This window comes from Nicotiana tabacum, chromosome 21 (genome assembly GCF_000715075.1).
Source record: "Nicotiana tabacum cultivar K326 chromosome 21, ASM71507v2, whole genome shotgun sequence".
NCBI classification, from domain to species: Eukaryota; Viridiplantae; Streptophyta; class Magnoliopsida; order Solanales; family Solanaceae; genus Nicotiana; species Nicotiana tabacum.
Genome location: NC_134100.1, coordinates 96855495 through 96927583, shown reverse-complemented (window position 1 = coordinate 96927583; position 72089 = coordinate 96855495). Strand labels below are relative to the sequence as shown.

At 37.0% G+C, this 72089-nt stretch overlaps 2 protein-coding genes across 2 annotated transcripts; both read right to left on the bottom strand.

Annotated features, from left to right (window-relative positions):
• Positions 1–45713: 45713 nt before the first annotated feature.
• On the bottom strand, positions 45714–47130 carry LOC142175501 (receptor-like protein 9DC3). The gene has a single exon (XM_075242377.1). It carries the CDS (start codon positions 47094–47096, stop codon positions 45978–45980), a length of 1119 nt encoding a protein of 372 aa, XP_075098478.1. The 5' UTR covers positions 47097–47130; the 3' UTR covers positions 45714–45977.
• A 950-nt stretch (positions 47131–48080) lies between these two features.
• Positions 48081–48596, bottom strand: LOC107822185 (receptor-like protein 6). Its single transcript, XM_016648701.2, has one exon. It carries the CDS (start codon positions 48594–48596, stop codon positions 48081–48083), a length of 516 nt encoding a protein of 171 aa, XP_016504187.2.
• Positions 48597–72089: the final 23493 nt, after the last annotated feature.

Sequence of the window (72089 nt, the reverse complement as noted above, 5' to 3'; positions counted from 1 at the left end):
CAAATCGATGGCCATTTACATGCATTGCAATAAAAGAGAGAAAAAGAATGGCATTTACATAGCCACTTTAGCCGTCCAACCAATTCCTCAAAAGGAGTCTATTATTGAAAAGGAAAAATAAAAGATTTTTGTTTAATCAAAAAAAAAGAAAAAGAAAAAAGATGACCATATTTCCTTTTCGCTTAAATTTAGGTGACCACTCTAAAATCAAGAGGGTTTTTCCATTACCTTGAGAGATAAGGGAAGGGTAAGAAAGAATAGAAACAATGAGGATTGAACGACACTTATTGTACGAGAGAGTTCTGTCGACGACCAAGAGTGATTACTCGACAGAGAAGGGGTTGCCCCCAGTAGAACGAGCATAGCAGAACATGACAACTGTTACGGAGAAGAAAAAGCTATCAGGTATCAATCCAATTCAAAGGGTCAAGAAGAGTGATTGACTATACTTTCTTAGTTAGAACATTAGAAACTTTACATCCAAAAAAGCAGCCAAAACAATAGAGAAGATCAGAGACGAGCTTAGTGGAAAAGCTTAGGACATTTTTCAAATAGAGTGGTATATGGTTGTTAAGATAATTAAGATAATGGAAAAGAGTGGAGTTGTTAATCATAATGATGAAGATTGAAGGTGACCTTTGCTTGGATTGTTTTGCTCTAATTACAAACAATTGTGTCTGCAAAGATGGGCCAAATAAATTAACTCAGCAAAAGATTCTTTTTATGTTTATGTCTAATAATAAACCTAACCTACTACGGAAGTCGTTCTTATCAAGTCAATGGGAAAATAAGCATGATTTTATGTCACGGTCCAAAATCCCATCGCGTCGCGATGACACTTAGTATCTAAGACTAGGTAAGCCGATTACAATTACATTACGAGCCTTTTTTTTTTTGTGAAATATATAATTTAATACAAGGGTCGAAATCTAAAGCAGAAACACATATAACAACCTCCAATAATGGTAATATTGAGTAACGAACTCTAACTGAATACATGCAATGATCTCAAGGATCGAATATACAATATTGTTCGAATAAGAGTTGACAGTATAATAAAATGGAAAGACTCCAAGGGACTGCGACGACCAAGAAGCTCTACCTTGAATCCTTGCGATCAACACACTAACTCTGCCCGAGTCCAATATTCCCAATACCTGGCTCTGCACAAAAATATGCAGAAGTATAGTATGAGTACACCACAGTCGGTACCCAGTAAGTATCAAGACTAACCTCGGTGGAGTCGTGATGAGGTACAGTCAAGACACTCACTAGTCAAATAACATGTGCAATATAACAAACAAAAATAATGGACAGAAAAATAATAGTGATAGCAACAATAATCAACTAGTGATATAAACAGCTTGGCAACAAGAACACCATAAATATTTCTCAAGCGAATAATGAACACAAGTACAACAAATTAATCAAGTCTTTCAAAATATATATCTTTCAAATATAAGTCCTTCAAAATATACATCTTTCAAATATAAGTCATTCAAATATAAATCTTTCACCTATAAGTTTTTCAAATAAAAATCTTTCGAATATAATTCTTTCAAATAAAAGTCACTCTGTGATACCTCATTTCATAATCATAAAACATGGGTCTCAGCTCACTTTCATATTTTCACGGCACCTCGTGCCCATATCTTTATTACAACCACACGGACAATTCACGTACTAAAATATCAATAGATATAAGACCCGCATGACCAATTTATTTTTAATAAAGTAAGTTTACACATTTTAAACAAAGTAAGAAATCAACAACGAAATTAGTTTATTTTTTTTGAACTCGTTTGGGTGAAGAAATTGACATTTCAATTAAAATGAAGCATCTGATAGCTACTGATTTGGATGTAAAGTTTATTAAATTAAAACATAATAGCAATTTCTTTTATTAAAAATAACTCAAACGTCAAAAACCAGTAAAAACCAGAAACACAAATCCTCCGAGTCTCGTACGAAGAGCCAAAGCCAACACAATACAACAAATAATATAAAACACATAATAAAATTAACTAATACATCACGGAAGAACACAAGAGTTTACACATCACGGAAAAATAAAATAACCAAAGGCAAGTTGTAACGATCCAGCCGATCGTTTTGAGCATTACAGCCCCGTTTCCCCATTTACAGCTCAATTTATGCTTTATAGATGTATTATAACCTATCGGAGCAGTTAGTTCGGGTCCGAAGAGATTTCGAAATGAATTGAGACACTTAGTCTCATAATGGAAAACTTAAGTTGGAAAAGTCGATCTGATATTGACTTATGTGTAAAAGACCTCGGATTTGAATTGTGATGATTCCAATAGCTCTGTATGGTGATTTTTGACTTAGAAGCGCGTCTTAAAATTATTTGGAGGTCCGTAGTGGAATTAGGCTTGAAATGGTGAAAGTTAAGATTTTGGAAAGTTTGACCGGGGAGTTGACTTTTTGATATCGGGGTCGAAATCCGATTCTTGAAATTTAGAATAGGTCCGTAATGTGAAATGTGACTTGTGTGCAAACTTTGAAGTCATTCCGGATTGATTTAATGTGTTTCGACACAAGATATAGAATTTGAAATTTTAAAATTCATTAGGCTCGAAAGGAATCGCGAGCGCGATGAAAAGATCGCGAACGCGATGAAGAGATCGAGAACGCGAAGAAGGAATCTTGGCAGCACATTGTTTTGCTTCACGAACGCAAAGCTACGGTCGCAAACGCGATGAAGGCATTTCTGGGCAGAATTAAAAGAATTACACGGTTTGAGATAAGTAACACTTCTAAATTTGGTTCTGAGGGTATGAATCCCCGCATTAGTGTTATATAAATTGTTTGAAAGTGATGCACACGATAGTTGACGAGCGTGTGGACGTGAACCATTGAAATTGTGACTTGAATAAATCTTGTGCAGTTGTAAAATTAATTAATCATGTTATTATCTAAACATGTTCCATGTGTTTGAGAAATTGAGTCGAGGCTCTTATTAAATATCGTGTTAGGCTATGTGCCAATATTTTTGGGGCCCATGGCGGCGTGTTGCTATTGAATTAATTATTTTAAAAATGTACATTTCACACTCACTCATATTCGTCCATTGTGAGGATATCTATGGGATCGAATTGCGCGTCGCAGCAGGCCTTATTGGCTTTATATATGTTATCATTAAATGAATCGAGGCTTCCCTCCTGCAACAGGCCAGAATGGATTTATACATTATTATTGTTATAGATCAGGGATGCCCGCCTGCAGCAGGCCTTATTGGCTTTTCTATTTTATGGATCGTGGTTGCCCGCCTACAGCAGGCCTTATAGGCTTTATTATTATACGGATCGGGACTGCCCGCCTGCAGTACGCCATAAAGGCTTTATATAGCGCTTGGGTTGAAGGAGCCCCTCTGGAGTCTGTACACACCCCTAGTGAGCGCAGATGATTATATATATATATATATATATATATATATATATATATATATATATATATATATATATATATATATATTCGTGATGGACTTCCCAAGGCATGGACTTGCCTTACTTATTTATATGTTGTGATGAATTTTCCCTTGACAAGGATCTTGTCCGTAAAATTTACATTGGGGATAAATTACCCCAAGGCTAGATTGACCTTATATAGTACTGAGTGACTGACTATCAGTTGATGGATATACATATATATTTTGGGGGTGCATCTTCACTGGGATGAATTGGCCATATACAGTACTGAGTGATTGAGTATTTTATATTGTGAGTACATGGAGTTTCCATTAAGGTGCATCACATACAGTATGTATATTGGCATGTAGATACAGAGATGTCATATTCCTCGTATTGTTCAGAATTGATCCATTTCACTTGTATTGAGTTTAACTGTTGAATTTGAAAGCATGCCTATATTTTTGTACCATTATTTATGCTGGATTGTACCTGCAGAGTTCGTCACTACTTTCAGCCCAGCGATTAGTCTTGTTACTTATTGAGTTGGTTGTACTCATACTACACTCTGCACCTCGTGTGAAGATCCAGGTGCTTCCGAATACGACGGCTGCTAGATTTCGGAGTTACTTCTGTTGGAGACTATCAAGGTAGCTGCTTGACGTCCGCAAATTTGATTCCCTTCCTGTTTAGTTATTGTATTGTTCTATATTTCAGACAACGATTTTTATCAATCAGACTTTGTATTCATTTAGATGTTCATGTACTCAGTGACACTAGGTTTGGGGAATGTTTATATTTGTATTTGTGAGATTTCTTCCGTTGAATTTAATTATTATATTTTCAAACTTAAAAGATATGGTGGTTTATTGATATTATCGGCTTGCCTAGTATTGAGATAGGCTCCATCATGACATGTGAGATTTTGGATCGTGACAAGTTGGTATCAAAGCCCTAGATTACATAGGTCTCACAAGTCATGAGCAGGTTTAGTAGAGTCTTGCAGATCAGTATAGAGACGTCTGTACTTATCTTCGAGAGGCTGCCGAACCCTTAGGAAAATTTCACTTTCTTGTATTCTATCGTGCGGAATTGATTCAACTTGAAACCTAACTCTTTGAATTCCTTCCACGCATTCGTGTGTGCATGTGAGCGCTCGGTATCAGGTGTGCATCGCCGGCTTGTGATTCTATAGATGAGGTTCGAGATGTGTATTCTGTGTTTTGGTGATGGGCCAGTCTGGAGGACTTGAGGCCAGGTTTAGACTGTAGCTTAGGCTCGGTAGCTTCGGTTGTAACTTGTACATTTGGACTCATACGTCCGGTAATATTCCTACGAGTGGAATTTGTGGCTCGATGAGCGGTGGAATGGCTCTGTGATGAGTATGATGTAACTGCGGGATGTGTTAAGATGATTTAAATGTGATGAGAAGTGTTTCCTTGAAATGTAAATGTGGGACCATTGGGTTCTTGATTTTCATTTTGATGTAACGTATAATATAGAGTATGAACGTTTTGAAGGATCTTTCACGTTGTTAAATTTTGGGACAAATTAAATTCTCATGTCTGGTTAATGAGTTGGACTTAAATAAACTAAGTGATTGCATAGTAATTGTGACTGCGAAAGGGTATAACAAGATACCAATTTGAGGCTAAGCAGGTGGGTTATCCCCTGTGGAGTAATCTACGTAGGTGTGTACCTTATAATGTTAGTGAAGTTTCTTTTCTGCCAGCGGGGCATGTATGTTGAGATTTGAATTGAATCTGGTTGAAAAAGTTGACTTGAGTGTTAAATGAATGAAGGTGAGCTTAGTAGATGATTTGAGGTATTTTATGGTTTGTGTTACCTGAGCTTGTGAAAACGTTTCGTGGAATTGATTGCGGGATTATGACAATAGTAGAGTATGGGTATGGTGAGTTATCATATGTTTTGTTATACGACATTGACCCAAGTGGGGGAGTTTGCTATCTACGATTTGATTGCATGATTATGTGCGGTATTGGTTTTGGTCTGAGTCATAGTTGTTGATTAGTTATGACTTGAAGAGGTTGATATCGGGGATGACTCGAGTAAGAAAATTTCTTGAATGTGGGTTATATTGCACTTTATGAAAATATGAAAAATCATGAAATGATTAAATTGTTATTTTGAAGGATGTAGTGTGCACGAAGTATGAATTTGATCTGTGGTGTTAAGGTAGGGTTACTTCTTTGGGGGTTGTTGCGCTAATGAGGCTTGTGTCTTTCGGCCCGTTTGGGCGGTGCAATTTATATTTGAGCATATTGGGTGACTTTCGAAAGGGTTCTAATGGATTCAAAATGTATATGTGTCAATTGAAATTTGAAATCTGTATATTGCCAGAATCGGTTATTTACACTGGATGGTGCCGGGACTTGCGCTAATTCTGTATGACTATGGATTCTACATTTCAGTGCAAGAAAGGTAAAAATGAACAATTTTATGTCCGCATAAGGTCTTTTCAGTGTGGGGGTCTCGGTTGTGGTACTTTTGTGGTACTTAAGAAGAATACGGTGGCTTATGGGCCTTAGGGCAGTATGGTTTTATGTTAGGATGTCTTGTAGTGAGTTGTGGGTAAGGATAGTAGTGTTCTGACAAGGAGAAATGTCAACTTGAGGGTAATTTAGAAGAAACTCGAAGATAATAGGTCAAATTGGTAACAAGTTGGATCAGTATGGTAGTGGTATGCTCGGTTCTTTTGGTAATTATGATGTGAGATTTTTACAGATGTTTCGGTGGCAATATTCTTAGTTTTGGTGACCTGCGTGGCTTGGTCGAGTTAGAGGATTCCAGTTCTGATAGCTTGGTTAGGTGCAAATGGATTTCAAAGAGTTCTTGATTGGTTTCTACCATGGGTTGAGTCGGATATTCTCTATCGGTGTGGGGAACGTGTTTTATATTATGATTTTCTCCTGGAAAGAAGCAAGAGAGAGATTTCTAACTAATCGGATATGTAATTTACCGGTGACCCAAAGTTGATAATGAGATTCTTGTGCTTTTAACATGATAGAAAGATAGATGTTATGTGTTGTACGGAAGTTAGATTTACATGTATAAGGTGGCAGTTCAGTCTTGAAGGAAGGTCACGAAGTTTGGGCAGAATGGTCATGAATTCTTAGACAACATGGGCGGTTCCAAATGACTAGATGAATACTATTACTACTTGGTGTTGTATGAGAAGGGTGCGTATTTCAGAAGGCGCATTGTATTTTGACTTACGGATGTTTAACTAGTATTGCGGTACTTACATGGTTGATAGACTGCTGATATTCAAATTATTATGTGGCACGGAAGAATTATGAAAGATTTCCTCATGGGATGATCGTGCATGAAGGATGTGTTAGTCATTCGAGTGTTGGAGTTGGGATCAGTTACAATAGTTCATGTATTCTATGAATTTGGAGACTGGGAGTTCTCCGAAGCATATTGTTTCAGGGTTGCGTCCTGTTTGAGGTGAGTGTTTTATTTAAACTCAGTGGAGGCACCAGTTCTGTTAATTAATTGTTATAGCTACACGCTATAAGTGTGCATATATGTGAGGTTTGAGCTAATGTGCAGGCATTGGGGCAAGTATTTATACTCTAAAGAATGCGTAGGTTATGATATGCCTAGAGTTGATTATTGAGAGTAAAGTTATAAAATTTCTCGTGTTTTTACCTTTGTTGAGAACTATCTAGACTACACTTGAGGTTACAGAAAGGCTAATTCCCTGAATAAACGGGGTAGTTACTCTCTCTGCGTTAAATTTGCCGATTTGAAGTGTGATAGCAGTCTTTGCACATGCTTACACTATGACGTATTATTTATACCAGTCCAGGAGCATGAGAATCTTATTTCATCACCATATACAGGTATACTTGTTTAATTGCTCCTGTATGATATGCTGGGACTGGAGGCCTGTGACCATGCCAAACGATTCATATTATTGGCACGTGAGTTGTCCGTGCAGTGTGTGAAAATTTTATTTCTATGATAATTTATCTGATTCATTAATTTCCTTCATCTACAATTGTGCACATGCGCCTACGGTTATCCTCTTCACGAAATTTGGGGAGTTGGTTGTAACATTGTGGTTGTGGTGGTGCTTGTTGAACTTGCAATATGGTTTTCTTCCTTGAGACATCTCCTATATTTGGGTACATGGACTGCGTAGTTGTGGCTGGAGTTATATTGATGTGGCGTGCCAATGGGACAGTTGAGTTTAATAATATAAGCTCATTGGACCTAGAACGGGTATTATCAGATTTGATTACGGTATATTCTGTCACACCTCCTTTTTTTCGAGGGGATATAAAGTTTTTCCAATTAAAGTGATATTATTCGATATGATTATTTATTTTATTTCAGAGTCGCCACTTGATATAATTTATGGTGTCCCAAGTCACCGATTTATTTTAAATCCTAAATCGAGGAAAATTTGACTATGTTCCAAAGTCTGCGAAAACTAGAAGACCAGGTAAGAAATTCTGTTAACCCGGGAGAAGGTGTTAGGCATTCCCGGATTCCGTGGTTTTAGCACGGTCGCTTTAATCGTACCTGGCTTAATTAACGGATTATTACGTGTTTAAGAACCTGTGTGCGTTTTACTTTCTATCGCTTTTAATTGCTTGATTATTCGTGATTATGGAATTATCTTGAAACGAGTCACGCGTACGTGTACTCTTTTTGTTAGAGTGTCAAAATCATGTCATATGTACGGGTACACAATTAATAACACCTTATTTTAATAAGATTGTTTTGCCTAAAGTTGCGCGAACGCATACTTCGGTTTTAATTTTGAAAATCATATTTATATCACGCGAACGTATACATAATCGCGATAGATTAATTAAAAGCGAGCCTAAAGCATTCTACGAATATTCATGAGTTATATTCTAAACTACTTTGAGACTAATCTAAGGCTATAGAGTATGGACATCATTATGAAGAAATGACGTGACTTAATTATTGAACTAATGCGTAAAAATACAGAGGCAATTGGTATTCATCTATTAACTGACGTGGGCCAAACTTTAAATTTTACTTTGAGCCAAATTGAGTTATTCGTCCCAACTAAGAAATTGGAAAATTCAACTGTCTTTACTTTTTCTAAGAGTACAAGGATATATATCCCATAACTTAAAACTAAATAATCAAATATGATAATAAACACATGAAACCAATCGACAAATGAAATATCAAAACATTCTGTCAAACAAAATAACGAGATAGTCACTCGATAGAGCGACCAAACGATTTGATGGAATTTAACAAAAGCATGACATTAACTCATTCATGAACGAAAATGAATTTAAGGGAAGAAGATGGACCTTTGTATAGATAAATTTGAGTTAAAATTACATCCAAGATTAATCAACTCTTGACCGGAAATTTTGCCCAACGACCTCGGCACCTCGAACGGCCTCGCCGGACTTCTTCAACTCAAGAGAGCATCGACAATGAATGAAGATGGAAGCTACTGCATTTTCATGGTGGAAGAGAGCTGGTGTGGTGGCTGTTTGAACAACTATTTTGGTGGAGGAAGACGATGTGCTCGTTTTTGGTTTTTTGCCGGAGTTTCGGGCGAATTTTGAGGGCTGTTTCAAAGATGGAATTGAGCAGATTTTCAGCTACTATTTTGGGTCATTTTTGGGGCTGTTTTTCAGGTGGGAAGGTAATCTATTGCTATGGAATTTTAGTGGAAGGTCTATAGTGTTAAAAATGGTGGTTTGTAGTAAGTTTCATGGTTGAGAGTTGCTGAATTTTTGGACAAAGGGACGTTGATTTTGGTCCTTATTCTCTGTTGTTTTGATTGTGTGTGATGAGATTCTTATGTGCAAATACGAGCTCAAAGTTTCAAAATTGGAACTTTTGATTTTTGAGGAAGTTGGGGGTGGAGGAGTTGCTGCCGTTCTTGTTTTTGGAAAGAGAATGAGAAATCCCTTTTCAATCAATCAAGGGAGATGACTGCCATCTTTTGGGGTCCAGAAAATTGCCGCCATGAGCTCTCTTTGGGGTGCTCTCAAATTAAAAGATAGTTAGAGTTTGATTATAATTGAGTTTAAATATGGGTGTAAGATGGATATGGGCCATTAGATTGGAGGGAAATCAATGGCTAAAATTAAATCTTGCATTTAAGTGGAGAGTGGCTATGAGTTGGGAAGAATGGTCATTTGTCTTGCTGGACCACTAAAATCCGAAAATGAGCTACCAATTAGAGCTAAATTCAATTCTTTCTTATTGATCAAACAATAAAAATAAAAATACTTTCAAAATATACTAATTAATAGGATAAGAAGTATTATAAAATTATTTTTGTATTTTTAAATTTATGTTTTTTTGAAATTAAAATTAAAAGTTGACTGAAATCCTATTAAAAAGAAAATTAGTAAATACTACTTTTAAAAGTTGCACGGGTCAAAAATTACGTGCTTACATATTCGGGAGTATAATATTGAAAGTCGACTTAGAAAGTGATTATGGTTATAGTTGGGGCGAGAGAGGCCCATGACTTGTTGATCTGATAAGGGGTTACGAGATTCTGCGTATTTCTTTTATTATCAACAATGTACGAAGGTGTTAGGATGCGGTTTTGTTCAATATGGGGTTTAATGCTATTACTTGGTTGGTTTGGAGTAGTTACTCTGATCAGGAATGGTGCTACGAGCGGGCGAGTTGTGTAATATGCTGGGTGATTATATTCGTGATTATATAGCTCGATGCAGCTTGTTCAGACTAATACTGTGTGTAAATGTAAGATTCGTGTCTTGAAAAAAAAATTTGAAGGATGGGAATCGAATTCCAAGGTTTTTGGTCTAGGTTAAATTAAGGATTTTCAGTTGTATTGTGTTGTCAGGCCTATGTGGAATAGGGTGGCGTGGGATCATCTCCGGGTATGTGCGTGGTAATATGGAATAGTGATTTGATGGCTTGAAAACAACTCTTGGCACGTTCGAGGACGAACGTATGTTTAAGTGGGGTAGAATGTAACGACCGAGCCGGTCGTTTTGAGCATTACAACCTCGTTTCCCCATTTACTGCTTAATTTATGCTTTATAGCTATATTATGACCTATTGGAGTAGTTGGTTCAGGTCCGGAGAGATTTCGGAATAAATTGAGACACTTAGTCTCATAATAAAAAACTTAAATTGAAAAAGTCGATCGGATATTGCCTTATGTGTAAACAACCTATGATTTGAATTCTGATAATTTCAATAGCTCCGTATGGTGATTTTGGACTTAGAAGCTTGTCCGGAAAATTATTTGGAGGTCCGTAGTGGAATTAGGCTTGAAATGATGAAAGTTAAAATTTTGGAAAGTTTTACCGGGGGGTTGACTTTTTGATATCGGGGTCGGAATCCGATTCTGGAAATTGAAATAGGTCCACAATGTGAAATGTGACTTGTGTGCAAAATTTAAAGTCATTCCGGATTGATTTGATGTGTTTCGGCACAAGATATAGAATTTGATATTTCCAAGTTCATTAGGCTTGAATTGGGGTATGATTCGTGGTTTTCAGCATTGTTTAAGGTGATTTGAGGGTTCGACTAAGTTCGTATGATGTTTTGTGACTTGATGGTATGTTTGGTTGAGGTCCCGGGGGGCTCGGGTGAGTTCCAGGATGGTTTCAGATCATTTTTTCTTGTTTTGCAACTGCTGGAACTGATATCTGGTATTATTCTTCGCGAACATGAAGGGTCTCACGCATTCGCGAAGAAGGATGGTGGGCTGCTGGGATTTACCCATCGCGAACGCGTGAAGGAGACGCGAACGCGAAGAAGAGACAGGGGAAGCCTATGCGAACGCGAAGAGGAAAGGGAGCTGGGGGCCTGCCTGGCGTTAAGCCTTCGCGAACGCGGCTCGTGTCTCGCGAACGCGAAAGGTAGAGGTTGGAAGGCATCGCGAACGCGATGAAGAGATCGCGAACGCGAAGAAGTAATCTTGGCAGCACATTTTTGTGCTTCGCGAACGCGATGAAGGCATTTATGAACAAGATTAAAAGTTTCAAAATGGGGGGTTTGAGTTCATAACACAAAATCAAATTGGGAGCTCGGTAGAAGGCGATTTTTGGAGAGATTATTGCATGAGTGTTTGGGGTAAGTGTTCTTAACTCATTATTGGTCAAATTACCTGAATCCATAGTTGTGTTTAACATTTAATGGGTAAATTAAGTTGGAAAGATTAGAAAATGCTCTTGGTTTAATTTGAAGATTTGAGGGTCGAGTTGATGTCGGAATTAAGTAAAATTGGTATGGTTAGACTCGTGGTTGAATGAGATTTTGGATTTGTCGGGTTCCGAGACATGGGCCCCACGTGCGATTTTTGAGTTATATTTTGGATTTTTATGGAAAATTATATTTTTATATGGAATTAATTTCAATAAATTTTATTGACTAAATCGAATTAATTGTGGTTAGATTCTAGGCGTTTGCAGGCCAATTCACGAGGCAAAAGCATAGCAGAGTAAATAATTGCATGATTTGAGGTAAGTAACACTTCTAAACTTGGTTTTGAGGGTATGAATCCCCGAATTAGTGTTATATAAATTGTTTGGAAGTGACGCACATGATAGTTGACGAGCGTGTGGACGTACACCGTTAAAATTGTGACTTGAATAAATCTTGTGCAGTTATAAAATTAATGAATCATGTTAGTATATGAACATATTCCACGTGTTAGAGAAATTGAGTCGAGCTCTTATTAAATATTGTGTTTAGGCTATGTGCCAATATTTTAGGGATACATGGGGTCGTGTTGCTGTTGAATTAATTATTTTAAAAATATACATTTCACACTCATTCATATTCGTCCATTGTGAGGATATTTATGGGATCGAGCTGCGCGTCGCCGCATGCCATATTGGCTTTATATATGTTATCATTAAATGGATCGGGGTTGCCCGCCTGCAGCAGGCCAGAATGGCTTTATACATCATTATTATTCTGGATCAAGGCTGCCCGCCTGCCGCATGCCTTATTGGCTTTACTATTTTATGGATCAGGGTTGACCGCTTGCAGCAGGCATTATAGGCTTTATTATTATTGTCACGACCCAAAAATCCCACCACATGCATCGTGATGGCACTTAGTCTCTAAGACTAGGTAAGCCGATTGCAATTACATTTCAAGCCATTTTTTTTAAGTAAACAAAACTAACAGCGGAAACAAATATGAAAACCTCCCAAAACTGATAATACTGAGTCACGAACTCTAACTGAATACATAAAATGATCATGAGGACCGAATATACAATACTGTTCGAATAAAAATTAACAGGCAATAAAATGGAAAGACTCCAAGGAACTACGACGACCAAGCATCTTTACCTCGAATCTTTGCGACCCCACTTTAACTCTGTCCATGTCCGATAGCTCCAATACCTGGCTCTGCACAAAAATGTGCAGAAGTGTAGTATGAGTACACCACGGTCGGTACCCAGTAAGTATAAGACTAACCTCAGTGGATTTGAGACTAGGTACAGTCAAGACACTCACTGGTCTAATAACCTGTGCAATATAGTATACAAAATAATAGGAAACAAATAACAATAAGGGCAACACGAATCAACCATTAATACTGCTCAACAAATGATAAATAGAAGTACACCCAGTTAAATCAAGTCATTCAAATAAATATCTTTCACATATAATCCTTCCAATAAATCTCTCTCAATTATAATTCCTCAAATAAATATTCTTCAAATATAATTTATTCAATAAATCTCTTTCAAATATAATTTCCTCAAATAAATATCTTTCGAATAAAAGTCACCATGTGACACCTCATTTCAAAATCATAAAGTACGGGTCTCAACCCAATTTCATATTTCCACGGTACCTCGTGCCAATTTCTGTACCACAACCGCACGGACATCTCATGTGCCAAATATCATTATCATTTAATCACTGCACCTCATGCCCAAATTTCATATCACAACTGCACGAACAATTCACGTGCCAATACCATCATTATTTACTCACGGCACCTCGTGCCCACATTTCCCTTCATAATCCGCCTGGCAATAGCCGCAGGCCCCCAATTTTAACATAAATCAGATTGTTATCAATTTACCAACAACAAGACAAATTTGTACAAGGTATAAAATAAACACAAGTAAAATCACAACATCACATAAAATTTATCAACGCAACAACTCCACCACATCATATATTATCCCTGACAATAGCCACCCTTATCTCTTTTATAGCCACCCTTATCACTCCTAGAATAGCCTCCCTTATCACTCCGCCCTGACAATATCAATAGCCACCCTTATCGCTCTTATTGCCACCCTTATCTATCTTATACTCACTCTTATCGCTCTGCCCAAACAATATTCCAACAAACACAACAACAGTAAAATGTCACCCTTATACCGACATAATATCAACAGAGAAATGCTACCCTTATACCCACATAATATCAACAGTGAAATGCCACCCTTATATCCTCAAAATAACAACTCACACAACACAAGAATTTACACGGAAAATTATCACGGCAACATAACAAAATCAATTCATATCACAATCTGCCCAATGGTCACAACCAAATTCCAAAGATACAACCAAATCAATTAATTTCATAACAAATAGCCGAAGGCTCCACACAATGTGTATAACACCCCAAAAACAATCAACAGAGATAGAAATTACTCAGCATAAAGCAAAGCCTTTATTAATCTAAATTCTCAATAATTATATAAACACCTCTTCTTAAGCTCATTTAATTAATTATTTGCAGAGGAAAAATCCAAATAAAATTAAATTCCAAGAATTATCAAACCAACAAATTCACGGAATTACATAAATAATTGAGTAGCAATCACATCAAATTGTCATATAACAACAAATTCAACAACGAGGATTTAGGCATGACAATTAGATGATTAAATATGTGCCAACAATTATCCAATTTACTACGCAATATGCCCAGGACTTTAACTCAATAAATTCTACACATATAAGCCCGAGTACGTACTCATCACCTCGCGTACACGGCTTTTCACATTTCACAAATGGTACATAAGACTCGATGCCTAAGGGGTAATTCCCCCACTCGAGGTTAGGCAAGACACTTACCTTTTTGAAGTTATGACAATATTCCAAAATCACCTCCTTGCTTGAATTGACCTCCGGACCGCTCAAATCTATCCAAATTAATTGTATAACTTCATTAAAATTTATCAAAAATAATTTCGGATAATAATACATCGACTTAATAATATATTCTAAAAAGTGAACAAATGTCAATGCGGGGCCCCCCTCTCGAAACCCGACATAATTATTTTTACGAAATTCGAACACCCATTCCGATACGAGTTCAACCATACCAATTTTATCGAATTTCAATAAAAACTCGACCTCCAAATCTTAAATTTTTGAATCTGAATTAAATGATGAATATAACCATATATTCATGAAATATGATCACTTTAGAATATAGAACACTTATCCAAGTCAAAGTCTTGAAGAACTCCTCCAAAATCGCCCAAAACCCGAGCTCCAAAATCTCAATCGAAATGACCATTTTTGGTCCTTAAATGTTTCTGCCCAGTTTCACACCTGCGGATGCGTCGCTGCTTTTGCGAGCCAAAACTCGCTTCTGCGGAAGTCCACTGACCAGAGGCCCACCTGCGGAGTTCTCTTCGCTTCTGCGCAATCGCAGAAGCGATGACCAATTGCGAATCTGTGAAGCTTATCGCTTCTGTGCTCCATGTACCGCATCTGCGATCACTGTCCAAACCTGTCCATTTCGCTTCTGTGACCTCAGCCTCACTTCTGCGATGGCGCATCTGCGATCAATTTCATCGCAGATGCGATGACACCAGTGGCAGATTTCCAGCAATTCCTTCAAGTCCAAAAATCAATCTGTTAACCTTTCGAAATCCATCTGAGTCCCTCGGGACCTTAACCAATTATACCAATATGTCCCAAAATATAATACGAACTTAGTTGAGGCTTCAGACCACGTCAAACAACGCCGAAATTATGAATCGTGCATCGAATCGCATTATGAGTTTTTAAATCTTCCAACTTTTATATTTTGCACCGAAACGTATCAAATCATTCCAAAATGACTTCAAATTTTGCACACAAGTCATAATTGACGTAATAGAGCTATTCCTATTTCTGGAATCGAAATCCGACCTCGTTATCAAAAATTCACCCTTCGGTCGGACTTTCCAAAATCTTCTATTTTCCAACTTTCTCCAAAATGCATCAAATTATCCTACAGACTTCCAAATCCAAATCCGAACATATGCCGAAATCCGAAATCATCATACAAAGCTATTTCCATCATCAAAAATTCCATTCTGGGGTCGTTTGCTTAAAATGCAACTCTACGGTCAACTTTTTCCATTTAAACTTCTAAATAAGAATTGTTCTTTTAATTTAATTCCGAACCTTCCGAAAATCAAACTCGACCACACCCGCGGGTCATAATACTTATTACAAAGTTGCTCGAGACCTTAAGTCACTGAACGAGGCGTTAATTCTTAAAACGACAAGTTGGGTCGTTACATTCTCCACCTCTTAAACAAACGTTCGTCCTCGAACGTGCTAAGAATTATTCTGAGGACATTAAATTACTGAGTGTATTATTACACACATACTCACGTGCTATTCTATGTTCTGCAATTTAACATGGGTCCGACAACACCATCTCAGTTGAGATTATTTCTTTTATCCATACCTATAAACCTTAAAACCAATTTCTTACACTCCAAACATTTTCAAAAGGCCAGATTTTCACATCAACGCACGGTATTAGTCTCAACTGGCTATAGCAACTCGTGCCTACTCACACATCAACTTTCTTGATAGTGTTGAAGTACTTCAAAAAAATTTCGGGGTATTGCATTCTCCCGCATTTATGATCATTCGCCCTTGAATGAGAAGTAGAGTCCACTCTCAAATATATAACATAAATTTTCTCTTCTTTCGCACATATCAATCTCTCAAATTTTTCTAACTCCCAAATATTTTCAGAAATTTCGGCACAGTCTCCCATATAAATGGGTCTATCCACCCGCCAGAGTAGCACCAAAATAACTCCTAACAACACATCCACAACCCAACAAAGCACCACAATGTATATATCAATAACACTAATCTCAGCATTACAATCAGTGCATTATCATAATGATATCAGGACATGAAGCACATCATATGTATGCTCATCACCACATCTTTGGTCTTAAAAATTGTTCATAATTAATTCCAGCATCATCAATTAACCTCATATTAACCAAAATCTCGTTTCGAATTTTCACAACACTGACAACAGAATGTGAGGCATGAATACCTCATAATTATTTACCCGAATTAACGAGTCACATTTAATGCCACCGGGGCACTTACCTCGTAGGCTAAAACTCAATAATTATAGCATAATTATGGCACAGAAATACATAAAAGAATTATCACATAAGCCTATCAGGCATAACTCCCTATTAGTACTATAGTACAAATTAAACTTCACAAAGGGAGAATTTAAACTCACAAATATTTCACCACAAGCACCTCGTCCTTATATAACTTCCACTGCGGCTTGCAGCCCGGTTTAAAGATTTCACATCATAAAAAATGCGAGGATCGCGTCCTCAACTCTGAATAACAAGTATTTTGCACATTGTGCCAACTGAAATTTCAATTTCCTTTCTTTCTTCTTTTCAATAAATTTCGTAAATATTTTTCATAACACATAATGAACCCTCATACCGGTAGGGCATATAATTCATAAAATTGGAATCAATTATTCCGAAACACATCAAACCTACTGTAATGAATAATAAAAGTTACTTTTGGACTTATAGCCCTCAATGGTGTCCAAAAATAAAAATTACAGGCATGGGCTCATATCTTCAAATCTCCCAACAAGGAAAAACATGTAAGTGGGTCACAAAATTACGAAGCTCGCCCATAAGAGGAGCATAATAGGAGGACTCACCTCAATATTCAGATCCGAATCAAATTAAGAAAAAATATTCTTTTATAGCAAATCGGGATCGTACCTGTAACGACACTATCTGGTGTATCGGCCTCATCCAAATCATAGCGAATAAATCAACGGGTCGGGCCTCCACCTCTTAGGCGCCCTCTACTCGTGTGTCCTCCACCCCTAACTGGATGTGTACATGGGGTAGTAATTGCATTGGGGCCCATAGCCTGAGTGTTCTGATAAAATCCACCCCTCCTAAGTCTGGGACAATCTCTCATAATGTGCTTAGTGTCACCACACTTATAACATCCCCATTGAGGTCACGGTTGCTCATATTGAGTCTGTGCCGGATAACTGGAATAACCATTATAGGAATCTCGTGCCAATGATGCATTGTAAGAACTTACCGGAGCACTCCGAGTAATCTGATGTGCGGACTGAGCTGGCCGACTGCTCGAGACTCTGCTATATTGAGTCCTAGCTGAAGAGTAAAATCCACTGAACCCTCCAGAGCCTCGAGAACCTTTGGCCTCCTTAGGACCCCTTTCCTCGACTAGAACACCCTCAATCTTCCTCGCAATCTCCACTACTTGTTGAAATGGAGTATCAGTTTACAACACTTGAGGCATACATATTTTAATATCATAATTGAGCCCCTCAATGAATCTGCGGACCCGCTCTCTGACTGTAGGAACCAAGATAGGTGCGTGACAGGCTAACTCAGTGAACCTGATAGCATATTTTGACACTGTCATAGTGCCCTGACGCAACCGTTCAAACTATATGCGCCATACGTCTCGGAGAGTCTGGGGAACAAACTCTTTCAAGAATATTTTCGAAAATTGAGTCCAAGTTGGTGGTGTTGCATAGGCTGGTCTATCTTCTTCATAGATTTGCCACCACTGATACGCTGCGCCTGACGGTTGAAAGGTAGTAAAGGCAACTCCGTTCACTTCCATAATACCCATGGTGCGGAGAATACGGTGATAATTTTCTAGAAATCCTTAGGCATCCTCTATAGTTGTGCCACTGAAAGTAGGTGGACTATACCTCTTAAACCTCTAAAGTCTTTTTTGTTCTTCTTCTGATGCCTCTGGCCTGACCTCAAGCTGAACCGGAATAACAGGTTATACCGGTATTACACCCGGAACCTGACCAACGTGAACCTGTTGCTCTGGAGTTGTGGTAGGAGTATGAGCTACTCCCCTAATCTGCGAGATATTTGGCGCAACAGAGATCAATCCCACCTAGGTTAATGTACCAAACATACTCAGGAACTGTGCTAAAGTCTCCTAAAGGCCGGGGGTAACAACAGGTGCTTCTGGTACCTGTCCCCCAACTAGAGCTACTGGTGGCTCCTCAACTGCTGCTCTGACATGTGCTCTAGTTGCGGCACGTGCCCTTCCTCGACCTCTACCTCGACTCTACCTCGGCCCCGGCCTCTTCTAGCCCTAGCAGTATGTGTGGATGCCTTCTCAGCTAACCCGATAGCACGTGTCCTCACTAGGGGTGTTCATAAAAACCTGAAAAACTGAACCAAACCGAAAACCGAACCAAACCGACCAAAAAACCCGATATTTTTAGGTTTGGTTTGGTTTTGATTTTAAATTTTATAAACCGATCAAATTTGGTTTAGTTTTGGTTTTAATCAAAAAAATAACCGAAAAAATCGAACCAAACCGACTATAAAAGTAGCTATTTAAATTTATTATTACACCTATATATATATGTATATTTTTATATAAAGTTTCTTAAATTTTATGGCACATATTAGCCATTTGTATTTTTAGTCAAGTTTTTTGCTATTATAATAATCTAATTCTTTGCCTTCTAGTTTGATTGGTAGTTTTCTTTTACTAAGTACAAGAATTTATTTCATGTTAAAAATAATCGATTTTTAATTGAGTACTTAAGTTATTCATCACTATTTGAGTCTATTTGAGTCAATATATCTTGCTAAATTATAGATTTCTCAAAGAGCAAGTGGTTTGATAGCATTACATTGAAAATGTAGTTGCCGGAATATGCGTTTGGTAGTGTATGTCTCATATTTAAGAAAAAACCGACAAATAACCGAAAAAATCGAAAAACCGACAAAAATCGAATCGATAAAAACCCGACTTAATTAGTTTGGTTTGGTTCCAATATTTGAAAACCCGACTTACTTGGTTTGGTTTCTTTTTAGGGGAAACCGACCCAAACCGAACCATGAACACCCCTAGTCCTCACCATCTCGAGAGAATAGACATACAAAGGTTCAAATTCCACAATCAACAAATCTGCACGACAGAATGAAAGAAGTGTAAATTTCTTAACATTTTTATAGCCTCTCGAAGATAAGTACAGACATCCCCATACCGATCCTCAAGACTCTACTAGACTCGTTCGTGACTCGTAGAACCTATGAATCTAGAGCTTTGATACCAACTTGTCACGACCCAAAAATCCCACCACAGGCATCGTGATGGCACTTAGTCTCTAAGACTAGGTAAGTCGATTGCAATAATATTTCAAGCCATTTTGTTTATGTAATCAAAACTAACAACAGAAACAAATATGAAAACCTCCGAAGACTGGTAATATTGAGACACGAACTCTAACTGAATACATAGAATGATCATGAGGACCGAATATACAATACTATTCGAATAAGAATTAACAGTACAATAAAATGGAAAGACTCCAAGGAACTGCGACGACCAAGAATCTCTACCTCGAATCCTTGCGACCCCACTTTAACTCTGTCCAAGTCCGATAGCTTCAATACCTGGCTCTGCACAAAAATATGCAGAAGTGTAGTATGAGTACACCACGGTCGGTACCCAGTAAGTATAAGACTAACCTTAGTGGAGTAGAGACGAGGTACAGTCAAGACACTCACTGGTCTAATAACCTGTGCAATATAGTATACAAAATAATAGAAAACAAAAAATAATAAGGGCAACACGAATCAACCATTAATACTGCTCAGTCCACCCAGTTAAATCAAGTCATTCAAATAAATATCTTTCACATATAATCCTTCCAATAAATCTCTCTCAATTATAATTCCTCAAATAAATATTATTCAAGTATAATCTTTTCAATAAATCCCTTTCAAATATAATTTCCTCAAATAAATATTTTTCAAATATAATTCTTTCATCTCTTTCAAATATAATTTCCTCAAATAAATATTATTCAAATATCATTCTTTCAATAAATCTCTTTCAAATATAATTTTCTCAGATAAATATCTTTCGAATAAAGGTCACCATGTGACACCTCATTTCAAAATCATAAAGTACGGGTCTCAGCCCAATTTCATATTTCCATGGCACCTTGTGCCAATTTCATACCTCAACTGCACGGACAATTCATATGCCAATATCATCATTATTTAGTCATGGCACCTCGTACTCACATTTTCCTTCATAATCCGCCTGGCAATAGCCACAGGCCCCCAAATTCAACATAAATCAGATTGTTATTAATTTACCAACAACAAGACAAATTTGTACAAAGTATAAAAATAAACATAAGGAAAATCACAACATCACATAAAATTTACCAACACAACAACTCCACCCCATCATATATCATCCCTGAAAATAGCCACCCTTATCACTCCTAGAATAGCCTCCCTTATCCCGCCGCCCTGACAATATCAATAGCCACCCTTATCGCTCATATTGCTACCACTATCTCTCCTATAGCCACCCTTATCGTTTTGCCCAGATAATATTCCAACAAATACAACAACAGTGAAATGCCACCCCTATACCCATATAATATCAACAGTGAAATGCCACCCTTATACCCACATAATATCAACAGTGAAATGTCACCCTTATATCCTCAAAATAACAACTCACACAACACAACAATTTACACGGAAAATTATCGCGGCAATATAACAAAATCAATTCATAGCACAATTTTCCCAATGGCCACAACCAAATTCCAAATATAAAACGAAATCTATTAATTTCATAAGAAATAGCCGAAGGCTCCACACAATGTGTATAATACCCCAAAATCAATCAACAAAGATAGAAATTACTCAGCATAAAGCAAAGCCTTCATTAATCCAAATTCTCAATAATTATATAAACACATCTTCTTAATCTCATTTAATTAATTATTTGCAGAGGGGAAATCCATAATGAAATTAAAGTCCAAGAATTATCAAACCAACAAACTCACGGAAGTACATAAATAATCAAGTAACAATCGCATCAAATTGTCATATAACAACAAATTTAACAACAAAGATTTAGGCATGACAAATAAATGATTAAATATATGCCAATAATTATCCAATTTAATACACAATATGCCCAAGACTTTAACTCAATAAAGTTCGCACAAAACCCGAGCTCCAAAATCTCAATCGAAAATAGCAAAATGACCATTTTTGGTCCTTAAATGTTTCTGCCCAGTTTAGCACCTGCAGATGCATCGCCGCATCTGCGGAGCCGCTTTTGCGAGCCAAAACTCGCTTCTGCAGAAGTCCACTGACCAGAGGCCCTCGTACTTCCGGAGTTTCTCTTCACTTCTGCGCAATCGCAGAAGCGATGACCAATTGCGCATCTGTGAAGCTTCTCGCTTTTGCGCTCCATGTACCGCATCTGCGATCACTGTCCAGACCTGTCCATTTCGCTTCTGCGACCTCAGCCTTACTTCTACGATGGCTCATCTGCGATCAATTTCATCGCAGATGCAATGACACAAGTGGCAGATTTCCTGCAGTTCCTTCAAGTCCAAAAATCAAGCCGTTAACATTTTGAAATCCATCCGAGGCCCTCGGGGCCTTAACCAATTATACCAACACATTCCAAAATAGAATACGAACTTAGTCAAGGCTTCAAACCACGTCAAACAATGACGAAATTATGAATCGCACATCGAATCGAATTATGAATTTTCAAATCTTCCAACTTCTATATTTTGCGTCGAAACATATCAAATCAATCCGGAATGACTTCAAATTTTGTACACAAGTCATAATTGACATAATGGAGCTATTCCCATTTCTGGAATCGAAATCCGACCTCGTTATAAAAAATTCACCCTTCCGTCGGACTTTCCAAAATCTTATATTTTTCGAATTTTGCCAAAATGCGTTGAATTGTCCTACGGACTTCCAAATCCAAATCCGAACATACGCCTAAATCCAAAATCATCATACGAAGCTATTGCCATCATCGAAATTCCATTCCGGGGTCGTTTGCTGAAAAAGTCAAAACTCCGGTCAACTCTTTCCATTTAAGCTTCTAAATAAGAATTGTTCTTTTAATTTAATTCTGAATCTTTCGAAAATCAAACTCGACCACACCCGCGGGGAATAATACTTATTACGAAGTTGCTCGAGACCTTAAGTCATTGAACGGGGCATTAATTCTTAAAATGACAAGTCGGATCGTTACAATTATACGGATCGGTATTGCCCGCCTGCAGTAGGCCATAAAGGCTTTATATAGCGCTTGGGCTGACGGAGCCCCTTCGGAGTCTGTACACACCCCTAGTGAGCGTAGATGATTATATATATTCGGGATGGACTTCCCAGGGCATGGACTTGCCTTACTTATTTATATGTTGTGATGAATTTTCCCTAGACATGGATCTTGTCCGTATCATTTACATTGGGGATAAATTACCCAGGGCTGGATTAGCCTTATACGGTACTGAGTGACTGACTGTCAGTCGATGTCTATATATATACATGACGGAATATATCTTCACTAGGCTGGATTGGCCATATATAGTATTGAATGATTGAGTATTTTATATTGTGAGCACACTGAGTTTCCATTAAGGTGCATCACATACAGTATGTACACTGGCATGTAGATACAGAGATGTCATATTCCTCGTATTATTCAGAATTGATCTATTTCACGTGTACTGACTTTAATTGATGAACTTGAAAGCATGCCCACATTTTTGTACCATTATTTATACTGGACTGTACCTGCGGAGCTCGTCACTACTTTCAGCCTAGAGGTTAGTCTTATTACTTATTAAGTTAGTTGTACTCATACTAAACTCTGCACCTCGTGTGCAGATCCAGGTACTTCCGGATACGATGTCTGCTAGATTTCGGAGTTACTTCTGTTGGAGACTATCAAGGTAGCTGCTTGACACCCGCAGACTTGATTACCTTCCTGTTTAGTTATTATACTATTCTATATTTCAGACAACGATTTTTATCAGTCAGACTTTGTATTCATTTAGATGCTCATGTACTCAGTGACATCGGGTTTTGGGAATGTTTATATTTGTATTTGTGAAGTTTCTTCCGCTGAATTTAATTATTATATTTTCAAACTTAAAAGATATGGTGGTTTATTGAGATTGTCGGCTTGCCTAGTATTAAGATAGGCGTCATCACGACAGGTGAGATTTTGGGTCGTGATACAAGAACAACCATAGTATCAACAAAGGGTACTCCCGAGGTACCGCCTCGTAGTCCCAAATCATAAAAAATTTTAACAAAGGGCACTCCCGAGGTACCGCCTCGTAGTCCCAAATCATAAATAAATTACAATCTTTCCTTATATCACCGCGGGAGCCTTCACGATTAGTTTTTATTTTCCCGAACTAGCATCCCGCGTTTTAGCTACCCTTATCACACCGCATGGCTTATAGTAGCTCCCATACTAGCCACGCATATCAAACCCCCTTATCTCACCGCATGCGTTTCAACACCCAGACCTTATACCACCGCATGCGTATCAATATCACAATATATCATAATTCGTACCTCAAGTGCCTGATTATTACAACATAACACAACTTGCACCTCAAGTGCTCAAATATCACAACATATTATAAATTGCTCCTCAAGTGCTCAAATATCACCACATATCACAAATTGTACCTCAAGTGCTCAAATATTACAACATATCACAAATTGCACATCAAGTGCTCAAATATCAAAACATATCATAAATTGCACTTCAAGTGCTCAAATATTACAACTTGCCACAGAAATCAACAATACATTATTTTTCACAATAATGAGCCTATGGCTCGACCATAATGTGCACAAAATCTTAACAAGATATCCGGGAGTGAACAACTAAACAAAATAATATTTCACAATTTAACACCTTGCCTCAATATGATTTACGACCTTTATAACTCAATACCAATTTCAACAACATGAACTGGAAAGTAATTCATCAAGGAACAACTCCTTCTTTAATCCAAATTTTTGGCAAATAGATTAATGCCTCCTTTTAAATTTATTTAACAAATTATTTGCAAATGAATAATCCATAATGAAATTATCTCCAAGAAATATCTACTCAAAAAAAATATGAGATTCACATAAAAATCAAGGTGGCAATCATACCAAATTATCATATAAAAACAAATTCAACAAACAAGGATTTACTATGTTCCAACAATTTTTCAATTTAATACATAAGGGCGTCTACGAATTTCAACCAATGTAATTTGAACATATAAACCAAGTACGTACTCGTCAGCTCGCGTACATGATTTTTAATTACACAATTTCCATATAAGACTCAATGCCTAAGGGATAATTCCAATTCCCCCGCTCAAGGTTAGGCAAGATACTTGCCTTTTTGAAGTTAGGCTGATATTCCAAAATAGCCTTCTTGCTTGAATTGACCTCTGAACAGCACAAATCTATCCAAATTAATTGTAGAACTTAATTAAAATTCATCGAAAATAATTCTGGATAATAAAATGTTGACTTAAAATTTTATTCTAAAAAATCAACACGGGGCCCACCTCTCGGAACTGTAACGACCCGGTCGGTCGTTTTGAGAATTTGAGCCCCGAAGCCCTAATAATTGTTTACCCCACGTTTGTTTCCGCTATTGAGACTTGCCGGGGTGATTGGTTATGGAATTCAGAAAGTTTTGGGACACTTAGTCCCTAGTTGTGAGTTTAAGCCTTAGAGTTTGGAACGTAGTCGGAACTGTGTGAAGACGGATTCGGAATGGAATTCTGTCCACTCTGTTAGCTCCGTTGAGGGATTTTGGGGTTAGGAGCGCGTCCGTAATATGTTTTGGAGGTCTGTAGTAGATTTAGGCTTGAATTGGCGAAAGTTAGTTTTTTGGCGATTTCGGTCGATAGTGGAAATTTTGATATCGAAGGTCGCTGTAGGTTCTTAGTGTCATTTGTGACCTGTGTGTAAAATGTTAGGTCATTCGGACTAGATTTGATGTGGTTCGACGTCGTTTGTAGAATTTGAAAAATTTTAAATTCTTAGGCTTGAATCCGTGCTTAATTCATGATTTTGGTGTTGTTTGATGTGGTTTGAAGGCTCGACTAAGTTCGTATGGTGTTATAAGATTGGTTGGTAGGTTTGGTTGAGGTCCCGGGGGTCTCGGGTGTGTTTCGGATGCTTAACGGAATGAATTTGGACTTAGGAAAAATCTGGTGCTTTTGCTAGTTCTGCTGTAATCGCACCTGCGCAAGGCTGCCCGCAGGTGCGAGCCTGCAGGTGCAAGAAAATTGGCGCAGAAGCGGAGTTGGGTGGATTGGTCAGGGTCGCAGGTGCGTGGGAAAAGGCCGCATCTGCGATGCCCGCAAATGCGCAAGACTGTTCACAAGTGCGCAAGTTACGCAGAAGCGGAGGGGATTTCCGCAGGTGTGGCCCTTTCGTCACAGGTGCGAAGGCAGAGGGGGCAAGTGAATTGCGCAGATGCGCACTTTTTCCGCACAAGCGCACCCACAGGTGCGAGCCCAGGTTCCGCAGGTGTGGAAATTCCTGGGCAGTGGTTAAAACCGAAGGGCTTCGCGATTTTTGTCATTTTTGACTTTGCAAACTCGGTTTAGGGCGATCTTTGAGGGCATTTTCGAGGCATTTCTTGGGTTAAGTCCCTTGTGCTTAGTTTTGATCAATAATCTTGCTTTGCCATGTATTTTCCCACCTATTTAGTTTGTATTTAAGGTGGAAATTGGAAGTTGGAGGCTAGGGATTTGGAAGACCATTTGGTGTCGGATTTTAGTAAATTTGATATGGTTAGACTCGTGAGTGAATGGGTGTTTAAAATTTATAATTTTTACATGGTTCCAAGATGTGGGCCCGGGGAGACTTTTTGGGCGTTTTTCCTAATTTCATGATTTAGCTTCGAATTAATTAGTTAAATTTGTTACTTGTAGTTATATTTACTATATGTGATTAATTTGAATAGACTCGGGCCATTTGGAGTCGGATACTCGTGGCAAGAACGTGATATCGAGTTGATTTGAGCGGTTCGAGGTAAGTGGCTTGCCTAACCTTATGTTGGGGACATTCCCCTTAGGATGTTTGATATTAATTGATGTGTGGGTGCCGTGTACGTGAGGTGACGAGTACGTACACGGGCTATTATTGCAAAAATCCAGTTTTACCTTTCTAAATCATAAACTGTTTTTCCTTATTAAATTGCAATAATACGTTTAATTGTTAAACTTAGACTAGAGAAGCATGCTTACGTGTTTTAACTACCTATTTGACATTTTTGCGCCATGCTTAGTTAAGTCCCTATTTTCCTTATCTGTGTTCAGTATAAACTGTATAACTCGATGCCATACCTGCCATTTCATCTTGCGTTGCATATTTAAATTGGGACTACGGATGTATTCCGGGAGATCCCCCAGCACTGCATATTTACTTTGGGACTACGGACATATTTCGGGAGATCCCCCAGCACTGCATATTTACTTTGGGACTACGGACGTATTCTGGGAGATCCCCCTGTACTGCATATTCATTTGGAACTATGGGACGGTATCCCAAGAGATTTTCCACTGTGTTTACCTTGTTCTGAGTCGAGGGCTCCCTTAACTGTTAAATTTTCAAGGATTTTCTTTAACTGTGTTACCGTAAATTTTACTTATATCTTTTACTGTTTTAATTTATTATATATACTCCGGTAGGGCCTTGACTCGACCTCGTCACTACTCGACCGAGGTTAGGCTTGGCACTTACTGTGTACCATTGTGGTATACTCATTTCCTTTCCTACACATGTTTTCGTGTGCAGATCCAGGTACGAGCTATCAGCCTTGGGGTTAGTGCATGCTGCTGATTCTAGGAGACTTCAAGGTACTTCTGCTTGCATCCGCAGATCTTCAGAGTCCCCTTCTACTCCCTCGCCTAGAGACTTTCTTTATTATCTTCAGACTTTTGTATAGAGTTACATAGATTATAGCAGCTTATGACTTAGTGATATTCCGGGTCTTGGGAATATTTTTTTTTTGTATATGCCGAGTGGTACTATTCTTGGCTATTCACAATATGCTGTTTATCTTTAAAATGTTGTGTTTTCTTTATATTTTTCATAATATTAGGCTTACCTAGTCGTAAAGACTAAGTTCCATCACGACACCTTACGGAGGGTTAATTTGGGTTGTGATAGGAACCCGACAGAATTTTCACGAAATCTGAACACCCATTCCGATACGAGTTCAACCATACCAAATTTACCAAATTCCGATAACGAATCGACCTCCAAATCTTAAATTTTTGTTTTTGAAATATTTTGCAAAAATTCCATTTTCTTCCAATTGATTCACTAATAAAGGATGAAAATAATCACGGAATCATGAAATATAACAAAAATCGAGTAGGTAACACTTACCCCCAATCCATTTGGTGAAAATCCTCTCAAAAATCGCCCAAATCTGAGTTCCCTAGCTCCAAAAATATTGAAATGAGCTAAACAACAAAACTGCTCAATAAAAACCATTTCTCGTCACTAAAGGTCTGCACCAGAACTCAGAATTTCCCGTCACTAAAGGCTCTAATTCCATCATTCGAACTCGAAATTTGACGATTTTTGTTCCTATGAGTCACAAATAATAATACGAACCTAGTGGTTTAATCGAAACTCAATTCGAAGCTCATTTGGTCAATGCGATACCAATTTTGCTCGTTAAACAATTAACTCATTTTTCGCGCTAAAAACCCAATCGTGACTTGAAGAAGTTAGACCAAACATTCCAAATCATTCCTATAATTCATTATCAAACTTCTGGAAGTCTAGAAATCAAATTTTGATCTCTAGAACTAAAAATTGACCTTTGGATCATTACATGCTTATACTCAAAACACCAAACTCTTCCAAAAGTCTTCCCAGACAGCCTGTACTATATCAACCATAACTTTTTGTACCCAACTCTAACTGCCAAACGATTTAAATTTTTGAAAACTAGATACAAAGAGCTACAACTTTTATTTTTGGATCATTGCCAAATTCCTTATACATTACGAGATATAAGCTTCCAAAGTCAGTCATGTGCATGAGAAATTTCTGCGATGCACACTGCTAGGCAAAATAATTGCAGTACCAGACTTCAGTTAATCGATCATAACTTTCTGTACAAATATCCAAATGACAAATGGATTATATTTTTTAGAAGCTAGACTCAAAGGTCTACAATTTTTATTTTTGGATCATCTCCAAATTCCTTACAGATTACGAGATATAAGGTTCCAAAGTCAGCTGTGTGCAGCAAATATTTCTGCGATGCACACTACTGTAGCAAAAAACCAGCAGTTAAAACTTTCCTAGAAATGGTCTGAAACCACTCTGAAACTCACCCGATCCCCTCGGGACCCCATCCGAACATACCAACAAGTCTTAAAACATATTACGGACTTAGTCAAGGCCTCAAATCACATCAAATAATACTGAAACAACGAATCGCACCTCGAATCGAACTTATGAGTTTATGAAAATTTCTAAATTCTATATGTTGTGACGAAATGTATCAAATCAATCCAGAAAGACTTTAAATTTTGCATGCAAGTCATAAATGACATAATGAAGCTGTTCAAATTTCCAGAATTGAATTCCGACCCTAATATCAATAAAGTCAACTCCCGTCAAACTTTCTAAAAATCTTTCATTTTTAAGTTTCGCCAAAATGCGTCGAATTGTCCTACGGACTTCCAAATCCAAATCCGGACATATGCCCAAGTTTGAAATCACAATACGAAACTATTGGAATCATCAAAATTCTATTACATAGTCATTTTCTCAAAGTCAAATCTCTAGTCAAACTTTAGAAATTCAAGCTTTATAAATGATAATTGTTCTTTTAATTAAATTAACCAAACTCGACCCCAGACATGGTTCATAATACATTATCACGACCCAAAATCCCACCACAGGCATCGTGATGGCACCTAATTATACATTTTGAAGCCATTCTTTAAAAAAAAACTAACAACGTAAATAATTACAATATACAACCTCCCAGGACTGGTAGTACTGAGTCACGAACTCTAACTGAATACATAAAATGATCACGGGGACCGAATATACAATATTGTTTGACTACAAGTTAACAGTACAATGAAATGTAAAGACTCCAAGGGACTGCGACGACTAAGCAGCTCTACCATCAATCCTTACGATCCCGCTTTAACTCTGCTCAAGTCTATTATCTTCAATACTTGGCTCTGCACAAAAATGTGCAGAAGTGTAGTATGAGTACGCCACGGCCAGTACCCAGTAAGTATCAAGACTAACCTCAATAGAGTAGAGACGAGGTACAGTCAAGACACTCACTAGTCTAATAACCTGTGCAATATAATATACAAAATAATAGGAAATAAATAACAATAAAGGCAACATAAAATAACCATTGATATGCATAGCAGACAACAAGGATACCATTAATATCGCTCAACAATTAATAAGTACAATTACACCCAATTAAATCAAGTCCTTCAAATAAATGTCTTTCACATATAAATCTTCCAAATAATTCTCTCTCAAATATAATTTTCTCAAATAATTATTTTTTAAATATAATTCTTTCAATAAATCTTTTCAAATATAATTTCCTCAAATAAATATCTTTCCAGTACAATTCTTTCCTATAATACTTTCTAAGTACAAATCCTTCCAAATAAATATTTTGAATATAATTCTTTCAAATACAAAGTCACCATGTGACATCTCATTTCATAATCATAAAAAAAATACTGGTCTCAGCCCATTTTCATATTTTTCGTAAATACGGGTCTCAGCCCATTTTCATATTTCCACGGCACCTCGTGCCCATAATTAAATCATCATATTTTCCCGGCACCTCGTGCCCTCATTTCATATCACAACTGCACGGACAATTCACGTGCCAAATATTGTCATTATTTACTCACGACACCTCGTGCCCACATTTTATTTTATAATCCGCCTGGCAACAACCACATGCTTTCAATTTCAACATAAAATAGATTGTTATCAATTTATTATCAATAGATTGTTATCAATTTTTATGCACAAGGCATAAAAATAAACACAAGAAAAATTACAACATCACATAAAAATCATCAACACCACAACCCCACATCATCACATATCGTCCCTGACAATAGCCACCATTATCGCTCCTATTGCCACCCTTATAACTCCTTTAGCTACCCTTATCGCTCCGCCCAGACAATATCAATAGCCACCCTTATCGCTCATATTGCCACCCTTATCGCTCCGCCCAGACAATATTAATAGTCACCCTTATCGCTCCTATTGCCACCCTTATCGCTCCTATAGCCACCCTTATCGCTCCGCCCAGACAATATTCCAACAAACACAACAACACTGAAATGCCACCCTTATAACCATATAATATCAAATGTGAAATGCCACCCTTATCTCCCCAAAATAACAACTCACATAACACAATAATTTACACGGAAAATTATCACAGCAATATAACAAAATCAATTCATATCATAATTTTCCCAATGGCCACAACCAAATTCCAAAGTGTCACGACCCGAAATTTTCCACCGACGAGACCGTGATGGCGCCTAACATTTCACTTGCTAGGCAAGCCAACGTTAGAAAATCGTTAAACCAATTCCTTATTTCCATTCAGTAAATAACAATGATTAACTAAGATGAAGTATAAGAGATGCAGAATTTTATAAAACTGTATTAATTACTACCACCCGGATCTGGAGTTACGATTCACGAGCATTCTAGAATTTACTACAAGTAATAGTCTGAAAGAAATACAACTGTCTGAATGAAAGAAAACAACAATGACATAAAAGGTAGACGGGGACTTTAAGGTCTGTGAACGCCGACAGATCTACCTTGAGTCTCCGGACAACAGACCAATAGAAAAATCTCGATCAACCTGAGCCGGTATCAAAGTCTGCACAGAAAGTGCAGAGTTCAGCATCAGTACAACCGACCCCATGTACTGGTAAGTGTCGAGCCTAACCTTGGCGAAGTAGTGACGAGGCTAGGACAACACACCCACATATAACCTGAACAGTATAATCATGCTAGTGGCAACAACAGTAAATAAAGAAATAACGTAGAAATAATGGGAAGGGAACATACAGTGGGGGAATACAACATAAAGAGTGAGAATAATGAAAAGACAGAATTAAACCAAAAATCCTTAAACGAATTGAGCAATTAAAACAGCAAGTAAAACTGCACGGCATCACCCTTCGTGCTTTTACTCTCAACCTCACCAAATAAATAAATAGAACGACACGACATCACCCTTCGTGCATTAAACCTCTCATAATATACACGGCATCACCCTTCGTGCTTTACACTCTTCCTCACAATATAAATAATGCATGCACGGCATCACCCTTCGTTCTTTACACTCTTCCTCGCCATATAAATAAATCACGCATGATATCACCCTTCGTGCTTTACACTCTTCCTCACAAATCACAGAATCAATAACAAAGGATAGAGAGAAGTTTCACAAAGAAATCAATATTTCATCAATGATTACTTTCACAATTTAACATCTCAACCTCGAATCAATATTCACAATTTTATCAACCTTGGTGGAACCGGATACAAATCTCCCAACATTTAAAAACAACAATAAGCATGGATAACAAGATTTAAGACTACAAATTTGCAAGAATGAAATTTCACTCGCATGCTATGACTCGACCACAATGCATAGATGCTCGTTACCTCAACTATACATCGTATTCAACAACAAAACACGTAGCAATTACTCACACAATACATATTCCCTCAAGCCAAAGTTAGACACAACACTTACCTCAATTTCGCAAGCCACTCACTGCTCAAGTATCGCTTTCCCTTTAGAATTCACCTCCAACCCACTCGTATCTAATCATAATTAGTTTAATATCATCAATTATCGCTAAAGGAATCAACTTTAATGCATAATTACGATTTTCCTAAGTTTTTCCAACAAAAGTCAAAAACCAACCCCGGACCCGCTTGGTCAAAACCCGAGGTTCGGACCAAAATCTATTTATCTATTCACCCCCAAGCCCGAATATATAATTGGTTTTGGAATCCGACCTCAAATTGAGGTCTAAATCCCCAAATTTCCGAAATCCCTAGTTTCTACCCAAAACCCCTAATTCTACTATGAAAACCTTAGATTTTAGGTTGAAATCTTGTAAAATGTAGTGAAAGATTGAAAGAAACCAGTTTAGAATCACTTACATATGATTTGGGGAAGAAATGGTCTTTGGAAAAATTGCCTCTTGTGTTTTAGGTCTTGAAAATTTGGGAAATGAATGAAAAATCCCGTCTAAGTCTAAAGTTATCAGCTACGGATGTCGCATTTGCGACCTAAGCTTCGCAATTGCGAAGCTCGCAAATTTGAAGGAGTCATCGCAAATGCGAGAACCTTCACATTTTCGCTGCCTTCGCAAATGCGAAGAGTATGTCGCATTTGCGACAATTGGCCCATCGCATTTGCGGGTAGAAGTTCGCACTTGCGAACATGCCCTTCCCCAGACCCACTTCGCAATTGCGAAGATAAACTCGCAACTGCGAGAACTACTGGCCTAGGCTTTCTTCGCAATTGCGATAAAAACCTCGCAATTGCCATACCTACTTGGTTCGCATTTGCGAAGCCTGATCTCGCAATTGCGAGATCAGAGGCCTGCTACAGACACCAGTTACACCAACAAATTTCTAAGTTCCAAAATCACTTCGTAGCCTACCCGAAACTCACCCGATCCCTCGGGGCTCCAAACCGAATATGCCCACAAGTTTTAAAACATCATACGTACTTGCTCGCGCGATCAAATAGCCAAAATAACACCTAGAACTACGAATTTAGTACCAAATCAAATGAAATTCTCAAGAACACTTTAAAATTCATATCTTCTCAACTGGACGTTCGAATCACGTCAAATCAACTCCGTTTCTCACCAAATTTCATAGACAGGTCTTAAATATCATAATGAACCTGTATCGGGCTCCGGAACCAAAATACGGACCTGATACTAACAATGCCAAATATCAATCAATTCTTAAAAATAAATAATTTTCAAACTTTTAATTTTTATCAAAAACTCATAACTCAAGCTAGAGACCTCCGAATTCGATTTCGGGTATACGCCCAGGTCCCATAATTCGATACGGACCAACCGGGACCGTCAAAGCATGAATCCGGGCCCGTTTACCAAAAATGCTGACCGAAGCCAACTAAAATCAATTTTTAAGGCATAAATTCTTATTTTTATCAATTTTCAACATAAAAGCTTTTCGGAAACCTGTTCGAACTACGCACGCAAATCGAGAAGGGTAAAAATGAGATTTTTAAGGCTTAAGAGCATTCGAGTACTAAAACATAAGATGACCTTTTGGGTCATCACACAAAGCTACGACTAAGTCAATTAATTTCACAACAAATAGCCAAAAGCTCCACACAATGCGTACAACACCCAAAAACAATCAATAGATATAGAAATTACTCAACATAAAGCAAATTCTTCATAAAAATCAAATTTTCAATAGTTTATATAAACACCTCTTCTTAAGCTCATTTAATTAATTATTTGCAGGTGGAAAAATCCAAAATGAAATTAAATTCCAACAATTATCAAACCAGCAAATTTACGGAATTACATAAATAGTCAAGTAACAATCACATCAATTGTCATATAAAAACAAATTCAACAATATTTATTTAGGCATGGCAAACAGATGATTTAATAATTTTCCACAATTTCCCAATTTACTACACAATAATGCATAAGAATTTAATTCACTGAATTTTGCACGTATAAGCCCGAGTACGTACTCGCTACCTCACGTACACGGCTTTTCACATTTCACAAATGGCACATAAGACTCAATGCCTAAGGGGTAATTCACCCACTCGAGGTTAAGCAAGACACTTACCTTTTTTGAAGTTAGGCCGATATACCAAAATAGCCTTCTTGCTTGAATTGACCTCCGGATAGCTCAAATCTATCCAAATTAATTGTACAACTTCATTAAAATTCATCGAAAACAATTCCGGATAATAATACGTCAACTTAAAATTTTATTCCAAAAATCAACAAAAGTCAACGCAGGGCTCGCCCTTCGGAACCCGACATAATTTTTATTAAATTCGAACTCCCATTCCGATACGAATTCAACCATACCAATTTTATCGAATTCCAATAACAACTCGACCTCCAAATCTTAAATTTACTTTTTTGGAAGAATTTTGTAAAAATCTTGATTTCTTCCATTTAAATCCGAATTAAACGATGAATATAATCATAGATTCACGAAATATAATCACTTTAGGATATAGTACACTTACCCAAGTCAAAGTCTTGAAGAACTCCTCCAACATCGCCCAAAAACCGAGCTCCAAAATCTCAATCGAAAAATGGCGAAATGACCATTTTTGGTCCTTAACATTCTGCCCAGTTTCGCACCTGCAGACTAATTTTCTGCATCTGCGGCCTCGCTTTTGCGAGCCAAGATGCGCATCTACGATGATCACTGCCCAGCCACAAGCTCGCACCTGCGGAAGAGCTTCCGCTTCTGCGCTCACGCAGGTGCGGGAAATGCTTCGCACCTGCGGCCTCAGTCCAGCCCAGCCAATTTTGCTTCTGCGAGCTTTATCTCACTTCTGCGATGGTCACACCTGCGCCCGAATTTCCGTAGGTGCGATTCCAACAGGCCTGCCCAGAAACAGCAGAAATCCCAGCATTTTCAACAAGTCCAAATTCGATCCAAACCTCGTCCGAAACTCATCCGAGCTACCTGGGACCACGTCCGAATTTACTAATAAATCTCGTAACACAATACGGACCTACTCAAGGTTTCAAATTACATCACACAACACCAAAATTATGAATCACGCGTCGAATCATATTTTGAGTTTTCAAATCTTCCAACTTCTATATTTTGCGCCGAAACGTATCAAATCAATCCGGAATGACTTCAAATTTTGCACATAAGTCATAAATGACGAAATGGAGCTATTAAAATTTCCGAAATCGAAATCCAACCTCGTTATCAAAAATTCACCCTTCGGTAGGATTTTTCAAAAATCTTCTATTTTTCAACTTTCGCCAAAATGCATCGAATTGTCCTACGGACTTCCAAATCCGAATCCGAAAATACGCCTAAGTCCGAAATCATCATACGAATCTATTGCCATCATCAAAATTCTATTCCGGGGTAGTTTGCTCAAAGGTCAACTCCCCGGTCAACTCATTCCATTTAAGCTTCAAAATGAGAATTTTTCTTTAAATTAAATTCTGAATCTTTCGAAAATCAAACTCGACCACACACGCGGGTCATAATACATATTGTAAAGCTTCTAGAGACTTTAAGTCACTGAACGGGACGTAATTTCTTAAAATGACAAGTCGGGTCGTTACATTCCCCACCTCTTAAACAAACGTTCGTCCTCGAACGTTCTAAGAATTATTCCGAGGACTTTAAATTACTGAGTATATTCTTGCACACATACTTGTGGGTGATTCTACATTCCCGCAACTTAACACGGGTCCGACAACAACATCTCAATTGAGATTATTTCTTTTCTCCATTCTTATAAGCTTTAGAGCAAAATCTCTAACCCTCCAATCATTTCCAAAATACTTGATTTTTACTTCGACGCACGGTATTAGTCTCAACAGGCTATAGCAACTCGTGCCTATGCACACATCAACTATCTTGATAGTGTTGAAGTACTTCAAAAATTTTCTGGGGTGTTACATTCTCCCCCGCTTAGGATCATTCGCCCTCAAACACATAACATAACTTATCTCTTCCTTTGAAAATCTCAATCCTTCAAATTTTTCTAACTTCCAAATTTTTCAGAAATTTCGGCAGAGTCTCCCCTGTAATTGGGCCTATCCACCTGCCAGAGTAACACCAAAACAACTCCTAACAATACATCCACAACCCAACACAATACCACAAGGTATATATCAATAACACCAATCTCAGCACTACAAGCATTGCATTATCATAATGATATCAGGACATGAAGCACATCATATGTATGCTCATCACCACATCTCTGGTCTTAAAAGTTGTTCATAATTAATTCCAGTATCATCAATTAATCACATATTAACCACCATCTCATTTCGAATTTCCACAACACTGACAACAGAATGTGAGGCATGAGACCTCATGATTGTTTACTCGGATTAATGAGTCACATTTAATGCCACCTGGGCACTCATCTCATAGGTTAAAACTCAATGTTTACAGCACCAAAATGGCTGAATATGCACAGAAAAAAATAATACAAGAATTATCAAATAAGCCTAACAGGCATGACTCCCTATTAATACTATTGTACAATTAAATTTTAGAAAGAAAAAATTTTTAAACTCATAAATATTTCACCACAAGGACCTCGTTCTTACATAACTTTCATCGCGGTTTGCAGCCCGATTTAAATATTTCACATCATGTAAAAAAATTCGAGGATCTCAGCCTCAACTCCGAATCACAAGTATGTTGCACATTATGCCAACTGAAATTTTCAATTTCCTTTCTTTCTTCATTTCAATAAATTTCATAAACAATTTTTACAACATATAATGAACCCTCCTACCGGTAGGGCATATAATTCATAAAAATTGGAATCAATTATTCCGAAACACATTAAACCCACTGTAATGAATAATAAAAATTACTTTTGGGCTTATAGCCCTCAATGGTGTACCAAAAATAAAATGACAGACACGGACTCACACCTTCCTAACAGGGATAACATATAAGTGGATCACAAATTTACGAAGTTCACCCATAAGTAGAGCACAATAGGAGGACTCACCTCAATATTCAGAACCGAATCAAATTAAGGAAAATATCCTTTTATAATAAAAATCAAGATCGTTCTTGTAACGATACCATATGGTGTATTGGCCCCAGCCAAATCATAGTGATTATATTAACAGGTCGGGCCTCCACCTCTTAGGCGCCCACTACCCGCCCGTCCTCCACCTCTAGCTGACTGTGCACGTGGAGTATCAACTGGAATAAAGCTTGTAGCTGGAGTGTTCTGATGAAATCCACCCTTCCCAAGTCTGGGACAATCTCTCATGATATGCCTAGTATCACCACACTGATAACAACCCTTCTGAGGTCGCGGCTGCTAGTACTGAGTCTGTGTCGGATAACTGGAATAACCACTGTAAGAATCTCGTGTCGGTGGTGCATAGAAAATTGGAGCATCCCGAGTAATCTGATGTGCAGATTGAGCTGACCGGCTGCTCGAGCCTCCGCTATAAAGGGTCCTAGCTGAAGAGTAAAATCCACTGAATCCTCCAGATCTTCGAGACCTTTTGGCCTCCTTAGACTCTCTTTCCTCGCCTAAAACACCCTCAATCTTTTTCCAATCTCCACTACTTGTTGAAATGGAGTATCAGTTTGCAATTCTCGAGCCATACATATTTTAATATCATAATCGAGCCCCTCAATGAATCTGCGGACTCGTTCTCTGATTGTAGGAACTAAGATAGGTGCATGTCGGACTAACTCACTGAACCTGATAGCATATTTTGACACTGTCATAGTGCCCTAACGCAACCGTTCAAACTCCGTGTGCCACGCATCTCGGAGAATATAGGGAACAAACTCTTTCAAGAACATTTCCGAAAATTGAGTCTAAGTTGGTGGTGTGGTATCGGCTGGTCTACCTTCTTCATAGATTTGCCACCACCAATACGCTGCGCCTGACAGTTGAAATGTAGTAAAGGAAACTCCGCTCACTTCCACAATACCCATGGTGCGGAGAATACGGTGACAATTTTCCAGAAATCCTTGGTCATCCTCTGTAGCTGTGTCACTGAAAGTTGGTGGATCATATTTCTTAAACCTTTTAAGTCTCTTTTGTTCTTCTTCTTATGCCTCGGGACTGACCTCAGGCCGAACCGGAATAACAGGTTGTACCGGTACTACACCCGGAACTTGACCAATGTGAACCTGCTGCTCTGGAGTTGTGGTATGAGTCTGAGCTACTCCCCCAATCTGCGAAATATTTGGTGCAACAGAGATCAATCCCGCCTGAGTTAATGTACCAAACATACTCAGGAACTGTGCTAAGGTCTCCTGAAGTCCGGGGGTAACAACAGGTGCTTCTGGTACCTGTCCCCAAACTGGAGTGACAAGTGCTCTAGTTGCGGCACGTGCCCTTCCTCGACCTCTATCTCGGCCTCTACCTCGACCTCGGCCTCTTGCAGCCCTAGCAGTATGTGTGGATGCCTACTCAGCTAACCCAGTAGCACGTGTCCTCACCATCTGTGAGAGAATGGAGATACAAAGGTTCAAATTCCAAATTCAACAAATTTCGCATGACAAGAATGAAAGAAATGGAAATTTCCTAACAGTTCTGTAGCCTCTCAAAGATAAGAACAGACGCCTCCGTACCGATCCACAAGACTCTACTAGACTCGTTCGTGACTCGTAGAACTTATGAACCTAGAGCTCTGATACCAACTTGTCACGACCCAAAATCCCACCACAGGCGTCGTGATGGCACCTAGTCTCTAAGACTAGGTAAGCCGATTTCTATTACATTTTGAAGCCATTTTTTTTATTAAAAAAACTAACAACGTAAATAATTACAATACACAACCTCCCAAGACTGGTAGTACTGAGTCACAAACTCTAACTGAATACATAGAATGATCACGAGGACCGAATATATAATACTGTTTGATTACAAGTTAACAGTACAATGAAATGAAAAGACTCCAAGGGACTGCGACGACCAAGCATCTCTACTTTGAATCCTTACGATCCCGCTTTAACTCTGCTCAAGTCCGTTATCTTCAATACCTGGCTCTGCACAAAAATATGCAGAAGTGTAGTATGAGTACGCCACGGTCGGTACCTAGTAAGTATCAAGACTAACCTCAATGGTATAGATACGAAGTACAGTCAAGACACTCACTAGCCTAATAACTTGTGCAATATAATATACAAAATAATATGAAACAAATAACAATAAAGACAACATAACACAACCACTGATATGCACAGCATACAACAAGAATACCATTAATATCGCTCAACAATTAATAAGTACAATTATACCCAATTAAATCAAGTCCTTTAAATAAATATCTTTCACATATAATTCTTCCAAATAAATATTTTTCAAATATATTCTTTCCATAAATCTTTTCAAATATAATTTTCTCAAATAAATATCTTCCCAGTAAAATTCTTTCCTATAATACTTTCTAAGTAAAAATCCTTCCAAATAAATATTTTGAATATAATTTTTTCAAATAAAAAGTCACCATGTGACATCTTATTTCATAATCATAAAACAAATACGGGTCTCAACCCATTTTCATATTTGCACGGCACCTCGTTCCCATAATTAAATCATCATATTTTTCCGGTACCTCGTGCCCTCATTTCATATCACAACAGTACGGACAATTCACGTGCCAAATGTTCTCATTATTTACTCATGACACCTCGTGCCCACATTTTATTTTATAATCTACCTGGCAAGAGCCAAAGGCTCTCAATTTCAACATAAAACAGATTGTTATCAATTTATTATCAACAAGACCAATTGCACAAGGCATAAAAATAAACACAAAAAAGAATAAAACATCACATAAAATCATCAACACCATAACCCCACATCATCACATATCGTCCCTGACAATAGCCACCCTTATCGCTCCTATTGCCACACTTATCACTCCTATAGCCACCCTTATCGCTCCGCCCAGACAATATCAATAGCCACCTTTATCGCTCTTATTGACACCCTTATCGCTCCGCCCAGACAATATCAATAGCCATCCTTATCTCTCCTATTGCCACCGCTATCGCTCCGCCCAGATAATATTCCAACAAACACAATGACAGTGAAATGCCACCCTTATAACCACATAATATCAACGGTGAAATGCCACCCTTATCTCCCCAAAATAACAACTCACACAACACAATAATTTACACGGAAAATTATCACAGCAACATAACAAAAATCAATTCATATCACAATTTGCCCAATGGCCACAACCAAATTCTAAAGCTACGACTAAGTCAATTAATTTCACAACAAATAGCTAAAAGCTCCACACAATGCGTACAACACCCAAAAATAATTAATAGAGATAGAAATTACTTAACATAAAGCAAATTCTTCATAAAAATCTAATTTTCAATAATTATATAAACACCTCTTCTTAAGCTCATTTAATTAATTGTTTGCAGATGAAAAAATCCAAAATGAAATTAAATTCCAACAATTATCAAACCAGCAAATTCATGAAATTACATAAATAATCAAATAACAATCACATCAATTGTCATATAAAAATAAATTCAACAATAAGTATTTAGGCATGGCAAACAGATGATTTAATAATTTTTCCATAATTTCTGAATTTACTACACAATAATGCCTAAAACTTTAATTCAATGAATTTTGCACGTATAAGCCCGAGTACGTACTCGCTACCTCGCGTACACGGCTTTTTACATTTCACAAATGGCACATAAGACTCAATGCCTAAGGGGAAATACCCCCACTCGAGGTTAAGCAAGACACTTACCTTTTTTGAAGTTAGGCCGATATTCCAAAATAGCCTTCTTGCTTGAATTGACCTCCGGATAGCTCAAATCTATCCAAATTAATTGTACAACTTCATTAAAATTCATCGAAAATAATTCTGGTGAATAATACGTCGACTTAAAATTTTATTCCAAAAATCAACAAAAGTCAACGCAGGGCCCGCCCTTCGAAACCCAACATACTTTTCATTAAATTCGAACACCCATTCCGATACGAATTCAACCATACCAATTTTATCGAATTCCAATAACAACTCGACCTCCAAATCTTAAATTTATGTTTTTGGAAGAATTTTGTAAAAATCTTAATTTTTTCCATTTAAATCCGAATTAAATGATGAATATAATCATAGATTCATGAAATATAATCACTTTAGGATATAGAACACTTACCCAAGTCAAAGTCTTGAAGAACTCCTCCAACATCGCCCAAAAACCGAGCTCCAAAATCTCAATCGAAAAATGGCGAAATGACCATTTTTGGTCCTTAACATTCTGCCCAGTTTCGCACCTGCGGACTAATTTTCCGCATCTGCGGCCTTGCTTTTGCGAGCCAAGATGCGCATCTGCGATGATCACTGCCCAGCCACAAGCTCGCACCTGCGGAAGAGCTTCCACTTCTGCGCTCACGCAGGTGCGGGAAATGCTTTTCACCTGCGGCCTCAGTCCAGCCCAGCCAATTTCGCTTCTGCGAGCTTCATCTCGCTTCTGCGATGGTCGCACCTGCGCCCGAATTTTCGCAGGTGCGATTCCAACAGGTCTACCCAGAAACAGCAAAAATTCCAGTATTTTCAACAAGTCCAAATTCGATCCAAACCTCGTCCGAAACTCATCCGAGCTACCCGGAACCTCGTCCGAATTTACTAATAAGTCTCGTAACACAATACGGACCTACTCGAGGTTTCAAATTACATCACACAACACCGAAATTACGAATCGCGCGTCGAATCAAATTTTGAGTTTTTAAATCTTCCAACTTCTATATTTTGCGCCGAAACATATCAAATCAATCCGGAATGACTTCAAATTTTGCACACAAGTCATAAATGAGACAAATACAGGATTCAAACCAAAACTACTGAATTCGGCTGAACCCGTTTTCGGCACTCTAGCTCTGCCCCTGCTTTTAACTCATTGTTAATTTTATTAAGCAGTACTAAAATTATATCGACAAGAAATTAATTACTTGACATGTTGCTTGTATTACTCTTTCGCGTCCTTTTTATCTGTCACTTTAGTGAAAAAATTTGATCCAAAATAGTTGTCACTTTAGAAAATACCGTAAATAAGGAGGTAAGACTTGTCACATCGTTCCAATAGTTTTCTCCCTCTTATATTATATATATATATATATATATATATATATATATATATATATATATATATATATATATATATATATATATATATATATATATATATATATATATATATATATATATATATATATATATATATATATATATATATATATATATATATATATATATATATATATATATATATATATATATATATATATATATATATATATATATATATATATATATATATATATATATATATATATATATATATATATATATATATATATATATATATATATATATACTCATGCATATATCTAAAGCAGCCTAATGATTTTGCCAAATATGGGGGGTTTCTGAATTTTCTTGCCCTAGAGAGTATATAAGCTAGTGATGCTCTGACCCGAATAGCTCGGGCCACGTGGAATCCCGTGTGAATCAAGAAGGACCCATTGCAGCAAAATACTCTTGAGTGACCAATAGTTAAGTAACCATGAGGGAAGGGTGAAAAGAATCCTCTGGAGGAGTGAAATAGAACATGAAACTGTAAGCTTCCAAGCAGTGGGAGGAACCAGGGCTCTGGCCGCGTGTATATATATATATATATATATATTATATTAAAAGTGGGAAGACTTGCCTAAACGTTAATTTACGAAATTATCCGTTAAAAATCAGAGTGACAACTTGAATCAAATAAAGCCTTCTACTAAATATCTCTATTTTGGATTTTACTATAATTGGAGAGGAAGCATATACAGATCAAGAAAAAGTAGTACCTTTGTTTCCGTGTTTGGATTGGTAAAGAAATCTTTCCTGTATATTATTGATTATTTTAGTACTCCAAAATATTGTTTGATATAGATTTTGTACTAAATATATTCTTGTAGTACTGATGAATTAGTATATCCTATTAAACTAAAACAAAATAATCCTTTCGATATTAATATGCAAAATGTAAAAGGTCTTGGATTCAAAAGATTGCAGTTCGACCTTTCTTATTCGAATTGGAATCCCTTTGCTCGACAAATATGGAATGAGAGTAGCTTGACTTAAAAAATAGAAAAATATGGGTATGTAATGAACTTTTCAACCTAATTTGTCTGCACTATTCATTTGTAATCAAAACTAGAATCCTAAAATTATTCTTTCTCACAATATCTCTTCTATATGTTTGATTTGAAGATATCTAAAAATTGTAGTATTATGAAGTGACAAACTGGAGATATAAAATATAAAATACTAGATATATTTAGACGTACAACAATCATCTTTTTATATTTTGATCTTGCATTTTACACTTTAAATATTATTTATATCTCACATAAGGGTGTACAAACCGAACCGGAAAACCGCATCAAACCGAAAAGTCAAACCAAACTAATTAAAAAGCCCGATTAGGTTTGGTTTGATATGGTTTGGTATTGAGTAAAAAAAAATTCAAACCAAACCGGCATATAAATATATAATTTTTATATATACTTTTAAGACTTTACATAGAATTTTCTTTAAAAGAATATCTAGAAATATTTGTAATTCTCTTATGGAATGTAATATTTAGTTAAATATGAAGTTCTCTATTTTTATTAACTTTAAATAATGGGTTGTATGATCACTTTCTTATCAAGTGTTAGTGTAATGCGTCAATCTCTTTGTTCTTCCATATTCATATGTCAAGATCTATTAAATTCTTATATCTTTGTCGAACGTGAAGTGGTATTTCGACAATTTAAAATTAAATAGAACATATCATATGTATCATATTGATTTTTATGTTCAATTATTAAATTCAATTAACCTTGAAAGTGTACATCAACGAAAAATTATTGTACAACTAAAAAATTAACTATCATATGTTAATAAGAAAATTCTCCCATAGGAATATGTCAATAGATCATATGTTTGTCATTTTTTTCAATTTTCACTAAACATATATTTACTTATCAAAAATTTACCAAAGTAAGATTGAAATAATATTCATGTAACAAAAAAACTCGAAAAATATGATAAAATCGAACCAATCCAAATCGATATAGTTGGTTTGGTTTGATTTTGATAAAAATCGAACCAACCTGATCCATGTACACCTCTAATCTCACATATGTTAATATTGTTGTAATATTCAAATTGTTATACGGATTGACATAAAATATACGTGCAATGCACGTGGTCAAAACTAAATGACTATTTTGCCTTGTTATACTAAAAGGGAGAACCCCATAACCTAAAAGTTAAATTACCAAACTGTCCTTCTATAAAATTTAAGTGTTTTGTTTTTTTGGTTAAAAATATTCTTATGCAATGTAACTATACGTAACTCTTGAAATGAATAGTCACAACTTTAGCTTTTGCTTCCAATTAGCAACCCCTAATTTCATTTGCAAACGGTGACACTACGAGAAGGTGGTTGTGAATAGGCATTGACAGACAAAATTTAGATGATTGACTGGTTTTAAAAGGTGCCTAATACAATTTGAATCCAAAGTTTTACCAATTACAATTTTATTGGAGCAATCTGCTAGCGTGACAATATAATTAAACTAGAATGCAACGTGAATTTGCTTTTAAGAGCCCACAAAAAATATCAAATATATTTTCTCTCAACTTAATGAAGTATCACATGGATCCTCCTTTCCACAATATATTTTACATTGTGACACAAACCAATCAGTAGGAATATTGAGAAGGTTTGCAAAGAAATGAAAATTTGCACTTGGAAGTACATGCAAAAAATAGAGAACCATACTCCAAAATTTGGAATTAGTGGTCGACGACTTTAGATTTCTGTTTTTATCTTCCATTTTTTTCAAGGATTTCTTGCAAAATCAGGTTCTGCTTACTTTATATTATTTAATTAGTATGTCCTTTGCGATTTTTGAAATCTGATTTTTATAAATATTAGTAGGATAGATGTTCATTGTATGATATGATGATCTCAAAATATTAAAGATTAAAAGACCTTTTATATGCGTATAAATAATTATTGTTTTGGACATTATACTTGAAAAAAATAATATTTAAAAATACACGTGCCCGAGAAACTAGTATATTAAAACTGAGCAATAATACTATCACTCTACTACTCATCTGCACTTCCAAATTCTTCAGTTGGATATGTGTATTCTTCTCGTCTTTATCCTGAGTGTAGAACATTGTTGCTTGTCAAGATTAAGAAGTCTTTTCCCATGTGATGTGAGGTCTCACGATTTTGACATAATGTTATTAATTTCTAATTTGACATTTTTTTTTCATCTGGAGTGCGACCTTTTTCCCCGGATCATGCGTGAACGCGAAGTGCTTTGTGAACCGGGACTACATACTTCTGCAATAGGATTTTCCCTAAATGCCAATGCAAGAAGATATATTTACTTGTTGGGCTAAACCAGTCTAAAGATACTCTTAATAGTTAAGCCCGCACGGTTTTTCCTAAAATGTCTCACACAAAGTTCCATGTGACCCACTGTCACGATCCACGAGTCAATTTCCGTGATTTATTGTGTGTCACTCACATTGTTAGAATATTTATGACAATCGAAGCCCGCAAGTAGCTTCTTTTTGTGTGCGCGTCTCCAAACCGAGCCTCGTTCCATCATTCTTCCATCGCCATACTGGTCTCACTGAAGGCTTACAAGCTTTAAACATGAGACTCCAAATGATAGTTCCAACAACTAGTCCACAACTATATCCAATGACTACTGATTCCCATGTAAATCCACTTACAAAATATGATTCCTCTTCTTCTTCTTCGGGCTCAAATGGTTGTGGAACATGCGATGGATCACTCGTTCCACATTGCTTTAATAAAGGAGAACCACATAATTCAAGGTTGCCACCATATGTCGAATTGTAGACCTTGAGGAATCTGTCCAACAAGACGATTCTGAAGAGGTTTAAGACTGCCAGAAAGTTTTGTCTTGTCAATTCCTTTGGAATATTTCCTGCGAGTCGATTCCAAGAGAGATCTAACGTTTCAAGCATATTCAATTGCCCCAGTTGTGTTGGAATATCACCTCTGAGATTGTTATGGGATACATTGAGTAGCCAAAGTGAGCCAAGATCCTTTAGAGTTTTCGGAATTACACCATCAAAATGGTTGCTTGAGAGATCAATGGCCGTCATTATTGTAGTGATTCTTTCTAGCTCAATATCCTGGCCTTTAATCACCAACCTCACTGAATCCTTATACATTATGTCATATATGCCAACATTATGTAGTTCCATATATTTGATCTCGCCTTTGTCTGATCCATCTAATTTTGTCATTGATTTGAAGTTGTCAAATACTTTTGCATGCAGTGAGCCACTGAATTCGTTTAGAGAAAGATCGAAAATCCTCAACATGGGAAAGCAAAACTTAGTTTGGCAAGGACTTAAAGGTCCATGGAACCTGTTCGACTTAAATATAAGGACTTGCAACATTTGAAGAGTTCCTAACCAAGCTGGAAATGTGTCATTTATAGCGTTATTACCCACATCAAGGACCTCTAAACGATGACAATTGAGCAACGACAGAGGGACATGTCCTTCAAATTGATTACCATTCAAGACAATGGTCGTCAATGAAGTGCTCCGAATACACAATGGTGGAAGACTCCCATTGAAATTATTCTTTCGCAAATCCAACACCAATAGCTCAGCCATGCTGCCAAAGCAATTTGGAATTGATTCGCTGAAGTTGTTGCATGATAAATCCTAAAATTCAAGGCTACTCATGTTACAAATGGATGAAGGTATTGGACCCTGCAGGAAGTTGAACTTAAAATCAAGAATCCTTAGATTATATTGATGAAGTTGTTCTAGGTGGCCTGGAAGTGAATTAAGTGAAACGTTGAGGTATTGCAACGAGTCCCATCTCATGCGGCTAAACCAGTTAGGGATTGGGCCATGAATCTTATTGTTAGAAAGATCCAAGATCTGAAATTTCTTTAAATTTCTCAACAAGTATGGGAAATCCTTCAGTTCACAAGATGATAAGAGCAAAACTCTTAGACTTGGGAAAGCGATTTTGCTACTCTTCCATGATAGCGGATTATAGTAAAGATCTAAATAATCAGGTCTTTGCATGGTCATAAAGATTTCTATTCCTACATTGTCAGTGATGTTATTTGATGAGAGGTCAAGCTTGAATAGGTTTACCAGATTTTCAAGTGATCGAAGAACAGGACCGCTGAGTTGATTATGACTTAAATCCAATACCTTTATTGCTGGGTTCGTCTTCAGCTTATCAGCAACATCTAGTCTACTGAATCGATTATGATCGAGCATCAAATATTCATAGGACGGAATGTTAAAAACCCAAGATGGTATTGTGTCATTCAGTAAGTTGTGAGACAAATCCATATAAGCTAACTTTTAAAGCATGCTCACATTGCTAGGCAATGGACAAGATAGGGAATTACTCGACAAGGCTAAGCTTTGAAGACTCCCCAAGCTTAAAATGGAAGAGGGAAATGGACCGGTGAAGATGTTTTTAGAAAGATCCAATTTAACAAGCTTTTGAAAGTTAGAGAAAGCATTGGGAATGTCACCACTAAGGGGGTTAGATGAAAGATCTAAACTTATGAGCTGCATCAATTTAGAGATAGTTGAAGGAATATGGCCTGTGAAATGATTTTCGTTCGAGGTTTAAATTGGTAGAAGATAAAAGCTTTCTGTAAAAACACCTAGCAAATTGGTTGCTTCAAGATCCACGTACCTTAAGGAGGACGACATATTGATACCTATCGGAGATGAGATGATGACAGTAGAGAGAGAAACTACCTCCAGATTTGTCAAGTTCTGAAGCAGTGTTTCAAATGTTTTCTGATCAAGTTCACACCAAGAAAAAGAAAGATCAAGTGAAACCAAATTGGATAGGTATGAGATTTCTGTTGGGATTTTACTACTAAACGAAGAGCCAGAAAGGTTGAGCTGCCTCAAATATGTCAAGCGGCCAATATCACTTGGAATTACAGACACATTGAAAAAATTGAAAGCAAGGTTTAGTGTCTGAAGATGATGAAGTTGAAAAAGGCTGCTGTTCTGATGTATAGTTCCATTTAGCTTACTACAGCTAAGATCCAGGCCGCTAACGTGCCCCGTTAACATGTCACAAGTAACTCCATCCCAAGTGCAGCAATCTGTACTCTCATTCCAAGACATTGTTTTCGGGAAAGAAGTTTGGAATCCATAACATAACCAACTAGACTCGTTGTATATTTCAAAAGGTTTCTTGAACCGGAGCAAAGCATAAGCTTCACTAGGAGAGAAAAAATGATGCACAAGGGAAGAAGAAGAAAAACTTTTACTTAGCAACGCAAAACAGATAAGTAAATAAAAGAAAAAGATACGTCCCATTTTTTTGGTTTATTTTCAGCAAATAACTGAATGTTCTTACAAAATCAATTATCATTATCCGTGTATATATAGTTAGTTGAACTCGTGAGTCATATCACTGTTTACTTGTAAAACGATATAGTTGAATTTGTTTGTGGTTTCTAGACAGATAAATCAATTTAATCTCATTGATAATGAATTAATCGATTGAAATATAAGATACTTAGCTCAAAATATAGATGAAATGATAGATTCGAAGAGCCCGGGAACAATGTTTCCAGATACAATGATGATAATATTAACAAGCGAGAGAAAGAGAGAGAAAAGATATCAGATTGTTGTGTAGAATTTAGTCAATGTATTCTAGAAAACTCGTGCTTACAATGGTAGTTGAGCATATTATTTATAACTCAGTGGGTGTAATGGCCGGGCCCACCACTAGTGAGAATTATTGGAATGTGATAATGGAAACCTAACGGTAAACACAAATGCTCAGATTTCTTTAATGAGCCATTACTCATTAATGTTGTGGAATATTCTTCATTAAATGTCATCGGGCGCAGCATGCTTAATGCCCTTATGAACTTGCCTTTCTCGGTGACACACGAGGTAATTGTGCCCGGTTTTGATTCCACGTGTCCACTTCTTAGATGGCCACGTAACATACTGTATTTTACCCAATACATATAGTCCCCTGCTTTTCCGGTCACATTTCTTTATGTTACCGGGAAGTTGATGAGAATCCTCTTTTGGTGGGAATTACTATAATTCCTTTTGTAGGTTACTAATGGTTGATTAGACGCCTGCCTCTCCGCATTTAATGCCTATAACATGCATCCTCTTATGATTTAGCATGCCTTCTGCCAATTATCGCTCTTCATCTCTTCTCTACTTCTTCCCAAACACAAAATTTCTTATTTCCCTCTTCTAATGGCTTCTTCATCTAAACGTTCTAGTTCTTCGAAAAATAAGAACAAAAACGAAGATTCTGCTCCTCTAACAGTAAGTTCCATAATCTCCAAAAGACTCAGTGTTTCGAAGGATTTTGAGCAACAATTTCCTACTGATAACCCCCGTTCATAGGCGATTAGCAGGTACCCATCTTCCATCCGTCTTAAAGAAGGAGAAATATTGTTGGTCTACCTGGCGGTCTCAGAAGTTGTGGTAAGTGCAATTTTGGTCCGGGAGGAAAAAGGTACGCAATTCCCCACATATTACGTTAGAAAAATTTTAACGGGAGCAGAAACTCGCTACCCACATCTGGAAAACCTGGCTTTAGCTCTCGTGGTAGACGCCCGAAAGCTGAGGCCCTACTTCCAATGCCACCCAATAGCGGTGGTGACTACTTTTCTTCTGTAGAATATCCTCCATAAACTCGAGCTCTCAGGTAGATTGGTCAAATGGGTCGTCCAAATGAGCGAGTTTGATATAGAGTATAAGCCACAGATTGCGATTAAGTCGCAGGTCCTAGATGACTTCGTAGTCGATTTCAGCCTAGGGTTGATGCTCCTTGCTGCCAAAGAGGCAATAATAGCGTCACATCCAACAACGGGAGTCTGGACTTTATTTACCGATGAAGCTTCAAATGTGAAAGAGTTCAGGCTCAGAATAGTCCCGGTCACGCCTTCGGTGGAAACCTTAAGGCAAGCCATCAGGACGGTTACTTTAACAAATAATGAAGCGGAATACGAAGCTTTAATTGCAGGGCTCGAATTGACCCGGGCGCTCGACTCCGAAGCAATCAACATCAAATGTGACTAGCAACTGGTGGTAAATTAGGTCTACGGAATTTTTGATACCAAAGATGAGCGAATGCAGTAGTACGTAGTAAAGGTTCATTCCTTGTGGTCACGATTCCAGGAGTGGTCAATAACCCACATGCCGAGGGAAGAAAATGTGGAAGCATATGCGTTAGCAAATCTGGGCTCATCAACAAAAATTCAGGGACCGGAATCGGGGAGGGCAGTTAAATTGATGAACTCAACCTTAGACACTAATGGTTACTATGAGGTGAATTCAACCAATCAGGTCTGGGACTGGAGGAATGAGATAATCGATTATCTCGAGTACGGAAAACTGCCCAAAGACCCTAAAGCATCTAGAGTGCTATGCACCAAAGCCTCGCGATACAGCTTCGATAAATGCCAATTATACAGAAAATCATTTCAAGGCTTGTTGGCCTGATGCTTAGGAGCGTCGGAAGCCAGCTACGTTATGAGAGAAATCCATGAAGGATTTTGTGGCAACCACTCGGGCGTAGATTCTTTGGTGCTGAAATCAGTCTGGGCAGAGTACTATTAGCCCTGTATGGATCTAGATACCAAGGACTTTGTACGAAAATGTGATAAGTACTAACACCGCGCACCTCTGGTACATCAACCAGCAGGACCATTACATTTAATTTTGTCCCCGTGGCCATTCATGAAATGGGGAATGGACATCGTCAGAGCTCTACCACCGGCTCCGGGAAAGGTAAGATTTCTTATAATTTTGACTGACTAGTTTTCCAAATAGGGGGAAGCAGGTCCTTACCAAAAGATCGGAGAACGCGAAGTAGTCAACTTCCTGTAAAAGAATATAATTCCATAGTCGGGATTCAGCTCGATTCCTCTTTGTGAGACCAGGAATACTAAGAATTTACCTGTACCGACCACGAACGCACACTTCTCGGGGTTAAGCTTCATATTTTGCTCCCTCAGTGGGTCAAACATTTCTTGCAGGTGTCTCAGGTGGGTACCTGCATCCAGAGACTTAACGGGCATATCGTTTATATATACTTCTATAGTTTTTCCTATTTGTTTTTAGAGCATCTTATTTACGAGCCGTTGATAAGTGGATCCGACGTTTTTTAATCCGAAGGACATTACGTTGTAACAATATGTACCAAAATTTGTAATAAACGAAGTATTTTCCTGGTCTTTCGGGTTCATCTTAATCTGATTGTACCAGAAATAGGCATCGAGGAAACTCATTAACTCGTGCCCGACGGTAACGTCGATCATTTGATCGATATTTGGTAATGGAAACGAGTCCTTCAAGAATGCCTTATTAAGAACTTTATAATCTACGCACATGCGAAATTTATTATTTTTCTTAAGAACTACTACCACATTAGCTAGCCAGTCTGGATACCTTACCTCCCAGATTGAACCAATCTTACGTAGGAGGGTTACCTCTTCTCTGACGAATTTATTCCTTACTTTTGCAATAGGGTGCTTCAATTTGGGTCCATATGGTTAAGATCGGACCTCATCGGTCTCGGGAACCGATTCTCTTTGATATCTCTCATGACCGACACTAACTCCACCACACTGTGAAGTTATATTTTGATAACTTTGGATAGGAAAGACCTCGTGGCCCCGGGGTCTCTCTATCTTGCAACGATTTGTTATTCCGCCCGCGATCAGTTCTCCTGTTATCGGTAAACATGTCCACCGAACAGAAGCTCCTGTCGTGACCTTCCGCCTATTCGTAGGGTAGAAAACGGCCCCTTGAAACTCGTCTATTTGAGTCGACATCGTCTTTTACTTTTTCCTTGTTCTTCTCCTGTCCTTTTGCTGATGATGGGAAGCCAACCAGATCGTCTTCGATTATCTTTGACTCATATCGGTTGTGGACATCTGCCCAAGTTGTTTCTTGAAATTCGAGTAGACTTTCCTTCAACTTCCAGGATGCATCTAAACTCCTCGGGTTTAAACCCTTAGTGAACGCTTCAGCTGCCCATTCGTCCGGGATGACCGGTAGCAACATCCTTTTCTTTTGGAACCGGCTAACGAATCTTCGTAATATTTTGGATTCTCCCTGCGCGATATTGAATATGTCGGCTATTCGGGCTTGTACCTTTCTGGCACCGGCATGGGCCTTGATGAACGAATCCACGAGCATTTTGAAGGAATCTATGGAATGCTCAAGCAACAATGAGTACCATGTCAAGGCTCCCCTCGTGAGAGTATCACCAAATGTTTTCAATAACACAGACTCAATTTCGTGAGGATAAAGATCATTTCCTTTCACTGCTGTTGTATAGGTGGTGATGTACTCCTGTGGATATGATGTTCCATCATACTTCGGCAATTCAGGCATTCTGAACCATTTTAGTATCCATTCCGGGGCCGCACTCGGCTTGTACGGTAATTGGGTGTATTTCTTTGAGCTCGGGGTTTCAATACTGGAGGTGCACCTGAGATTTGGTCCATGCGGGCATTTACTTCCTTCATGAACCGCAAGAATTCCTCCTTGAATGGATCGTCATTGTTGTTGAGGCCAGATCTACTCCCCCAGCCCCGTTGGAGCCAGCTTCACCCTTGGGAGTGTTGTTGTCGATTCTCTGCGTTGTTTGGTTTGTAGGAACAACGGGATGAATTGGATATCGCCCGTTTGCATTATTTGAAGCGCCTCATAGCGCCTGTTTTAACTTTGTCATAACCTAATCCTGCCGCATGAGGTAGTCTAAAATGATTGCATGTTGTTCTTGCATGATCCTTACCGCATCTTGTCATACCTCATTTCTTCCCCAAAAGATATATGTGTTATGGATTATTGTGGGTTAAAGAGTTTTTTCAATTAAAGTGACAAATTTGAATAAGGATTATTTTATTTACAGAGTCGCTACTTGGAATTGATTTTTTGGGTATTTCAAGTCACCTTTTATTTGAATCCCTAGTCAAAGGAAGGTTTGACTCTATTATTATTAGTCTGCGAAAACAAAGTCCAGGTAAGGAATTCTGTTGATCGAGGAGAAGGTGTAAGGCATTCCCCGAGTCCCGTGGTTCTAGCACGGTCGCTTTATTGACTACAACTTGGCTTGAATTAATTTTAGATAAATATGATTTATTGGTTTCCATAATTTATCTGTCCACTTTTATATTAAAATATGGTATTATCTTTGAAACGAGTCACATGTGTGAATCCGTTTTGTTTATTGTGCCAAAATAATGTCACGTGTACGTGCACGCAATTAACAGCATTTTCATTATATTTAAGGTTGTTTTTCCTAAAATTGCGCGAACGCATACCTTGATTTTAGTTTTGGAAATCGTAATTATGTCACGCGAACGTATACATAATCACGATGATTCAATTAATTATGAGTACGCCTAAAGCGTTCTAGCGCATTCATGATTTGTTTCTTTCCTAAGTTTGAGATTATTGTGAAGGCCATGAATTATGGAATTACTTGTGGAAGAAGTGTATGATTTTAGATATTTGAATAAATAAACCTTCATATACCAATACCCTACAACCCAAAAATTGAAGCCCAAACTCATTAGGGTCCAGATCTTCCCATCTTTAAAGCAAGTTTGAATACCATATTTCCAAAAACATGATTAAGCATATAGCATTTAAGGACTAACTTACATTATTATTTATAAAGTTTAAAGAAAAATAAATAAAATTACATGAAATAAGATAAAACGAACAGAGGGAAGAATAAACCTTTAATGCAAAATTTTTAATTAAACGAGTCTCCAAGAACAGGTACAATAACTCAGACGAACATCAAACAAGCATAAGCGACGAATAACATCAAACCTAGTGAAGGAGTTCCAACGGAATCCTTGACCTCGACTATTGACTCCACTTTTTGGCGTGTAAAAAAGGATGTTATAAAGTATTTTTGTTGGGTTTTGGGTGATGACTTGCTGGATTGTTTGAAAGAAAGACGAAGAAAGAATGACACGAGTAGAAATTCTGTTAGCGTAGAAGAAAAAAAGTAATTTCCCTCAATTTCCTCCTCCCTTCTTTTTTTCTCCTTCTCCCTCCCCCTCTCTCATCACATTTCTCTTCTATTTATAGAAAAAAAAATCAGTTTTGTTTTTAATTATTTTATTATTTTTTTAATTAAAAAGAATTCTCACTTCCCATTTTTCTTCTTTTTTTAAAAATAAATAATTCCCCACTTACCTTTACTTTGATATTTTTTATTTTCCACTTATTTTACTTTTCTTATTTTTATTTTTCACTTATTTTACTTTTCTTATTTTTAATTTCCACTTATCTTACTTTTCTTTGTTTTTTAATTTCTACTTTCTTTTACTTTTAAAAAAACAATTTCAGCTACCTTTATTTTTATTTTTTAATTCCAACTTCTTTTACTTTTAGTTTTTTAATTTTTCACTTTCTTTTAATTTTTGAAAAAAAATATTTCCACCTACTTTTACTTTAACTTTTTTTATTCCATACTTTTAATGTTCCTATTATTTTATTCCCATCCGAAAATTAAAAAAGTATTTAATATTTTCGGTTTTTTTAAATTAAATATATTTAAAAATAAAGATAAAAAATAAAAATAATACTAATAGTAATAATTTGACCTTTTAAATTGTTTTAAATTTTTACGCTATATATAAAACAAATGTAACAAAGCTAAAAAATATATATTAAATATAAAAAAAATGTAACAAACCTAAAAAATATTATATTAAATATAGTCAAAAATTAGGTGCTCACAGCTACCCTTTTTTGCTTGGAAACATGAAGAGTTTTCAGGCAAAGACTAGGTGAGCCATGTGACTAATTTTTTACCAAACCGTTATTCAAAAGGAAAAGAAATAAAAGATAGGGTGCAACCGAGTCCTGATTTTGGACAGCCTACATATTCCGGATTATAGGGGAATCAGGTCACGTGTAGTTCAAGGAGAATGGTGGAATGATGCGTTCAGGAGTCGACTGAGATTCCATCGAGGCTCCGGTTCGCAGTCCTGCTGTTATAAGAAAAGAAACTAAACAAGCCTATCAGTTATGAGTTACAAGATTCCTATCTATGAGTCTTCTGAAACTTGATCTTGAATCTTGACTGGTTCTTCATGCAGACTCTGATCTAAACCTTGATGCTCGCTAGCTATAGGTGCTAGTTCATTGTTCTATAGCTTCTTCTAATCAAAACGGGACTCCAATGCTAGTGGCTCCAGTCATGTCTTGAGCATTCCACATTTTTTCAACTGCTTTTGAATTTTGGATTCACCTATTTTTTTTCTTTTATTCTGAATTGAGATTTCTTCTTTTGGTCATCTCGAACTCTGTGCCTCGAGGTAAAACCTACTTAAACACCAAAACAAACAAACAAACGAAATTTTTCTGCTCCAGTTTGCACTAGGAAAATTTTGTGAGTTACTGTAACAAAATTTTAAACTACTTCTTTATTGAAAGTAATAGAAGGTCGGGAATGGTGTACCCCGAAAAAAAACAGAGACTAGTGAATGGAGACCCTATGTCTAAAATAAAATAAACTAGGGAGTGGAGACCTTATATTAGAAAAGCGACTAGGGATTGGTGTACCCTGATACTGGTAAGGAAATGTAACCATGGGTTGGTACCCTGTATTACGGAAAAAAAATATAATTAGGGGTTGGTACCATGTATTACTGAAAAGAATGTAGTCATGGGATGGCGTCCTATATTACTGAAAGGAAATGTAACCAGGGGATGACACCATGTATTACGGAAAAGAAATATAACAATGGGTTGGTGCCCTGTATTACTGAAATAAAAATGAATCCCCTGGGCGAAAAGGTTCTACCTGGGTTAAACTGCGAAAAGCGAGCTTGGGCGAAGAGTACTTCTACCCGGAATATGAGCTGGATCCCCCTAGGCGAAAAGTTTCTTTCTGGGTTAAGCTACGTAAAACAACCTGAGCGAAGAGTACTTCTACCCGAAACTATGAGCTAGATCCCCCTAGGCGAAAAGGTTCTACCTGGGTTAAACTACGAAAAACAAGCTTGGGCGAAGAGTACTTCTACCCGGAACTATGAGTTGGATCCCCCTAGGAGAAATGGTTCTACCTGAGTTAAGCTACTGTAAAACAACCTAGGAGAAGAGTACTTCTACCCAGAACTATGAGTTGGATCCCCCCTAGGCGAGAAGGTTCTACCTGGGTTAAGCTACATAAAACAGCCTAGGCGAAGAGTACTTCTACCCGGAACTATGAGCTGGATCCCCCTAGGCGAAAAGGTTCTACCTGGTTTAAGCTATGAAAAACAGCCTGGGCGAAGAGTACTTCTACCCGGAACTATGAGCTGGATCCCCCTAGGCGAAAAGATTCTACCTGGGTTAAGCTACGTAAAACAACCTCAGTGAAGAGTACTTCTACTCGGAACTACGAGCTGGATCCCCCTAGGCAAAAAGGTTTTACCTGGGTTAAGCTACGTAAACCAACCTGAGCGAAGAGTTATTCTACCCGAAAACTATGTGTTGGATCCCCCTAGGTGAAAAAGTTCTACCTGGGTTAAGCTACGTAAAACATCATGGGTGAAGAGTACTTCTACCCGGAACAATGAGCTGGATCCCCCTAGGCGAAAAGGTTCTACCTGGGTTAAGCAACCAAAATGATCTGTATGAACAATAGTGATGCATGCTGAAAATAAGAGACAATGGAGATTTTACGGAAACTTACCTTTGGTGACATTCGTTCTTTAAGAATCGCCATTCTGTGCTGCTTTGTTCCTGCTTCAAAATAAAGAAAAATTGTGAGTTTTAAAAGTGGTGGTCGGTGTGTGGTCTTGATGTCTTTGGCAGTTTGGCTTTGTGCCCATCTTCTTTTGATGATGATTTCAACCTGTCACTAGATGTTTCGTGAATATAACTTTCATTTCTGGCCCCGAAGAGCCTTTGACTTTTCAAACTTTTACATGACGGTTGGGTCGCGTGGGACTTAACCTTTTCAACTTCATTTTTCCCTTGCAGGCACTTTCAACTGGATTTCCTCATTTTGAGAGTTTTTATTTCAAAACATCATCCACAATGGCAAGTAGTGGTTGACTTGATGCCCCTGCCGAGGTTGGGTTCCTTTTCAATGTATCCGTTCGGTTCAAACGAGAGCCCTGTAATCGATCTTACCATCCTTTCTTTGTCTTTATTTTGACATGAAGTTATACCGAAATGGATTCAAAGAAAACAATAATGGAATGGAGAATGAGTTTAAACAAAAGGTGTCCCTTTCGGGGAACAGATATTAAAGAAGGACTTATCTGGGAGTACATGCAGACTTCAATGAACATGACATGCCTTTTGGACTGGATGCATAATCTGTATAAACCTTCCGACTCTCAGCAATTCAACACCACTTTTGCCTCGAAACCGAGAAACCTTGCCCCCCAGGACTATGTCGATGCCAATGGCTGTGAAGATCCTCTTTTCGATCAGTAGTGCTCTTTGCGGATTTTCGCTAACTGACCTCTCTCATTTCTCTTCCCACCATCGCCTTATAGTGCCCTTTGCGGGTTTTCACTAACAAAACTCTCTTATTTTTATTTTATCTTTTCGACATCACCCTACAATGCCCGTAAGGTTTTTCACTAATAAGATACTCTTATTTTATTTCTTTTATTTGATTGTATCATATCCAAGTAACTGTATCCTCCAATTCTTGAACATTCTCGTTGATTCATCGGAAAGACTTGAAAAGAATTTGGGTAAAAAGGATTTGGATTGAATTACAACTTTAGAACCTTTAAGGCGAAACCATCGCCGAACCATTGTAACATCTGCCTCAGTTTCAGTTATCTTTTTTCTTTTTTTTGGAAATATGAATTTTTATTTTGGTGTGACTGAACCCTAGAGAGAGGCTGCCTACGTATCCTTTCGGAATCAACTCGAATGTAGTTCAAGGAATCCTTTTTTTATTTTATTTTCTTTTTCTTTTTCTTCTGTTTTGGTTTTTTTTTCCTCTTTCTTTTTCCTCTTCTTATTTTTATATTTTCATTCATTCTTTTTATTTCAATAATAACTTCCAAGTTCCAAAGAGGGTAATCAAACAAAAGGGAACCAGCTCAAAGGGTTTGCAAAGGGTTGATAGTACTTGGATAGCGAAAAAGAAAGCATTATTCATCCCAACCATAGGACATTAATGTTATATAAAGGATCAAACATAGTACATTTTGACTACACTTGCATTGACAGTTGTTTCATGGACATTTCCTTCGATGTTTCCCAGGTACAACGCTCTCTTTCGATAGTACTCTCGTTACAATGTGTGGACCTTTCCAATCTGGAGCCGATTTTCCCTTAGTTGTTCTGATTCTTTGTTTTATTTCCTTAAACTTATCTTCATTGCATTCTGACTCTTGAATCATTATTTCAAAGCCTGACAGTATTTTAGGATTTGGCATGAAGTCCGCAAGCATGTCATGTCATTAAAATATGCATTTAACAGAACTGAAAAGAGAATAAGAAAAGTGACAAGATTAAGAAAAGATACATTCCTAGACAATGAAATATTAATTTCATTTGATTTTTAAAAAACAATTTAAGGATAGAAAGGTTTACATCAGAAAGTAAGAAAACAAAGTTAAACATTGGGATCACACCCTGAAAATAATCCGAACACGGAAAGGATAGCAAGACCGGCTATTGAGACTCTCGTCTGATAGAGAACTTTCAGGTTTGGCGACCGTTTTTGGATTTTCTTCTGTCTCGGCAATGGATGCAATGGCCTTCAGTGCCGGATCAAATTCCTCATTTTCACAAATTATTCCGACTATTGGACCAGTGTTGTGAGTAGGCAAGGGATTGTTTGTCACATCATGAGCCTCCTCGTCCTGAAGAACTATTGCCTTGACCTCGATGAGATCTTCCACTGCTCTTTTGAGAGTCCAACAATCTTCAGTATCATGTCCGACTACTCCGGAGTGGTATTCACATCTAGCATCAGCTCGGTGCAAGGGGGGCTCGGGGTTTGGCCGGTTCGGGGCCACTGGCTACAGCAGACCTAGCCTGACTAGCTTTTGGAACAAGCTAGAGTATGATTCACCAATAGGGGTGAACTGATTCCTTCTGAGAGGCTATCTTGGGCGAGGATTGTATTAGAAAATATTTGATTGGGGAATATATGGAGCTTGATGGTGACGGGCATTTCTGGGAGGTAGAGCTCGATTTTGTGTATAATGTTGTGGCCGCGTGTAAGATTGCGCGTTCATCACCGCATATGGATGCGGTGCCACGACATAAGATGCATCTTGATGGGGATAATAGTGTTGTGGGACCTCAAGAAGCATATATGATTGGTTTAATGCCATGCGGGCCCCCCTCGAGCTGGAAGCCATCATGGCTCTCTCTTCTCTCCCGTTTCTGTTCATCAAACCCCACGAACTATTCTGAACGGTCTGTCATGCGGTCTTAAAAGCAGCTTGACTCAAGATTCGGTCCGTTTTCAAACCAATTTCGACCATCTCCCCAATTTTGATAGCCTCAGTGAATGGTCTACCCATCGCAGACATTATGTTCTGGAAATAATCAGGCTTTTGAGCCTCTAGAAAAATAGTGATCAACTCATGATTATCCATGGGTGGCTTAACTCTAGCAGCTTACTACCTCCACTTGATGGCATACCCCCTTAAGCTTTCCGTCGGCTTTTTCTTCATATTGGAAAGGGAATTGTGATCTGGTGCAATATCAATGTTGTATTGGAATTGTTTGATGAAGGCATGGGCCATGTCATCCCAGACATGCCAATGAGAGATATCTTGGTCAATGAACCATTCAGAGGCTACCCCCACAAGACTTTCCCCAAAATAAGCCATCAATAATTCTTCTTTTTCATCTGCATCCCTCAGCTGGTAATACCTTTTCAAGTGGGCGATAGGGTCGCCGTGTCCATCATACTTCTCAAATTTTGGGGTCTTGAACCCTGGTGGCAAATGGATGTGAGGGAACATGCATAGATCACTGAACGAAACACTTTTGTGACCACCTAATCCTTGTATGTTCTTTATATTTTGTTCAAGACTTTTTATTTTCCTGGCCATCTCATCTAGCTCACCTGTCTTGGCAGGCTTTTCATTTTCCATTGGTGACTCGTACTAAGTAGTCTGATTGTATGGTGTCGAGACCCTAAAATCCATATTTGGAGAGTCGCATTGGCCATCATAAGCCTGAGGTAGTGGCTCGTTGTTTGGCCTCGTCACAGGAGGTGGTGGTGGGATTGTATATACCGGTGCGCCAGACACGAGGAGAGGGGTGTTCCTGACCAGTGCGACTGGAGGTTGCATATTAGAGTTACCAGGGGCAGGATGGAGGGTGTAGTTTGGCACATACCCTAGTGGTAGAATGTGATCTCTGACTGCATGGAGCGGTGGTTGAGTAGCTTGGGGTATGGTGGAAGTTCCTTCTGAGGGACCTTGGGGTGGAGGCTGACCGGAAACCCAAGCTTGATATACATCAGACAGTTGTTGTCTCAATTTTCTTACTTCCTCAGACTCTTGCTCAACTGACGGACCTTGGGGATTGTCACTAACCAACTTGATTTCATCATTGTTATCCATTACTACCGTTCCCTTTGATCTGGTGAAGTAATGATGTGTTGCTAGTTTCACCACAAACCAACCACCTTAAGCTTACTATATAAGAGACAACAAACGTGTTGGAATTAGGCATTTTATAGATATGAATCACACGTAATATGCCACGCTCCTAACATTATCACCATTTATTTTCACTCACGCCTCATTTTGATCCATCATCTTAGAATCATTGAAAAATATTTTGATCGAACCTTTTGGGGGTTGCCTATGTATCATGTCGCCGTATGAATCTGATCATTACATATTTCAGTGAGATCGGGAATAGACTGACCCATTTTTCTTTTTTTTGTTTTCTTTTTTTATATAAAGTCTTTTAAATATATTTTTTTGTGTTTTTTTTTTCTTTTTATGGAATTTTGAATTTTTTTAAAAAAGAAAGAATTCTAAAGAAGGAAGAAAATATTTTAGATTTTGATTTGAAAATTATTTTTGTTCTTTTTGTTTTTTAAATGAAAGACTTCAGAAAAGAAGGAAAATATTTTTGGATTTAATTTTTTTTTTTTGGATTTTCTAAGGAAATAATTCTAAAGATGGAATTAAGGAAAGGGAAAAATATTTTTGAATTTTTTTTTTTTTGAAAATTGTGGGCGGAACCGATGAGGTTTGCCTACGTATCTCACAATCGGTGAGTATCAGACCCGCATAGTTCGGTCAATATTTCAGGAATGGGATGACACTTTTATTTTTGGGAAAACTTCAATCTTATTTTGTAATAATCGTTTTGGGGTAAAATTTTGACAGGGTTTTTGGATTTTCAAATACCAAGATTTTTAAAAATCGAGTAAAGTTTCTCTCTCCTATTTTCTTCCTTCTGATTTTCTCTCAAATCTTATTTTTCTGTTTTAGAAGCCGGTCAACATTCACAAACCGAATCAAACATAATGTACATGTAGCACATAAGATGCATCAGGATGGTCTTGTAATAATCGGCTACACCTGTCCTAGACGGACCCAACTCCTGTGTTGTGTCCCCAAAGTCAAATGCATGTGATGCAAACAAACGTTCCTACTAGGGATCTGGCATGAAGCTATGTTATTCTACGTTTAAAATCTTGGGTAGGGGCAACGTACCGGGAGCATGAAATTCTACCCGGCCTAGTTACTGATCCAATCTCGTTCTATTTGGTATGACCTCTAATAGAAAAGTGGGACACGCGCACGTGTGCACCATAAATTCAGAAGACTCAGAAGGGAGACGTAAGACGGCAGTTTATATAGTTCAAATAATATCAAACCGGTAAATGAGCGACAATTAGCACATTAGGCCCACAAACATAGTAATATCAACAATCAAGATAGCCAAATATAGATCACATTACAAGCTCGAATTCTGAACCCTGAACCAGAAGTTTTGGGTTATTTTCCCCAGCAGAGTCACCAGAGCTGTCACACCTCATTTCTGCCCCAAAGGATATATGTGTTATGGATTGTTGTGGGTTAAAGAGTTTTTCCAATTAAAGTGACAAATTTGAATAGGGTTATTTTATTTACAGAGTCGCCACTTGAAATTGATTTTTTGGGTATTCCAAGTCACCTTTTATTTGAATCCCTAGTCAAAGAAAGGTTTGACTCTATTATTATTGGTCTGCATTCGGGTAAGGAATTCTGTTGACCAGGGAGAAGGTGTAAGGCATTCCTCGAGTTTCGTAGTTCTAGCACGGTCGCTTTATTGACTACAACTTTGCTTTAATTAATTTTAGATAAACTGTGATTTATTGATTTTCATGTTTTATCTGTCCGCTTTTATATTAAAATATGGTATTATCTTTGAAACGAATCACGTGTGTGAATTAGTTTTATTTATTGTGCCAAAATCATGTCACGTGTACGTGCACGCAATTAATAGCATTTTTATTATATTTAAGGTTGTTTTGCCCAAAGTTGCGCGAACGCATACCTTTATTTTAGTTTTGGGAATCGTAATTATGTCACGCGAACGTATTCATAATCACGATGATTCAATTAATAATGAGTACGCCTAAAGCATTCTAGCGCATTCATGATTTGTTTCTTTCCTAAGTTTGAGATTATTGTAAAGGCCATGAATTATGGAATTACTTGTGGAAGAAGTGTATGATTTTAGATATTTGAATAAATAAACCATCATATACCAATACCATACAACCCAACAATTGAAACCCAAACTCATTAGGGTCCAAATCTTCTCAACTTTAAAGCAAGTTTGAATACCATATTTCCAAAAACATGATTAAGCATATAGCATTTAAGGACTAACTTACATTATTATTTATAAAGTTTAAAGGCAAATAAATAAAATCACATGAAATAAGATAAAACAAACAGAGGTAAGAATAAACCTTTAATGCAAAATTTCCAATTAAATGAGTCTCCAAGAACAGGTACAATAACTCAGATGAACGTTGAACATGCATAAGCGACGAATAACATCAAACCTAGTGAACGGAGCTCCAATGGAATCCTTAACCTCGACTATTGACTCCACTTTTTGGCGCGTGAAAAAAAAATATTATGAAATATTTTTGTTGGGTTTTGGGTGATGACTTGCTGGATTGTTTGAAAGAAAGACGAAGAAAGAATGACACGAGTAGAAATTCCCTTAGCGTAGAAGAAGAAAAAATAATTTCTCTCAATTCCCTCCTCCCTTCTTTTTTTCTCCTCCCCCCATCTCCTCACATTTCTCTTCTATTTATAGAAAACAAATTCGAAATTGTTTCGGGTTTTTTTAATTAAAAAAAAATTTCACTTCCCATTTTTCTTCTTTTTAAAAAAAACAATTAATTCCCCACTTTCCTCTACTTTTTTTATTTTTATTTTTCACTTATTTTACTTTTCTTTTTAATTTTCACTTATCTTACTTTTCTTTTTTTAATTTCTACTTTCTTTTACTTTTTTTAAAAACAATTTTATCTACCTTTTCTTTTATTTTTTAATTCCAACTTCTTTTACTTTTCATTTTTTAAATTCCCACATTCTTTTACTTTTAGTTTTTTAATTTTTCACTTTATTTTACTTTTTGTAAAAAATAATTTCCACCTACTTTTACTTTTATTTTTTTTATTCCATACTTTTAATTTTCTTATTATTTTATTCCCATCCGAAAATTTAAAAAAATATTTAAGTTTTTTTGGTTTTTATTTAATATATTTTATTTAAAAATAAATATAAAAAATAAAAATAATACTAGTAGTAATAATTTGACCTTTTAAATTGTTTTTAATTTTTACCCTATATATAAAAAAATATAACAAAACTAAAAAATATATATTAAATTTCTAAAAATATTTATATAGTAGAAGGTGATAAAATTTTAAATATAGTCAAAAATTAGGTGCTCACACATCTGCTACGTGCCCTTGGTCCCATGCTGCAAACAGTCAAATCTGAACTGAACCCTGTCTCTCTTCTTTCTTTCCTCGCGAGCAGGAAGCACACCAGCAGCGTGCGTTGCGTGATTCTACTGTGTTTTTTGTACTTGACTGGGTGGACAGTTGACCGAAAGATAACTTCGATTGGAGTCACCTCCCGTACTTGTCTGGGGTACCACCTGTCATACACCGGTGTGGCATCTTCCCCGTTATTGCGAGTGTCGCTGATTGAGTCCTCAAAATGAGGGTTTTCCCCTTGAACCACGGGATTGCGATGGTTATTAATGGTATTGATTGCCAATTGTTTTTTGTGATTTTGGTAAGACAAGAATGATCAAAGATTGTGAGTGAAAGAAGTAAGGATCAACTTATCCACATGATTGTCTAGGCTCCACGGTACAGTTGAATTTGTTCGTGCTTTCTAGACATATGAATCAATTTGATCCCAAAGATAATGAATTAATCGATTAAAATGTAAGATACTTTGCTCAAAATGTAGATAAAATGATAAATTCGAAGAATCCGGGAACAAGATTTTCGGACACAATGATGATAAGATTAACAAGCGAGAGAAAGAGAGAGAAAAGATATCCGATTGTTGTGTAGAATTTAGTCAATGTATTCCAGAAAAATCGTGCTTACAATGGTAGTTGAGCCTACTATTTATAGCTCAGTGGGTGTAATGGTCGGGCCCATGTGATAATGAAAATCTAACGATAAACATAAATGCTCAGATTTCTTTAATGAGTCGTTACTCTTTAATGATGTGGAATATTCTTCATTAAATGTCACCGGGCGCAGCATGCTTAATGCCCTTATGAACTTGCCTTTCTCGGTGACACGAGGTAATTGTGTCCGATTTTTCATCCTCCCAATTTTGATTTCACATGTTTAATAAGCCTTAGTCGACCTCCGAAGGACGTGTCCCCTTCTTAGATGACCACGTAACATACCGTATTTTACCCAATACAATCACTAACATCTAATTAATTTCACCAGAGAGACTTGGTCAATATTAATGTTGAAGATCGCACCATTAGTAATACACAGAACAGAGAATTTGTTTTTTGCAAAATACCGTGTGGAATTTTGAAGTCGTTGGACCCAATTACGTGACCAGTTAGTCAAAAAAATTAATATTTTCTAGTCTGTCTCTTCTTAGAATTCCAGTTATTTTATGTTTACTTGGAAAACCAGTACAATCAACTGTTTAAGTTGTGTCCTCTGTGTTACTGCAATTATACAAGTATCATTTGTGCATCACACTAATATTTTAGTGCAATTTTACCAAGAAATCTAATATCTGTACAGTTATAAAACGTCAAGACGTGTGAAGCTGGGTTAATTCAGTGAAGGTCATCCAACTTATTATTTATTTTATAAAAGTCACTTAATTATTTTTTATCACTTAAAAGTCATTCAACTTTACATTTGTAACTTAAAAATCATTCTGGTTCAAAACCTATAAAATATCCAATAAAAATATGACATGGCATTACATTTAATTAAAATATCTAACAATAATGCAACATAAGCTTAAATAGACCATATCTAAGTTAGACTCATTTCTTCCTCAACCCAATTTGACCTATAACCAAAATAGATTATTAATATTTAAACAATTAACTAGACTAACACTTTGATTTTGTGGTTAATTTGTAGAAAAAGAAGTTAAGAAATTTAAGAAAAATTAGGTCTTTTGAATTTATCTTTAGGTTTTGGTTGTACATTTACCGTCAATGACACAAGACGTTGTCTCTTTCTTTTGTCCAAATTATCGTTATAGATTGTCTGCGATTGTGGTGTGTATTGATAATTTCTACTATGCAATTTCATTGCGGGTGTTTCTTACTGAGTAATATTTTTGTCTGTTAGTATTGCTTAATAAGCAATATTTTGACTTAATGGAATAGTAATTTATGAAAATAGGTTCTTATTAGCTTGTTGTTCTTGTCTGTTAGTGGTACATTTAATTGTTATGTGAGATTGATATGATAGTATTTTAACTTCATGGAAAATTATAAAATGATACGAAGGATGTAAAAATTGGTTTTGTGCTAGTTCTGTTCATATTTTTAATGAAATTATAGGTGTTGGTATTAAGGTTATTACGTAACAAATAAAGTAAGATATTTTTAGCACAAAATAATTGTTCTTTCTTTTCCTTCTAATGATCAAAATATTAAAACCCATTTGGATTCTGGGTCAAATCGAATTGGGGATGAAATGGGTCTAAATTGAGTATGATCCATCTAAGCTTATGTAGCAATATAATTAGATTTTCTAATTAAATTTAATGTCATGTCATATTTTTATAGGATATTTTATAGGTTTTGAATTAGAATGACTTTTAAGTTACATATGTAAAGTTGAGTGATTTTTAAGTGATGAAAAATACTTTTGTGAAATAAATAATAAGTTAGATTACAATCAGTGAAATTAACCTCTTTAATTAGTTAATAATACCGTGCGGAATTTTGAAGTCGTTGGACACAATTAATCAAAACAATTCGCATTTCACCGGAAAGACTTGACTTCAGAATTTTCCTACAGATGCTTCTAACAATTTTCCAAGATAGTGATGGTCTTAGTCTGACTCTTCTGCTGTCATCCAACTTGTTAGGCATATTTTCTAGTCTGTTTCTTCTGATAATTCCAGTTATTTTATGTTTACTTGAAAAACCAGCACAATAATCAACTGTTTAAGTTGTGCATGTCCTTTGTGTTACTGCAATTATACAGGTATCTATGCAACACTTTTAGTCAATATTATGCAAAACATGTATTCCCTCCGTTTTAATTTAGATGATGTAATTTAACTTGACACGAAGTTTAAGGAAAAAAAGAAAACTTTTGAAATATGTGATCCTAAAAGCTTAAGGGACAAAAACTTTGTGGGATCATGACATTAGTGTAAGTATAAAAGCTTCTCACTAAGGGTAAAATGGGTAATTAAAAAATTTAAGTTAAATTGTTTCCAAATATAAAAATATGGCATTCTTTTTAAAATGGACTAATAACAAAAGTGTGTCATCTAAATTGAAATAGAGGGAGTAGCTTGTAACATATAGGAACCTTTTTTCTTTTACTGTTAGAGCAAGAAAGTGAAGGTAGCTTTTGAAAACATAAATACTTCTTCCGTTTCAATTTACGTAAACCTATTTCCTTTTTTGTCCGTTCCAAAAAGAATGAGCCCTTTCTAAATTTGAAAATAATTTAGCTTAAACTTTTAATTCTACCCTTAATGAGAAACTTTTATAACCACACAAATACTCTAGACCCCTTTCTCACTTGTTTAGACCACAAATTCCAAAATTCTTCATTTTTTCTTAAACTATGTGCCTAGTCAAACATGTTCACATAAATTGGAACACATGGAGTACTACTTTGTAATTTTGTAGCCACATTATATTCCTTTCACTGTCAGAGAAGGAATCTCTTGGTCTGTCTCATAGCTTGTTTGGCCAAGCTGCAAAAATCAACTTATTTTGAGAAGTGTTTTTTCTCAAAATTACTTTTCTTAAAAAGTACTGGTGAGAAGCAGTTTGTGTTTGGTTAATTAATTTGAAAAGCACTTCTGAGTATCAATTAGTGTTTGGCCAAACTTTTAAAAAACTACTTCTAAATGTATTTTTTTTCAAAAGTATTTTTTTTAAAAATGCTTTTGGAGAGAAACTACTTTTTCTGCTTCTGCTTCTCTTCAAAAGCACTTTTTTGAAGGATTGAAATTCCCCAAGAATAATTTAGGCACAAGAAAAAAATTCAACAAAGACTATATAAAAGAAATTTATTAAACTAGGGAGAGAACGTGGCAAGAGACTTTTTCAATACTTAAAAACTCTTGAGTCTCTCTGTATCATAGCTACCTCTTTACAATAGAAAATATGTAGCAACACCCATATTTATAATAACTACAAAACCAAATTTGACTAGAATCTAGAAAACTTATTCCTACATGATTTTGGTTGTGAATCCTAATTAGACAAAAATTAAATAAACTAGTAAATACCAAATTCTAGACGACGTATGAATACTAATTAATCTTGGTTTAATTTCCAACAGCCTCCCTTAAACCAAGATATTTAAACTTGAGCATGTCATGAGTAACATCAAGCCTTGTAGAAGTCAAGTACTTTAGACTCTCCACCAATTTCCTAAAATATATTGCATCAGCAAAGTCGCGAGTATCATCTTTAGTTAACTTTAATTTCTCTTCAATATTGGCCATATATGATTTGTCTTTAACCATGGTAAATCCCTTCGAAATATCATCAACATATTTTTTCTTTACTTTGAAATCATCTACTTCTCCAACTGCTTTGTGGGTAGTCTTGTACACTCAATCAATTCCAATTGGTAATTTTATAGGTAGTAGAATAATATCGTTAACGAACAGTTCGTCGTGCTCCTTGAGACATGCAATTTCGAACAATGGCACCAAATTGATTACATCTTCAATATCTATAATCATATGTTGTTGTGTTTTTGGATCCCAAGTTGTTTCTTCATTAATCTTGGATTGATCAATAAAAACTTTCTCTTGATGACCCATCTTGTTTATTTCATTACCGGGTTCATCGTCAATATCATCAAATAATATTTCTTGTGAAACACCAACCTTTTTTGAATGATTATCTCTTGCAATCAAAGCTTCCTTTTTAAAAATCAAAGAAATTTTTTGCAGATCAATTTGAATATTATTTGACCTCCCTTCACATTCAATAGAATCTCTATCATAACAAAAATCACATGTACCTTCTCTTATTTTCTCTTCTATTTCTGAATTTTGGCCTTCTTGATTTATTTTTGCCAGATCTGGTGTGTCTTCTTTTTTTTTTGGTTGATCATCCTTTTTCTTGCGATGCCTCCTCCATTATCTCATCTTTTTGTCGATTCATTGATATCTTGTATGTTACCAATTCACCTTTTAAATCATCAAGTCTGAGCATGCTAAGATCTTTGGTATCCTCAAAAATAACTTTCTTGTTGTGAAACTTTAAACTTAGAGACTGCAATATTTTTTCAACAACTTTAACTTCTTCAAATACTTCTCCATTGGTCCTTAGACCATTGACTATTTCTTAAATTATTGTAAAGAATTCTTTGATAGACTATGTTGGTATCATACGAACCAACTCAAATTGACTCCTAAACTCTTGCAGTTTCTCCATTATTTCAACAACTTTTCGATATAACTTCACCAAGATTGTCCAAGCCTCCTTTGATGACCTTGCATGCAAATATTGTTTTAGATACATGCAATTCAACTTTGATAGCGAGATAGTAGTGTCACGACCCGAAATACCCACCGTCGGGACCGTGGTGACGCCTAATATTTTACTTGCTAGGCAAGCCAACATTAGAGAATCATTAAACTAATTCTTTTACATTTCAGTAATTAATACCAAATAAACTATACTGAATTAAAAATGAGTGCGGAATTATATATAACAGCCTCAATATGTATATGCTATAACCCGGATCTGGAGTCACAATTCACGAGCTTCTAAGATTTTTCTACAACCGAAGTCTGAAGAAAATACAATTGTTTTGAATGAAATGGAATAGTAAAGTAGGAGAGATAGAAGGGGACTCCAAGGTCTGCGGACGTCAACAGATCTACCTTGAGTCTCCAATAAGCAAATCCAAGCTGCTAAGCCTTACGATCAGCTAGAACCAGTGCCAAAATCTGTACAGGAAGTGCAGAGTGCAGTATCAGTACAACCGACCCCATATACTGGTAAGTGTCGAGCCTAACCTCGACGAAGTAGTGAAAAGGCTAAGACAAGACACCTACAATCAAACCTATACAATATAATAGTGTATATACAAATAACAGTAAAGAACTAAACAAGTAATATCGGGAATGGGAAACATGCTGAGGGGTGATACGAGGTAAAGAGCTACAACAGAAGGATAACTTGAACAGTAGATACACTATGAGCCAATAAAAACCAATGAACACAACAAAGAAAAAATACACGACATCACCCTCCGTGTTTTTACTCTCATCCTCACAATGAAATTAATAAAAATGGCACGGCATCACCCTTCGTGCATCAACTCTCATAACATGGCACGGCATCACCCTTGGTGCATTACACTCACAATATGGCACGACATCACCCTTCGTGCATTAACACTCTCAACCTCACATAAAGTCAATAGAAATGGTACGGCATCACCCTTCGTGCATTAACACTCTCCCTCACCAAAACAATGAACAATGATAAGAGGGAGATAGAAACAACAAGATTAAATCTTACTTTAATATTTGGTTCCACAATACCAACCTCAACTTGATTCAATACTCAATGGATACCAAAGTCCTTAAACATGATAATAATGATCCACATCCCAATTAACTAGTCTAAACATGAATAATATGATCAAGGAAAGCAACAATTACAAGAATAAGACCCACCTGCATGTTATAACCCGACAACAACAAATAGGTACTCGTCACCTCACCTATACATTGCTCCCAACAAATAAAGACATAGCAATTAAGAAATAAATTCATATTCCCTCAAGACAAGGTTAACCACGACACTTACCTCACTCCAAATTTTCACACTCAAAGCTCAACCACAGCCTTTCCTTTCAAGCAAGCCTCCGAAAAAACAATATATAGCAAATTACCAACCAAATAATTTAAAATAAGCCTTAGGAATCACCCACGATTGCAAAAGATTCAATTTAGGTCATTATTGAAAAAGTCAACAAAAAGTCAACTCCCATGCCCGCTTGGTCCAAACCCAAAATTAGGACCAAAATCCGATTACCCATTCACTCCCGAGCCTGGTTACATAATTTATTTTGAAATCCGACCCCAATTTGAGGTCTAATCCCCGATTTCTCAAAAATTCCTAACTCTACCCAAACTTCCAAATTTTCACCATGAAAACACTAGATTTTAGGTTTAAAACTTGTGAAATGTAATGAAAGGTTGAAAGAAAATGGGTTAGAAGCACCAAGAACTACGAACTAAATACCAAATCGAATGAAATTTTCAAGAAAAATTTAAAATTCCTATTTTCACAACCGGACGTCCGAATCACGTCAAATCAACTTCGTTTCTCACCAAATTTCATAGATAAGTCATAAATATTATATTGGACCTGTACCAGACTCCGGAACCAAAATACGGACCAGGTATCAACAAGGGAAAACATCAACCAATTCTTATAAACCATTAAATTTTTCAGACTTTTAATTTTCATCAAAAATTCATAACTCGAGCTAGGGACCTCCGAATTCAATTCCGGGCATACGCCCAGGTCCCATATTTCAATACGAACCCACCGGATCGTCAAAACATGGATCTGGGTCCGTTTTCCAAAAATATTGACTTAAGTCAACTCCAATAAAGTTTTTAGGCAAAAATTCTTATTTTTATCGGTTTTTAACATATAATCCTTCCGGGCCAATACCTGGACTGCACACGCAAATTGAGGAAGGCTAAAATGAGGCTTTTAAGACCTCGAAATGTAGAATTATGTTCTAACATATAAGAAGACCTATCGGGTCATCACATGCTCCACCTCTAAAACAATCATTCGTCCTCAAACGGACATAGAAAAGTACCTGAACCGGTGGGGATATCTACTCCGCATGTCCGACTCGGACTCCCAGGTAGCTACCTCAATGGGCTGACCTCTCCACTGTACTCAAAC

Excerpts from the sequence above, each read along its gene's own strand:
- LOC142175501 (XM_075242377.1), bottom strand. The coding sequence starts at position 47,096 with ATGGCTGAGCTATTGGTGTTGGATTTGCGAAAGAATAATTTCAATGGG.
- LOC107822185 (XM_016648701.2), bottom strand. The coding sequence starts at position 48,596 with ATGTCTTGGAATGAGAGTACAGATTGCTGCACTTGGGATGGAGTTACT.